Genomic DNA, 55,110 nt, shown 5'->3' with positions numbered 1-55,110 from the left:
GATTATGCCTTTAAGCCAAGAATTATCTAAATTTTGCATTACTGCAAATGTAACAATTACCTATTCAGGTGAGTTGGTTAGGTCAGTTGTGGAGCCACTGAAGTGTGTGTTGGAAATTAATCTCTTGTTTTATGTTTCTGGTTAAATTATTCTGTTACTTGAGATTTTAATAGCAAACATAAGCCTTTTCTTATTCAGGCAATCCACATATTGCAAAGCTAGGCTTATTTCAATTCTTGTCTTTCTCCAGATATTTTTGAAATCTTGTTGTTTTTTTTACGGAAACAGATTTCAACTATAGACTTTCTTGTGACTGTAAATTCTGTATTTTGAAGGACTGAACTTTCTTATTATTTTCATTAGATATGAGACTTTCTGCAGATAGAAATGAGTATATCAATTCACCAGAAAAAAACTGGCAGTAGAAATCTTCAAATAAATCCTAATATCTAATTTCTCAAATCAGAAAAATGTGCTGCCTGAAATGTCAGAAAGGAAAATGCATGGCGTGGATTAAGGAGCAGATAAACTGATTATAATGATTAACTATAGAAGTTCTGAATCCTGCAGTATTGTGTTGTACTTGTGATGTTGCAGCCTTCTTTTTTGGAGTAAGGGATGGCAGAGATCACTGGTATCCAGCACATGGCAGTACATTTCAAAGACACCTGCTTAGGGAGAACCAAGGGCATGTTCAGTACTTCCACAGGCAAAGGGTAAGCTCAATGTGACTTCTCCTATGTGAATAAAATCACATTTCTGCATGTTGGTCATAGACTGAAGTCCGGTGGTGTTTCGTCTTTGCAAGTTCTCACTCGAGACTGAGGACTGCCTTCAGACCATGTTGGAGTGTCACAAGACAAGTATGTCCTTTCATCACATGAAAGTGAGAAACTTGTGTGCATAGCTGTTGTGACCTGACTGCTCACCTCCCAAAGCTCTCTATTTCCCTTACTAACTTTACACTCATTGCTCAGTCTTAATGACCTGAATCAGGCTGTGAGTGCCGTACTTTTAAGAGCCACACCGTGCATGTGTTGTGGTGAACATGGGTGTTGTTTTCTGGTTACAGAACACGGCTGCTGAGACAAGACCTGAAAGTATTGAAGGGAGACCTTCCCTGTAATGACCGAGGACGGCCAGGAGATGGCAGAGAAGTACTTTGCGGCAGCCGCTGTGCCTTTTCCTGCTTTTCCCCTCAATTTCTTCAGTTCTCAGCAGCCGATTGCTACTACTGTTCTTGGAAAAAATGAAGCAAGCCAACAGTAGAAGTGAAGTGATTATGGAATAAATTAAGGCACAACGTAAAATATTTATGAATCTCTGAGGTGGGAAGTTAATTCTGATAGTTACATTGCTTTGGTGGGCCTGTCTCCAATTTCCAAACCTTTGTCAAAATTATGGGTTGAGGAAGGAGTGTAACCCATTAGAGTGTTTTGAGGTCTGATTTCTCTGTTTACTCCAAAACCAATTCTCAACTGCTCCATATTTTTTTAAACTGCTTTCCAAAGAAAGTGCAATACGTGCATACATGTTCTTATTTTCCCAGTTCATAGCCAGTGTTAAACTAAAACTGCAGATAAGGAGCAGCATCCAAAGAGAGAAGTTTTATATGAAACTCAGGACAACAGTGGCCAAAGATGATAACAGTACCCTTATCTTTTGACCTGTAGTGGTTTGTGGAGAATGATTTGAGGGCCATTGCTAATTTTTGAAGACCAATCACTAAGCAATGGTTTTCCTTACTAGATTTTTAAAAATTACTTTAGAGATAAGTAATGATAGAATGTGGCACGAAAGGGGCTTGTGGCCCTGTTTGCAAATGCTCATAATTTGTAGTATATCCCTTCAGTCTGTGTATTCTGATGCTGCTGCTTGCTGTACATCAGTCAGTCGGAAGCACCTTTACATCTACAGTAACTTATGATGCTACAAAGTACACTTCATGTCTCCTTATTAACACAACCACATACTAGCTGAAAGTGTGGATAGAAGAGTAACAGGTGTGGTGTCTGTAACTGAGCCACTCTTCACAACTCCGGAGGACAGGTCTTAGGAGGAGCAGCTGTGGGAGCTGGGGAGGAGTGGGGGTGGGCTCAGCCGGGAGAAGAAGAAGCTGAGGTGTGACCGGCCTGACAGGAGCTTGGAGCCAGGGGCGGGCCTGCCTCTTCTGCAGGCAGCAGGACGTGAGGACATGGGCTTAAGGTGCTGCACGGGAGGTTCAGGTTGGATATCAGAAGGAATTTCTTCACTTGGAGGGTGAATTAACGTTGGAATATGTTGCCCAGGGAGGTGGGGCAGTCACTGTCCCTGGAGGTGTTTTAAGGGAAGACTGAACAATGATACAGTGGTGTTTGGTTATAGATTGCACTCGATATAAGAGGTCTTTTCCAACCTAATTCTGTGACCATCTGAGGCACTAACAGCCTTTACCATCGCTAGAAGCAGGCACTGGATGATTTTGGAGAGGTGCTGTGACAGCGTTAGGAGTGGTCTTTCATGGCCGCTTCTAGATAATTTTTCAATCACCTTTTAATCTGATATTGTCATTTTGGATTACTCAGTACAACACAAAAAGTGCAATGTAATATTGTCCTGAACGAGAAGTGTGCGTATTTACGCGTGCAAGTATACACCCAAGAGCTACGCGTTTCCATTCCCTGTGCCTGCCGCTCTACCCGTTCCGAGTACTGCGCGTCCTTATCCGGACCCCCACCCTCGGCCCTGGGGGCTCCCTCTCACGGCCCGGCCGCCACTCAGCGCCGCCGGCCGCTCGCAGCCAATGGCAGCTCAGGACACAAACGCGCCGGCGTCTGTCCGGAGCGCGGATTGGTTGTTCCAGTCAGCGCGGGTGCGGCTGGGCGGGGGGGCGGTGCCGGGGCCGTGAAGGGGGCGGCCGCCATGCTGCGGGAGCTGTGGCGGCGCTGGGGCTCCTACAAGTACCGCTTCGTGCCCTGGCTCGCCCTCAACCTCCGCCGACAGCGAAGGTGAGGCGCGGGGAAGGGTCCCAGCGCCAGCCCAGACCCCGCTGCCCCTCGTCGGGTTGGCCTGGGACGCCGCGGCAGTTCACTCGGATTTGTCTCTCTGAAGTGCAGCCCTGGTCGCCCCTTGGCTGGCAGGAAATTCTTAGATACCTTAAAATGGTGCAGATAGATAGCTAGATAGATAGATAGAATGAATTTCTTTTCGGCAAGATGTATATGCCCTATTTTAATTGTTTGAATTTAAGTTATTATGACATGGTTATAAATAATGAAATTAAAATTATTAACTGAATTGAAATCTGCCTTGCCCATGTAATATTTGTCTCGCCTCATTTAAAATTTAATTAACTGTTTGTGGTTTTTTTAATAAACGGTATAATAATGATGTTTTATTTTTGGTGTCTTTTTCACTGTGAGCTCAGTTTTACTTGTGGTAAATACTCAGGGATGATATATAGTAGAACAGGTACTGGTTTTAACTAAACTAAGCAGTCTTTTTTAGTGTTTTTGGTGTTACAAACAGTGGTTTAGCTTGAACAAGCATGAAAAAGGCTTGGCATTCTCTAAAACAATAGAATATCAAAGTTACTGGTGCTGCAAAATGGGTCTTCTGTATTTAGGAAAAAAAATAATACATGTTTCTAATTTTAACATATTTTATTTTCTTTGCAGGACCCTTCGATATGTTCCTGAAAGCTCTCAAGACAAAATTATTGCTGATGAAGATGTTTTTGAAACACTAGTGAAAACGTTTAAAGCTCTGTTCATAAATGACTTCAGTAGGCAAGCAGATATTCTGGCCGTGCTTCCAGAAGTCAAGTGTCAATACCTGGAATTGCTGACTGTGGAGCAGAAGCGGTCAAAAGTGAATTCTTGTAACCATCAGGGTCAGCATGTGTTTAGTCCTGAGGAGGTTTTGCTTAACACACTTGGGTTCACTGTTGGCAGAGACCGGAGTTCCCTGGTGTCTGCTGGCACTGGAGTCTTTGTTACCAGAGGTTCTGTACCAAAAGGGACGGTTGTGTCTATGTATCCTGGTAATGGAATATTCTTGTTTGTGATTAAGTTAGATGGGACTTCTAACCATCTGATCGTGGTTTGCCAAAGATCTACACTAACTTTTATGTTTTTGGGTTTTTTTTCTGTCATTTCTTAACAAAATCATCAGATAGGCTGCATGGGAATATTTATAAACTATCTAGAGTTACTTTGTAAATAGAAAAAAAACAGTATTGGGAAGGGTAATTTTGTTTATAAAAGAAATTTAGCGATTAGAGCCTGATTTTCCAGCTGCTGCAAAACTTGTTCCAGATTCTTGAAATGTAAATGCATGGGAGAAATTTAAAGTAGATGAACAGTACAGTTTAATTCCTTGGGGTTTCTGTTTTGGTTCAGGATTTGAAAAATGAGGTTTTGAGATCTCCACACAGGCCAGTAGACAATTGCATGAGCTTCTTCAAAGTACAGAAGTACAAAATGGGGAATGAAAATAAAACCTTCATTTAGCAGAACTTTATTCTATGAAATCTGTGTGAAAAAAACAATACTTCTCTCTTCCTCTTTTCTTTGAACTGTATTTGCATACGTTTGCTAAAAAGGTTTGTAATTCTGTCAGTATGGCCAAGCTAACAACTCTGCTGAGTTGCTTTGGGTTTGTGTCTGTTTCATCTGCCAGCAAAGTCACTTGTGATCTCTGGTTTGTGCCAGCAGTGCAGGATCAGGAACAGCCCAAGGATTCACTAGGCAGTGAGTTTTTTGGAGTGCCTGGCCATTGCCATTGATTGCCCGTGAACTGTTGAGTGACAGTGAGAGAGCCTGCTACTTTTGCAGCTCATTTCAAATTTCAGGCACATGTAAGATGTGAGCTTAGGCTCATTCAGAGTCTTCTGTAACAACTCTTCTAGCAAAACACTAGGATGGTCTGTTGAAATGCCTTTTCAGGGTAATGAAGGAACCTACTGGGCTGGGGATGGGACCCTGTGTACAGACCAATGCCTGCCTGCGGCCTTTGTCTGGCTGCTTGTGAGATTGCAGTGTGGGATTTCTTGCAGAGAGGTGCTGAAAATGTAGTGGGTATGAGGAATGCAGCACAACAACTTCATGAAAAATGGCAAGCCAGTCAGCTGTGGCTTTTCTGTGCTTGGAAGTTGTGGCAGGTTAAGTCCTCTCTTGAGATTTGGGAAACGGTCTGCTGAAATAATTTGTTCTTGGTTTGTTGTTTTCCATTTCCTGGACCAAATAAAATCCCTGGGGTAATGGAGGGATGCGTTTCAGATTCTTTGCTGAATCTGTGTCTGTTTTTCAGAGTCCTGACACAGTAGTAAAAAAACAGCTTAGTATCTTAAGCTGTACAAATATCTCCTGATGCTTTTGTCTGTGGAGCATGCTAGTTGGCTGTGAGGCTTTATCTGCCTCTCCCAAAGATACTTGGTTCAGGCCTTCTATGATTTCCTGTGAGGCTTTTCTCTTTGGAATATATCAGCTCATTTAGTTGAGAGTGGATTTTTTTTACATGCCAAAAAGTTGTGTCTGATAGCTTGTAGGTTTACAGAAGTCAGTGTCACTAAGCGAGAGGGGACTTCTCTCATACCTACTGTCTTTCCTTTGAGTTTCTGTGTAGAGGGGACTGTAAGCCCATTCTGACAGTTATTTTTTTCTGAAATAATATCTGTCTTGCAACAGGAACAGTATACAGAAAGCATGAGCCCATCTTTTTCCAGTCCCTTGGCAATCCCTTTATTTTTAGGTGCATTGATGGTGTCCTTATTGATGGGAACGATAAAGGACTGTCAAGATCAGTGTACAGGTAAGCAAAAGAAATAGAGGATTGTCACTCATCTGGTTTAAAACAGGGGTGCTCCTCATCTCATTTCTCTTGTTTCTTGCCCTGAGTTGTACGTGGTTGTCATCCACCTGTGCATTGTTCATAATGCAAACAGCACAAGGGTGAGAGATTCTGGATGTGATCTGATATGCACATGTGTCTTCATCTGTAACACCTATGCAATGCATTTTGATGTAGAGATTTTCCTGTGCAGAAAACAGTTGTACTAGAGCAGGATGTAATGTAAAATTGAAATGTTTCTGAGCTGTTACTCAAACGTGCTTACTACATTATGTCTAAGTCCCTGCTCCTTGTGGTACTACCTAAAGCTGAATCGTATGACTAAGAGAATCATGCACACACTCCTTGAGCTGTGTCTGCCACCCTCTCAGTGAAGAATCTTTGTGTAGTGTCCAGTCTGAACTTCCTCTGGCAGAGCTATGTGGTTGATTTACCATAAAATATAATTTGTTGCAATTTGTGTTTAAATATGATGTGAAAACAACTAGGTGAATGATTTACAATGATACCTAGTTTGAATATTAATACCTACTAATACCAGATTTTAATTTCTGGAATGAGTTGAAAACTAATATTGTAATGAGTCTTTGCATTTTTAGAGATGAATGAAATGTGTTGACCATTCTATAATGGTAACATTAGATGTTGATTTGTGGAAGAGTATGTCAGAGTTTTATGCATGTTCTTCCACCAGAATCTGAAGGACACCACAATAGTGGGACATGTTGGTCTATGCACGTGCCCTCCACCCGGGTGGGTTGGGCAGCTATAACTTTATGCAGTGACTGTGGCCATTCTTACAGAGGAAGTAAGATAACCTATTAGGCAAATGAGCCATGATCCACACTTAGGCTGTTGGGCATTTCAGGTCTTGCAGCAGAAGAGATCAACTTGGCCCTTTTCAAATGAGTGATGAGAGCTGGCTCACAGCCACCCTGCAAAACCCACTGGCAGTGGGACAGTATGTTAACAACTGCTCACATGGTAAGTTGCCAGGTAAATTTTAAAAGTGTGAGTTTGGCTTTATGGATATAATGATCTTGGGGAGACAGTAGTGCTGTATAAAACAAGCACTTAGGCAGTAAAACATTTTTTATGCTTTTTGTCACAGCTGAGTGTTAGAATCCTTCCATGCAACAGCACTTCAAATACACTTTTTCTTTTCTCACTGGCACCCCAGTTTTTCTCTCAGTATATAGAATGAAAGACATATGCCCCAAAAGTGAGATGGTAGGAAAGGATATCTGGCAAAGTACCACCAGACTGAGGCAGTAGAGAGTTACAGGTAAAGTTCACCAGAATGGTTCCAGGAGGCTCGATGAGAAAACTGTGAACAGAGACATAAACAGTAAGATACTATCACTGCTCACTTTGAGTTGAAGACCATTTGTAGACTTACATTTATGCACAAAGTCTAGGAAACTGTTGTTGTAATCTCACTTGTTGGACCTGAAGAAGGGAACTGCTTATTCTGTGTCACTGTTGATTGTAAGTAACTCATGGGAACAGTTGTACTGTACAGAAAGTTGAATTGATACCATCAATTAGCTTCTAAGTGGCTTTCGTAGCCTGTATTACACTAAAGATTCCGTGCCTTCAAGTAGCATTCAGAAAGGTGGCCGAGGATTGGCACAGAGATAGAGGGCTGTCCCACTACACTCTTCCAGGTCTTGTCTATGTAAGTGGTGATTTTCTCCCTGGTTGTATTTCTGACATGTTTTGTCACCAGGCAGAAATATTTTTCTTTTTAATTGTAAAAGCAAACATTGTGTATTTGGAACATTCAGCAGTGCCGTAAGCTACCCCTGATACTAAGCAAGTTGTGCTTCTTCATAGATATGTTGATAACTGGGCAAAACTCCTATAGTTGATTGCGTACCTCTTGTGTAAATCAAAGTGGCCTTCAGAGGAGTGCAGTACCTCCCAGCAGAGGAATGGTTCTCAGGCCTGATGAAACATCTGGTTCTGTAGCAGTATCTTTGATGATTTTACATATCTCTAAACCCTATCTAAGACCTTTTTTTTTTTTTTTTTTTTTTTTTTTTTTTTATTCCTAGAAAAAGAAGCAAATGTGTGTTACCAAGAGTTTGATGTGCCGGGACATTTTCCAGTAGAACTGAAACAATACCTTCCAAACATCGTCTACAGCCATGACATAGAGAGGTTGGCAGCAAATGAAAGAGCTCATAGATTTGTATGATACAAAGCACACTACATGCGTAAAGAAAAGACAGAGGTGGCTGAAAAATAGCAGACCATATGAATATGAGTTACACAAAAGTGTGCAGCTGTGTGGGAGAGTTACTTCTCTGAATAGACCAATTTTAATTACAAGATTTTTCTTTCCTTTTTCCACATTTTCACAAATGAAATCAGTATAGCTCTGAAGACAGTTTACAAGCAATTGTTGCACTATAGTGCAATTCTTCTGAATCCCATAGTTGTACTTCTTATTACAGTGCTGAGGCTTTTCAGTACATATCTCAAATCTGTTTCAGCCTTGACCAAAGCCTTTCTGAGATGATTCAGATTTAGGCTTCTTGCTCTCTGTTCTCCATGTCTTGTGCTTATGTGAGAAATAAGTGGATGAATTTGCAAGAAGAAACTTAAAATCATGAAATAATGTGCAATTTAAAGATATGGACTTAGAGTTGCAGTACAATTAGGAAAATTACAGCATCCTGGTTATGACCTGAAAGTCCACCTTTTCTCAGAAATTAGAATTCTTGGAAATCTTTCTCAGATAATCCTCTTCATTTAAAAAATGTATAAGAATTTTAGAGCAGATAATCTGAACTTTTAATGTAATTCTGATTTAAGTACTCTGAAATTTCATTGGAGAAACTTATGGTGCATATTGGAAAAATGGCTTTTCTGATTAAACCTAGAGTTTGTTAAGACAAGTTTAAAAATGCACTTGGAATCTGCAGATAATTAATAAATGCTAATAAAATAAGCAGTAGGACTCAATTCTCAGGAAGCCTGGATGCTGTACTTGAAGAGTGAAAGCACATAAATGCTGCGACTGCTTCAGGAAGGGGGAAATTTGCTCTAGCTTGGAATACGTCTGAGAAAATACGGTCTTCTGGTCATCATTTTTCCTGGTATACAGCCACCAGACAAAAGATCCCATCTGCTTCTAGGTGCATGTTTCAATACTGATGTATACAATGCTGACAACATAGGTTATGTGGTTTCTAGATCTTCTTATGAAAGAGTTCTCAGTACTTATTTACCTTGTTGTTTCATGTGTTTCAAAATGTCTTCACACTAAATTTTAATATTGGAGACTTGTGTTGATGCTGTTTTCCACTTCATGGTTCATCAGTATCCAAAGCATGTGCTGTCCTTCCTAGAACATACACTTTCAGCTTTAGGGCATGGTCATTTACTGAAAGGAAGTTTATAGCGATTTCTTTCTCAGAAACTGCCTTCCAGCCCCTGATTTCAGCTGGCTGAGGGAGCTGGGGTTGTTTAGCCTGGAGAAAAGCAGACAAGGAGGTGACCTTATCTACAATTCCCTGAAGGGTGGTTGTAGTCAGGTGAGGCTGGTCTCCTTCTCCAAGCAGCAACTGACAGAAACAGAGGATGCAGTGTCAAGCTGTACAAAGGGAGATAGAGGTTTGATATTAAGAAAAAGTTTTTTATGGAACAAGTGATAAAGTACAGAAATGGTCTGCCTGGGGAGGCGGTGTGGCCACCATCCCTGGAAGTGTTTAAAAAAGACTGGATCTGGCATTCAGTGCCATGGTCTAGTTGATGTGTTAGGACATGGATTGCACTCAGTGGTCTTGAGGGTCTCTTCAGCCCAGTGATTCTGTGATAATTGACCTGTTGCTGCAGATGGCAGCAGATCTCAGGTGCAGTTAGGATCTGTCTTCCCAGGTGGTGGTGGGCCTTAGGAGAGATGCTTTAGCCCACTGACACCTGCGGACAGGCATGTCCACAGGAGTGGCTTCTGCTGCGTGCACTCTGCTTCGCTTCTGCTCCTGTCCTAGTTAGTGTGTCTCTTGCAGTTTTGACTCTTTTCATCTCTGAATGATTGTGTGGAACAATTAAATGGAAATTTTTTTTTGCATACCCACATAAGGTGTGGGTTTTTTTTGGTAATTACATTGGTTTTGCTTGTATTTGCTGTCTGTATTCCAGTGTTGTTTTTCCATGTTCCCTGCTCTGCATTATGCATATTACTCAAAACTAAACTAGATGAGGCCACTGGTTTAGCTTCTTGAAATGAAGAATTGAAAACTCTTGAAAGGAATATGTAACTGTTCCTTTTCACATGTTTTGCTTCTTCTTTTGCAGCCACTTGAGGTGTGTAGTTCTTGTCACTCTCCGAGACATCAAGCAAGGAGAAGAACTTTTTTCAAATTACTACACTGTTGTCAGCTGAGTTAATAGATTCAAAACTGAAGAAATCTATGTCAATAAAAGATGTGTGGTGCCTATACTTCAAGCTTCATCATTTTTGTGTAAGGGAGAGCTGTAGTTTTACCATCCAGAAAGCAAAGCTGTAGGCTTGAATTTCTCTGAAATTTTTTTTCTCTGGAAAAAGTCTGCATTTCATGCACAGGTGAAGATTTAACCATTACATCTTTAGGTTCTTAGCTTTCTGCTGTTGTTGATATTTCTGCATATTGGTATTCAGGTGTCCATAAGGTAGAGCATGAAATTAAAACCTGAGTTCTGGATCATGTCATTTAATCTACTGGATTGCACAGTTGTCTGTAACTGGGACTGTTGTAGTGTTTTCCCATTTAATTTCCTGTGCTTAAAATGGACACAGCTAGTAAGAATGACTTTCCTCTTGAAATGTATAATAGTATATAATGCTAATTCTCATAGTTCACCGGAGTTACTTTGTATTTTTCTGATTTCTTGAAGTTTACCCCTTTGGCATTACCTTGTTATAAAAAACACAGCAGTGCAGGCTGTTGTCCAAATCTTATATAATTTGTATGCTCCCATTTTGGAGCTGTCTGTGATGTTGAAGACAGGAATGTGACACCTACAGACCGAGTTCATGCAGAAACAGCCAACTTTTATTGACATGTGCCTCCTTTTATAGGGGCTTCAAATTCCCTGTGATGTGTCAAGGGTCTTGGCTCTGCCCAACTCACTGGGCAATGGTGTGAGTGCATTCATACTTCAGAGGGAGTGGCTGGGGTCCCATGTTTGAGTTTGGGTCCAACCTGTCCGTAACATGCCTGGGGACTTGCTTACTTCTTACTCTGTAAGTGTCCTGGTTTGAAAGGCAGGTATTTGCCAAGGAAAGCAGAAGCTTCCCTTTGGACTGAAAAAAAAATGTGATCCTTCCTTCCTTCCTCCCGATTATTATGATTTTGGAATTAAGAGAGCTCTCAGGCAAAGATATGGGGGTAGGAATAACAGTTTTTTACTAGTGTATCTAACAAGACAAACAAGAACAACACCAGCTATGAAATTACCCACAAACAGAACAGTAACTCAGTCCCAGTGTTTTTTGGCTGCAGGCACCTTTTCCCTGAGCTGCAGTTCCCGGTGCTGGGGGCGGGCGGGTCCCGCAGAGCCGCAGGAGGGCTGGGGGTGATGGCAGCGCTGTCCCAGGGGGAGAGAGAGAGATGGAGAGAGAGCCCTCCGCTCACGGTGTGGGTCCTGGTGCTCAGCAGAGTGCTGGATGGTGGCAGGTTACAGCGAGAAGACAGCAGGGCAGGGTCCGGTAGTAGTGAGGATGGTTCCCCGACGCTGGGATGGCAGGGATGGGACACCAGCGGCGGTGATTGTCCTTCTCGTCCGAACTCCACAGGGGAAATGGGGCCGAGGCCCAGCCTTCCGCTTCCTCTTCTGGCTGTTTGAATCTCGCGGGGTCCCCCTCCCCTCCCCTTCCCTCCCCTCACCTCCCCTTGTCACCAGGGCCCAGTCAACAGGTATCTTAGCATGACAATGGGGAAAATTCCACAGAGGGAAAAGGGAGAGAACTAACCCCCAACAGTAAGAAGCTAGGCTGGTCAAGTAAGTGTCATGGCCAAGTGATCTTGTGCAGCCCAGCTGTAGCTGTTCATGTGGAACCGTGCTGATGGGCCCCTCAGATGTGCCTGCATGATGGCACTGTCATCTTGAGGCCATCTTGAGCCACTGGCTTTAGCTGTGCCTTTCCTGGGTTAGGAAAAACCACGTGCGTGCCTTGAAGCCTTGTCCAGTCCTTATTGCAGTGATTCACTGAATGTTACCTGGTAAGCAATTATCATTGCTTTTATTCTGCAAGAGGACTTCATTAATCAGTTGCTGGTATAAACAGGACCAGCTATTTCCACATTAATTTTTGCTGTTTTCAGCAAACTGCTTTCAGAAAGATGAAACCAGTATTTACTGCAAAAGTCCAAGCAAGCCTCCCAATTAATTTGTGGTTGGCATAAGCTCATGAGAGAGGAGGAGCTGGGAAATGCTGTGGTGTTGTGAATTGGGTAGTAGTTGGGGCAGCCAGGATGTCCTGCTTAGCTGCTGAGGCATCATCTCCTTTTCAGAATGCAAAGCTGTGTCGTATCTGCGTTAACGTGTTCTGATTCCAAGCCTGAACCTCAACTGCCACATTCTTTTGGAAAGGCCTTCACTGCTAGAGGAGGCAACAGGCTCAGCATGGGTTGTACAAGTTTCATGGTGATGCTCAGGGTGACTTCCAGTGACACTCTTTGTGTCTTCACTGCTTGGTAAAGGATCAGAGCAGTGATCACCAGTCTGATGAGGAGGGTGATCATCTTCCGTGACTCTCAGGATCTCTCTCCTGAGCTGACTCTTCTCCCCAGAACTCTGGGAGGTTATTGGGATCTTGTGAACTGTGGAGGAAGCTGCATGTCAATGGCACTTGGAAGTGGTCCTGGCTGTGGTTCCCCAGGCAGCTCCCATGGCACTCTGGAAGGAGGAGAGCAGGAAAGGTGTGTGTGTGTGTGCTGTTCCTTATTTGTCCCTTCTTCCTTGCTATTAAAGCTGCTGTTCTTTCCTAGCCACTGCTTGTCAGACCCTCCCCTGAGCTGATCTGCCTTTCACACATTAACACTAACGCTACCCCAGGCTTTCCCTGCTGTTTTGTTCTCTTGTAGTAGGCAGAAATAGCTCATAGAAAACAGCTCATAGAAGGGCCAGAGTGAGCCAGAGAGCAGGATGCACCTAGATGGTGTCCGAGTTGCTGCTTTGACTCCCTGGGTCTTACAAAGCTGTTCTTTCAGACAATTCTGTTTTGCACATAAAGGTGATTATATGCTTGCTTGACATCTCACTGCCTTGCCAGGCTACTCTGTTCCCACTGCATGCTCCTTCCTCCCCATGCTGGCTCTGGAGCTCGGGCAACACAGGAAACCTTGTCAGGAGCTTCAGCAAGAGAGAGTGGTGGTGTTCTGCCACCGTAACGAGCTGTGAATGGCAGGCCTGTTGGCACAGCAGGCAGCTGTGTGCCAGCCGAGGCTGGGGAGCAGTGCGGATAAGCAGCCATGCTGCAGGGCAGGAGTGGGCCCACGGCTCAGCACAGTGAAGGGAGCAGGAAAGCATGTTTCTGCTGGGGCATCCTCCTCCCCTGTCTGAGGCACAAAACTTACCAGGAGATTAAAATTACTTTCCCCTACAGAGAGGGAAGAGAAATCCAAGAATAATAGAGGAAGTGTTTTATCAAACTGGTAGCCAGGGTTTATGCTTGTTGTGTTTCTTGCAGCTTGAGGATAAAACAAGTCTGTCAATGAGGCATCAGCAGTGACTGTTTGGGTAGGTTTGGGAGTGAGGGTTAGATCATGCTGTTCATTGATTCCCGAGCTCAGCAAGACTTGAGCAGCAATCCCAAGCCCTCTCAGGACCCAGACGCCCTCGGCAGCCAGTCACCCGTTTTGCCAGGAGCAGTGCAGCAGATTGTATCCGCTCTAAGGAGTGTGAGCAACCCAGAGTGCAGTGAACATGAACATGGCACAGCAGGATGACCAGCAAGGGCTCCTTTGACCACCCAGAGGGAGCCAATAGAGGTATATAAACAGACTCAGTATCTGGTGGAGAAGAGTCATGAAACAATCCTTTCATCCCCATGATGAAAGCTAATATTAGCTTACATAAGCTTCAGTTGTGGTGTGGCTGCACCAGGGCTCATTCCTTTGCAGCTGCTGGAGTCACTGACCAAGCCATGTCAGAGGCCTCCAGCCAGACAGACCTGCTGACGACAGATGTAACTCTCCAAGTCACAGGCTGTCAGAAGTGTCTGATGCCTCTCAGGCTGGGCCAACAAACAGTTATTTTGCTGTGTGCTGTGGTTGAAGAGAAGCGTCACCAGGTGAAGGAGCAGAGGAAGAAGTGAACAAATTACATCGTATTTCAGTGAGTAAGAAATTGAACAGTTATTTTCAGAGATGCTACACTCAGGACTCTCAGAAGTCTCAAAACTCCATGGTAGTAGAGAAGGTGATGGACTCAGAATCCTGCAAGGTAATTAGCCAAAGGTCTGTTGAAGATGAAGGGTGGAAGCAAGTCACTACATGTACCAGGAGGAAGGTTCCTCCTCCTGAAAACAATTAGGACTAGCACCTGCTACAACAGGCATGAAGCCCTGGAAATAGAAGTCCAGACAACAGATAAGGTAGGTAAAGATCCTTCTGGAAGAGTGGGGCTTTGTAAAAAAACACATGCTGTACTCCTCATCACAACCTCTTCTTTTAAGAGAAAATGGGTAATTTTAATAGGAGGCTCCCTTCTAAGAGGGCCCAATTGGACTCAATACATAGGGAAGTCTGCTGGCTCCCAGGGGTTCAGATAAGAGACATGACTGGAAAGCTCTCCAGTCTAGTAAGGCTGTTTGATTACTATCTGCTATTTGTTGTTCAAATTAGTAAAGACAAAAAAATCAAAGAAAAGTCTGAGGACCATCAAAAGAGCCTTCAGGTCCTTGAGACAATTGGGAGTCTGAAAGATCAGGAGTACAGGTAGTGATTTCCTTGATTCTTCCAGTAACAAGGAGTAATACTGATAGGATGATGGACCACGGGAGACTCAGTGCCTTGAGCTGGAAGACCATGACTATGAGAATAATCAGCTCCCAGCTGCTCCTGAAATTGTGTGGGACTTGCTGCTCCAGCTGAATCCCTACAAATCTACGGGATCTTATAGGATTCATCAGAGAATCCTAAAAGAGCTGAGTGATGTTGCAAAACTCTCAATGACTTTTGAGCAGTCTTGGGAATCTGGAGAGGTTCTAGCTGACTGGAAGTTGACAAATGTCCTGATTTTCAAGAAGGGCAAGAAGGAGGACCCCAGAAAACACAGGCCTGTCAAGTCTCACTTCAATGCTCAGTAAAATAATGGAAAAGATTATTCTGGGAAGTATTGAAAAACAGCTGGAGGACAATTCAGTCACTGGTCACAGCTAGCATGGCTTCATGAGAGTTAAAGTCCTGCTTATTGAGTCTTCCTTTTATGACAAGGTAATCTGCACATTTGATCAAGGGAAGCCAACTGATATGGTATTTCTGTATTTCAGTAAAGCTTTCATTGCTCTCTCACACTGTATCCTTTGGATAAAATGTCCAGCTCACAGCTGGACAAACACATTATGGGATGAGTGAGAACTGGTCCATGGGTTGGGCATAGAGGGTTACAGTGAATGAGATGACATTAGACTGGGGACCTGTCACTATTGGGGATCCCCAGGGCTCCATCCTCAGCCCTGTTCTCTTTGACATCTTCATACATGATCTGGACAAAGGATGAAAAGAAATACTAAGTAAATTTGCTGATCACACTCAATTTTGAGGAGCTTGAGGGTAGAGAGACCTTAAATTAGAGAACTGGGCAGTTACCAACCATATGAAATTCAACAAGGGCTGGTGCCAGATTCTGCACCTAGGAAGGGGCAGCCCTGCAGGTAGACTGGGGAATGAGAGGCTGGAGAGCAGTGCCATGGAAAGGGCCCTGGGGTTCTGGTCCAGGACAAGTTGAACATGAGCCAGCAGTGCCCTGGCAGCCAGGAGGGCCAAGCGTGTCCTGGGGCCATCAGGGACAGCATCACCAGCCAGGCAAGGGAGGGGATTGTCCTGCTGTGCTCTGCTCTGGGGCAGCCTCACCTCCAGTGCTGGGGGCAGTTCTGGGTGCTGCAGTATAAGACATTCACCTACTAGAGAGAGTCCAGAGGAGGGCCATGAGGATGTTGAAGGGTCTGGAGGGGAAGCCATAGGAGGAGCAGCTGAGGTCACTTAGTCTGCACAGCCTGGAGGAGACTGAGGGGAGGCCTCACTGTGGTTTTCAGCATCCCCAGGAGAGGAAACAAAGGGGCTGGCACTGACCTCCACTCTCATGACCAGTGGCAGGACCCGAGGGAATGCCATGGAGTTGTGCTCTGGGAGACTGAGGCTGGATATCAGGAAAAGGTTCTCCATCTAGAGAGTGGATAGAACAGGTTCCCCCAGGGCAGTGGTCACAGCACCAAGCCTGACAGAGTTCAAGTGTTCAGACAATGTTCTTAGGCACAGGGCGTGACTCCTGGGGTATTGTGTGCAGGGCTAGAGCTGGACTTAAGATGGTCCTTATGGGTCCCTTCCAACTCAGCATATTCTATGATTCTGACTTGGCTGTTTGTTGCCTAAGCACTGGAAGGACTTCATCTTATCTTTTTAGTGGTAGAAACTAATGTTTCCTGCCTCAATGGAAGTGAAAGTAGCTGAATTGAGGGGAGTTTATGTTAAATATACATATACTAAACTTCAACCACTTTTAAGACTCCAGTACTGCCAGGCTAACAATTAGTTGCATCAAAACAAGAACTCAATGGGGTCAGTCATTAAAATTTATTCTAACATCAATCCTTATGCTAAACAACTAAAAAAAGGGAGGTGCAGCTTGCAACTGAAGTGTTTTGGATAGGGATTTTGTTTTGCAGATTGTACTGACTATCATTAGAAAGACATCCTTGTATCTCTCCATCAGGGGAAGCAAAGCTTGGCAAATTACAACTTTTGCTGTTTACAATTATACCAGCTTGTACTCCTGTCTAATTAAAAAAAAATAATTTATTTACTTGAAAGTTTACTTTGCCAGCCACTATAAAAACAAGCATGCTGGGTCTAGGAAAGAACTCCACTAACTGTATCTGGTATTTGACAGAACTGGTACGTAAGATCTTAGAGCTTTTCAGGGTCTAAGATTAGTGCTTGCTGCCTTGAGGGACTGGAGAATCAAGGCAAAAAGTATTTTGAATTGCTTAAGTACAGTTAAGGCCTAAGCCAAGTAAAACTTTTGTATTCGCAGCTATAATCTAGTTTGACATGGATTTATGAATTTGAGAGTTTTCTTTCCCCCAAGAACAGGTATGCCATCCCCACAGTCTAGGTGTAGTCAGAACACGGGGTGAGACTGCTGCAATATGTTACTTCGAAGCTACATTTGAGTACCAGCTCAGATTTGCTATACTTTAGCCATAATGTTTCAAAAGCCTGAGGGAAACAATTACTCATCAGCTGCACACATCACTGCCTGCTCCATTTTTCACTCCTCTGCACACCTCCAGTTAGATGGTAGTGTACTTTGGTGGTACCCAGAGTTCTTAAAAGTGCGTTCAGAGTTACTGCTAAGTATCTCTGTAGAAGAAGTAGCAAACACAGTGCAGATGCATTAAGAGCTTTACAAATAAAGAAAGGTTTCCAGACATTTATTTCTGGAACTGTACACCAGGTATTAAAGTACAACAAATACAAAATAATGCTCAAAAAAATCAGTGTTTATGTACAAATATTAAAACCAATGCAAGAACATCAACTTCCTCTTGAACATCTGATACTAAAACATGTTCCGATTGTCACTTGATTTATTGTTATGCACAGGGTAGTTACTTTGAACTGAGAATAACTGGAATCTCTGTTTTATTAGGAAGACTATAACCATTCCTACTTTATTGTACAATTGATAGCATCCTCCTCCTTTCAATGAAAAACAGGAATAATAAAAATAGTAACCTTGTCATTATCTTACAAATTACTGTATTTCATTTCCCTGTCTGTAGACAATGTGCTTGTAATGCTGGGCAAATAGCGTCCCTGCTGGTCAGTTTATCCATTAGTTTACATTCAAAGTTAAATACTCATTAAGAGACTTTGGTTAAATTAAGTAGTATCACTGTGTCCTACCTGAACTGAAGTTTTCCTGTATTTTTGACTCTCAGTTTCAATTGCACAATTCACTGACCTAATTGTACACAATTTCATATTCTTCAAATGGTATTGTACGTCCTTCAAGTAAATTCAGCAGTTTGACCATTACAAGAGGAAGACTAAACACTCAAGAACCTAGCATGGGAAGATGACGTGTGACCAACTGTGGTATTGCTATAATCACAGCACCAGTTACACTTCTACATGAACCTGCTACCCTCTGCAGAGTCCCTGCACATAAAAAGGATACATTTACCAACACTGCAATTGCCCATTATGGATTTTTTGGTTTGTTTCTATGAAGAAAACACGTGGCAAAGGACAAAGAATTCATCACAGTTTGTTACAAGAATTGTGCTTCACTGTGTAATGGCCAAGGCATTGTAATTTCTTCACATGGTTGCAATTCAGTTATCTCCATGCTGATTTTCAAAACACAATTCTTTTAATAAACAGTAACAAGTTCTCCATTTAAATGTTTAAACTGAGAGAAAAAAAGTAAGTCCAGCTTTTAAAAGTAAAGTTCAATAAATAGCTATTTTACATGGATAAAGTCATAGTGGTACAAATTTATGAATGTCACATCAAGCATGCACAAAAATGTTACTATACACAGAAGTAGTCAGAAAATATTGAAAGAGATATCTAAAAAGATATGAAGAATTTACATATTTACGAAATCTTGCAAATTATTGCCTCATTTTAACAAGGAATTAAAAGTAAACTATACCAGCTAGCTAGCCAACAGGCTAAGTAAGATCGGCATTTATATTAGACTACCCAGAAATAATTTTTCTCTCATATCATTTTCTGAATTTTGGTCAAAGTCTTTATTAAATAACTAAAGTGTCCATTCAACTTGCTGACAACCCAAACCTTAGACAAGTCTCTGCCTACATTAAGAGCCCAGCAATGCATAGATAAACTGAGTATATTACTGCATCAACTAATGAAAATGGGCATGTTCTTTTAAGTGCAACTGGTATAAGTATTCAGTCATCCTTTTTATGATTTTTTATACAGACCAGCCACTCACTGTAAACCCATAGATAAACTTGAATGTCTAACAACGGAAGGTTATGGCCAGAATTCTACAAAATTACTTAAAATGGGTTGATTCATAAACAAAAGAAACAAGGTACAAAGTTCAGCACAAAACACAGCAGTAAGAAGCTGAGAACTTGGCTAAAAATGTCAAGAGTACAACACAGGGCCAAGGCTACCCATTATTTACTGTGTACTTACTAAGGTTAAGTATTTCAGATGTTTAAGTTAATAACCGATTACAAAATCATATCTACTTTTGTCCACTGTGCTAAACTAATTTGTTTTTAATATGAAAAATGTGCTATTGCATAAACACTTCAAAGCAATCTTCAGTACAATGCTGTAAAGAAAACTCCATATGCTGCATCTGAAACTCAGGATGTCAATGCAGTTCACAGTACGCATAATAAATACCCTCTTCCCTTTGAAATATTAAAGTCACTATTTTCTAATTACTCAGCACAACCTTGAAGCAACTATTAAAAATACCAACAATGCAAACTTAATTGCTTGAATAATGAATACAAATCAGTGGCAATCAAATTTGTAATACAAACAGTGCAAAGAAAAGGTATGGAGGGACACGAGTAATCCTACTGAAGTGAGGTTCAGGCTCTCATTAGAATACCCTGCAAGTTGTATGCTATGACATGTTACAAGCCAATACTGTGCTTGGTTCCTGAAGCAATTGGAGCAAACGTTTGCAAGACAAACATCCTGGATGGCTAAATTGCACTCAAGGTACAACATTTAAAAATGTAATGAAGTTAAATAGTTAAATAGTTGGGATAGTTGAAGTTAAATAGTTGGGATGCATTTTTACTCATCCTCTCCTATTTGACCAAGGAAGTGAAGTGCCATTTTGAAGCCAATGACTTGCCAAAACAAATAAATGCAATCCACGCTAAATAAAACCTTTCAAGCACGTACTTCAAGGTTCTACTATTACTGTATAAACTAGATAGCCCCTCAAAACTGTAACACTTAGAACTGCAGTGCTCCAAACAACTTAAGATGTCTTCCAAATGTAGACTATTTAGTGGTAAATCCTAAGCTGTGCAGACTGTAGCTTTATACATCAGCTGCCTTAGGAAAGTTAAGGTACACGATTGCATTACTCTTATACACTATAGCCTAAATCTCATCTGTTTAAGCCAGTAAGTACACAGACATCTATGGCAGCATGATTACTTCTGTGTAAGGTAGCCATGACCTTTAATTTTGCAACAGCATTCAAGTGTAGATCTTCATTTTAGTCATCTTAAGTCCCTTGTGCTAGCTTCCACCAACATGAATTTGCTGTTTTGTAAACTGAAGTGCTCTAGTTTAGTATCACATGAGAGAAGGTTCCATTAAAAACACATCTTTGTATGTTTGTGCAGTTTAAAAGAAAGAAACCCATCCCTGCCTTTATAAGGGGGGGAAAAAATGCTACATTGAGCAGGGATCGGGATTGGTACCTGTAAACATTGTTATTCCACTGCATCCATTACAGCAAAAGTAACTTAGACTAAAAAAGCCACTCCAATCCGTTCTGAATTTCTGTGCTGGTTTTGAAACGGTGGCCTCCGTCTACAGGCTTTAGGAAAAAAAACTGAAGCAGAGCTTAAAGCTGCACCACAGAGTTCTCTTAGTCCCAAACTCTGCCACACATCCTATGACATTTCCACATTTATGGACTGAAAAAAGAAATTACTCTTGATAAATCAAGATATAGTTCTATACATACAAAGACATCACTGATGTCATAAAGTTCAAACTTCCAGTGAAAGACTAAGCAAACCTGATAGCTCCCATCAAGTTTACGACTACTGCATAAAGTACCCACTGCTTGTTTAGTTTTCCACAGTCATTCTGAGTGAAGGGCAGCATGTTGGTGGAGAGTGTGGGTATTGATAAAACCATTTGTCTCATTTGCAGATAGACTGCTGAAGTCAGCCACTGAAACAGCCATTTTGGCACTGGTAATATGGTGTGTGTGGTTCTCGAAGTCCACACCAAGGTTATTTACAGAGACATCATTCATGAAAGATTCTGGGACAGCAATCCCCATTTTCAATCTCTTTGCAGGTCTTTCTGCCTCCTCACTGCACATGTTCATTTGGTTTAGGTCTGAGTGATAAAAGCCAGTCTCAAATAAATTAAAACAATCACTTTCACCATTGCTAGGCAAGTTAAGCAGTTCTTCTGTTCCAACAGGCACATGATTAACTGGTGCTCGGGGTAAGCTGTCCATGGGAGGAAAAGCATCATCCAGGCAGTTCACATCTGAAGTGTGGCAGACTGTAGCTACACTGTTTGTCAGTGCTGGAAAACAGATGAATACAAATGCAAATGAAATAGTTGTTTGTGTAGTTCCAACCAAGATTTTTTTTTTCCTTGATTTACCTGTCAACTCATTGGCAGTGATAGAATTCAAAATGCTTAGCTGTTGATCAGGAATGTTTTCTGTTCGACTATTAGATGAAGAATGCACTGCTCCTCCAAGGGATTCTGCTTCATCTACCAAACGATCCATGTAGTCCCTAAAAGAATATTGCATCCATAATGTATTATGTAACCGGAAAACAAGACCTATAAACGATGACAGATTTATTTTCAGTTGCCATGCCACTGATGCTTTACACTGCAATGACAGAAGTGGGGTGGAGGGGAAGTCTTCTACATGTGTGATTTGCAACAGAAAACACATTCGAAGAGCATTTTACTTACGTAACTCCTGGATGATGGTTATATTTCTTTTTTCCAAATCTTGTTTGCTGAGCAAAGTAATCATAACGTTCTGACTTTTTCCACATGTAGTAGAAAGCCACACACTCAGCAACTGTTCTGGTTCTTACCTAAATGGTAACAAGAAGAATTGACAAGATTAATGTGAAGATTCAGGTTTTGTTATCTTCCCAATTCCCACTCTTCTAATATTTTAAGTTTTTATTGTTCTGGAACAAATCTTTGCAGACTTCAAACAGACTTGTGGTTTCTAGGTTGAAGCTGTATCTATATCTGAAGTGCTTGTATATATATAAACACTACACATACATATATATTTTATATATATATATATATATACACATAAGCATTTTCAAACTGGAAGATACCCTCTCTTATGATGGAAAAAGCTGGGCAAATGAATGATCTAAGAGGAGTTAAAGCACAGAAGACTCAGGGTACATATTCCTTTGGGGAAAGTCCAGAACTGTGGAGGCTTTGGCAACAGCTGTCAACCCCCAACAGTAAATGCTTAAATGAAATAAAACTGCAGTCTTGTTGAGAAGGTATAAAACACTGAAAATATTAATTTTGATCTATGTTAACTGTTTGTCTCTTTCCCCAAAATGAAGGTGCTTTGTGAAGTCAGATACTTAAGAGAAAAAATCATTACTTGCACTTTTACCTACCTTTTGATTTCACATCATCATCACATCACTCACAGTTCCAGTTTTACAATTCCATCCAATACAGTCTGTCAGTAAAATATTTTTCAGTATTTTCAGATATACAGAAACATCAGTGGCGAATCCTAAATGCCTTGGATGCAATAGTAAACCTTGCTAGTTTAGGCACTGACATACCAGGAAGGGGAAGCAATTAAAAGGTGTCCATATGCATAAAGTCACAGTTAACAAAGTTTTGGACTGCAGTGGTAAGGAAACACATCTTGTTAAGCTCCTCCACACACTAAATCTTGTCTAGCTGATACCTGATGTACACAAGTGATATCACCTTATGCTGGATCCCAGAACTCTCACTGAACTTTCTTGCCTTTTGCCTAAGATTTCTTAGACAAATTCTGGTCCACAGTGACAGACACATCAACACACATGTATTGGTTCATGTTGGAAAATGTATTTTTAATCTCTGGTGTGTTAACATTTATTTGTAAAGTCCATTTAAAATCGGAACTATCCAAATTATTTAGGATGGGTTAAGCCAGGAATTGGGTAAGACCAGCAGACTCTTGTTGAACAGCAACCACAATCCTATAAAGTTCACCTGAAATATAATAAAACCACCAGACTCCTAAAGATAAAAACCCCTTTAATGCAGTATCAAAAGCATAAAGGAAGTATACAGGAAATTTGGAAACATGGATATTGTCAGCTATTGCTTTTTGATAAAAATAACAAAAAGCCCTATTCTTCAGGCACAGAGGAGTCAATCAGAAGCAATCCAAACCTTCCTGGCGACAGAACAAATTAGGCAAAGATGCATTCTCCCCTCCTATAGCTATGGTATAGAAACGCTGTTCACTTCTAGGAAAGGCATGAAATTAAATTGAATTGTAATGCACATAGCATAAACAAAAGTAATGTCAACTTAAGTTGATTTCAGAAATAATGTATTACCTCACAATGCCTGGTATTTCCAATTACATTTGGATATATTAGCTCAAAGAAAAGAAAAATTAGTTCAAATTTGCCAAATTAATATGGTTGTTTCCCTATTCTGTATGGCTTCTGACAGATTACCTTCACATAGTATCATATAATTTACCAACTCTTCCATTTAACTGTAAAATACTAACCTTGTTTTTCTGTATGAGATGAAAGTCTTTTCCATACATCAGAAGTGCATTTTCAAAACTTCTGCACTCTTCTTCTGTCCATGCTGTCATCTCTTCTAGATAATTACAAAAGTAGCATGAGAAACTTGATTTAACTCACTAACCTCTGTTACAAAGAATAAAATTTTAATTCCTAATGAATGAATATCCAAATGCATTCTAAAAAAAAGTAATTGTTATTTAGATCCATGTTATTTCTCCTACTGAGAAACTATCCTACCTGAAATTTAGCATTCTTGTTTATAAAGAATAATCTAGAACAGTTTGATTTCAAAAATCTTTCATCCTTGAAGACAAAGGGTATTTCAAAGATTTATTGTTCTTTATGAATTTGTCATTAAAAACAGTGTTTCACAACATCGAGGTGATAGGTGTGATAACTTTTCTCAATATTTCTTGTTACACAGGACACAAGGAAGAGTGGTTGAAAAAAAGAGCAAAGGAAAATCCTGATCTGATGGATGGCCCTGCTCTGGCTGAGTGAGAATCACAGTCAAAAAACTACAGTTGTGGTTTTTCCTGCTGTGCAAACCACAGGAGCACTGCTAGGCCCTTACCCTCCCAAGGACTCAGCAGTCTCGGTCATCTCTTACCCAGGAGCCAACTGCCAGCCTGGATGCCAGCCTTGGTGCATGGCACTGTAAATCACAGTTGATAAATAAGGTGGGATGAACTGCCATCAGGAGAGCATTCCAACCTAACACAGACAGCCAATGGGTCCAGCACAAGACAGACTGCCCAGAATATGCAACACCTTGCCTGATCTCATAAACCCCCTGGTGAGGTAGTGCATGCCTGGAAAAGGCATAATGCACCACAGAAGAGTGCCTCAGCACTAGACCTAGTTCAGGAAGCCATACAGGACAAACTGACTGGGACCATACTTAACACGATCCAGGTTTTTGAAAAATAAGAGGTATCAGGGAATCCAGAAAATAAAAATAACCACTTGGTCCTAAAGAGCCACAGATCTCTTCTAACCCCTTCAGATCTCTTGAGGAAAAACTGCAAAATTATTTTCTTTTTTTTTTTTAAATGACTAAACCTGCATTTTCTAAACGGGATTTTGGTTAGACAAACAACAACAAAAATCATTCAAGACTACTCTTAAATTCCTATCTTGATTGTAGCTTTTGTAGCTTTGGGTATACATATATATAAGTAAGGAGTGATTTTTCAGATATCGTACTTCATAATGGACATCCAAAAAGTTTCCACTCAACTAACTAATTAACTAAGCAACTAACATTTAAAGCCAGTGGGGGAAAAAGCATTCACACATTTCAAAGTATCTCTGGAAGCAGACACTGAAAACAAGACCTTTCTGCTCTCAATAAAAGTGATAATCACTCCACTGCACAGCTGTTTTTTTTTTTTTGTTTCTCAGCCCCACTAATTTTGCATTCCTTACTACAGAGTTTTCAACCTCTGAAGAGGAGAAAATACCCCCATGTGAAGTCTCACTGTTAAGAAACTCATCTAGGAGTGGTGTATTTTTGATTTCCATACTGAGAACAGTAGTGAGCTTCAGGGGATTGAGTAAAACATAGTATAATGGCTGCTCTAAGGGACAGACACTGAAAATATTACACAATCATAGAATCATTATAGTTGCAAACCTCCAAGATCATGAAGCCCAACTTTTGATCAAATATCACCATGTTTGATCATCTAGTTTGGTCAACTAGATCACAGCACTAAATGCCTTATTATCTAGTTGTTTCTTGAACACCCCCAGGAATGGCGATGCCACCACCTTCCTGGAAAATCCATTCCAAAATTACAATGTTTAGCAACCCTGTCCATTAAGTTCTTTGCAACATCTAATATCAAGTTCCCCCAGTGCAGCTTCAGGCCATTTCCTCTCATCCTGCCACAGCTGCCTGGGAGAAGAGGCCAACTCCCACCTGGCCACAACTTCCTTTCAGGCAGCTGCAGAGAGTGATAAGGTCACCCCTGATCCTCCTTTTCCCCAGGACAAACACCCCCAGCTCCCTCAGCTGCTCCTCACAGCACTGGTGCTCCAGAGCCTGCCCCAGCTCCATTGGCCTTCTCTGGACTCACTCCAGCCCCTCAGTGTCTTTCTTGCACTGAGGGCCCAGAACTGGACACAGCACTCGAGCTGTGGCCTCAGCAGTGCCCAGCACAGGGGGACAATCCCTGCCCTGCTCCTGCTGCCCACACTATTGCTGATCCAGCCCAGGATGCCATTGGCCTTCTTGGCCACCTGGGCACAGCCTGGCTGCTCTTCAGCTGCTGTCACCAGCACCCCCAGGTCCTTTCCAGCCACTCTGTGCCAGCCTGTGGCACTGCCTGGGGTTGTTGTGACCCAAGGGCAGGACCCGGCACTGGGCCTTGTTGAACCTCACACCATTGGCCTCAGCCATAATCCAGCCTGTCCACATCCCTCTGCAGAGCCTTCCTGCCCTCCAGCAGATTAACACTCCCACCCATTTTGACTTTGCCTGCAAACAGACCAAGAGTACACTTGATCCAGATCACTGATAAAGATATTAAACAGAACTGCCCCCAGTACTGAGCCCTGGATGCAATTCCATTTACCACCATTCTCTGGGCTAAGCCATCCAGATGGCTTTATCCCAGTGAAGAGTGTATCTGTCCAAGCCATGGGCTGTCAGCTTCTGCTGGAGAATGCTGTGGAAAATGGTGACAAAGGCTTTACTAAAGTCTAGGTAAGCAACATCCACAGCCTCTCCCTCATCTACTAGGCCTTACTCCTCCATCTATCTCTTACTATTTTAATGAAGGTCTAACAATTGCATTTGAACTTGGGGATGGGGTGTGGGTAAGGAATACTAGTCCTCAGGATGGAATTTTGGCCTCTAAGCCACAAATAGACAGAGTTATTTTTTCAATCCTGAAACAGGAACCTAAATTCCAAAGAGGTACTGGATTTAGGATACAGCCCTGCAGCTGATACTTTAAGGTCTACACATTCTCTTCTCGTACATGAGGCTTTTAAAGCATTCTTCTTATAGTCCTTATTGCCCCCTTCAGCTTGATCTTAAGTGTCCTGATTTTGGCTGAGATAATTTTCCTTCTAGTAACTGGTACAGTGCTGTGTTTTGGATCCTGTACAAGAATAATACTGATAACAAACTGATGTTTCAGTTGGTGCCAAACTGAAATTAAGGACATTTCAGTGTCCCGTGCTCTGCAGCAATCAGGTGCCCAAGAGGCTGGGGGAGCATGGCCAGGAGAGCTGACCCAATCTGGCCATAAGGGGATCAAAGGGATATTCTGTACACAGCCCGACATGGCCAGGGGATGAACTGGAGCTGTCTGGGAGGGGCCAGGCGCTGCTGGGGGACGGGCTGGGCATCAGTCAGCAGGTGCTGAGCAACCGCGTCACTGGGCATCACTCACCTCTCGGGGGCCGAGTCCTCTCTCTTTCCTTTTCACTACCAATTATTGTAATGCATCATTTGTATTCTTACTGTGTTCTTTTTGTTTCAATTATTAAAGTGTTCTAAGCTCAACCCAAAGTTCTGGTTTTTATCTCTAATCCTAGTCTACACCAGGAAAGGAAGTGGTGGAGCAGGAGGAGTGAGTGAGCAGCTGTGTGGTACTTAAGTTGCCAACCAGCATTTAACCACTTAGACACGCACCTCTCTCACAGCACCTAAACTGCATACACTCAGCTTCCCTTTGGATCCAGTTCTGAGGGCTATCTGCCAGAATATCAACTTATAGCAGAGCTCATAACCCATTCCATTTCACACAATACATACGCAAAAATAAAGGACAAAACCCCATCTTTGTTAAAATGACAGACTCTGGTTTTCATTTAAGGGATTAATAAATAATAAGGAGAAACACGATGGTAGCCCATCTTCCAAGGCAGACCTAAGCAAAGCTCTCCGTGCCCCATGGAACTATACAATGGAGCCCATTTAGGGCTGGCATAGCAGAAATATTAGCGCACAGTGGGGGTTTATTTATGTACCCATCTATATTCTCCTGATTTTGGTACAAATGTTGTAAGACTGCAATCAATCATAATCTCAAAGAGATACAAGCTAGTGGATGAGAACTGCTTTATAGCAGCAGAATCACAACTCTCCCTACCCCTCTTGTCTATGTGTTTTATTGTTACAACAGCTGTGGAGGAAAGAAGGGAAGGTCAAAAGCAAATCCTCAGCTTTTCTGCAAGAAGAAAAAAAAAAAAAAACCTGCAAACTTCTGTAGCAGAACTTCCAAAAAGCTGACTGTCAGATTATACCTCATTTGTGCTAAAGTCTTCATGACAGGGATAGGCTCGATAATCTGATTCCTACTCAAGGATTTTCCACACAACTTTTCTTTTTTTAAACCATGTTTTCCTGAAAAATGAGGTATTCTCTTACCCTGAGATGCCTTTCCATTTGAGCAGTATCTCTCAATTGCTTCTTTAACATTATGGCTACTTTTAAGAAGTTCATACAGGGCCTATAAAATAAAAGAAGTCTTTAGAAAGAGTCAAAAGTTTTCTAATATTCAATCTAGACCTCCAAAACTAGTATTCCAGTGAATGTATCTAGTGTAAAAAGAAAAGAAAAATAGAGTATTCATCTTTATAAAATGAAAATTTAAAAATAAGAGCCAAAACCAAAAACAACCAAAAGCTGAGGCAAGATTTAACTAAAAAAATGTAAAAACTACATGCAATTATCAAAAAGGCTGAATTTGTCAACAGTATGACAATTAGAAAGATCACAGACTGTAAGGCTGCCAACATTCAAATACTCAAGATTTTTAAGCATGTGCTTAAAAATTTAAATTAAGATCTTGACCCCATAATATCCAACAAAGGAATGAAGACATTGAGTAGTTGTGCCTTTATAACACAAAGCAGAGAAGGAGACCACATGTTAATTACATTAAAGTGCTGTGTCACAAATAGAACAGGATATAAAACCTACTTGTTCATTGTCCCGTGTATGTAGTCCTTCAGGAATTCTGCCAATCATTTTTTCATTTCCTGTTCTTAAGGAGGTTTCAAAAAGGTATTCTTTGACTTTACTTTCTGAGATCACATCAGGTTTCCAAAGTAAATGGTCTTCATTTTCATAAGCTGATAAAACAGAAACTCATTCATGCCAGGTATAACATTTTTAAGGCAGTAAAATTAAAAGTTATTTCATAAATACAAAGAACAGGAACAGAGAAGCAATCAAATCAAGCATGATCATACCACTTTTAAACTGCAGATCACTTCGGCTGTTTAGTCATTTTCGACTAAAATTTGCCAAAAATTAAGTAACAAAATGGCAGCATGGTGATTTGTTTTTCCATTCAGTAGCAACTGAACGCTATCAAGAACTTAATATGTTCAATGATGTAAGTGATTTGGATGTACAGTCCTCCACAGTACACTGAAGTGACATCTGCAACTTTCAGATAGCTCATTTCAAGGACAATACAAAACAAAAGAGCTGACCTGAACTTTTATCAGTCTGTGCATATGTTTCAACACTAGATTAAACTATAAATCTGATCAATAGATGTGATTACCATTGCACATTGTGTTTTCTCTCGGCAATACAGAATTTCAGTTACTTAATTCAAACACAGAATCATAACGGCTGTTATAGCATAAAAGATGGAGACGCGCGAAGCTCTCCTAAAACTGCAAGAAACAGCATTAGGTTAAGGTGAGGAATAAAATGTCACCTCTGAAAGCTCTTTTGTGGCTTAAGAACATGGAAAACTTTCAGACAGACATGTTACAAGTGTAAAGTTTATAGGAGTGAAGAACTGCTTCCTAGCTCAATTCTAGTAGCTGGACTATGTAGAACAAATGTAAGCCCCTATTTGCCATTACTAGCTTTTCAGGGCATACAGAAAGGTTTCCACAGAATCCTCCACCCCTACAACCAAGCTAAATCTTCCAGAATGCTGGTGACACTCTTCTTCAGCTTTCTGTATCAACGAAGACAATGCACTGCTTTTTGCTAGAGCCCATAACTAATAACCTCAAAAGATGCACCTTCAGCTTTCTGATCTAGGAGCTAGCCCTTTGCTCTTGGCCATGCTATCAGACAAGACTCTCACTTGTTTCTCTCTACTACCAGCTCATTACAGACAAAATTGTCAGATTAACCTGTCCTTGGTCATCCTCTCGTTGTAAGAACTTCCTTAGTCCTTGGCTAAGGAGAAGTCAAGATGTGGAAATAGTAAAAGAATTACCAATATAAATCCAGTCCTTATTCCTCCATTTTTTGCAATCCATTAGCATTATGCTTGAATCTTAAAAAATTGGAGGCTTTCCTAGATCTTAAGCAACACAAGAGATATTCACTTCCTAACGCTTCCAGCTCCATCCCTACCCAACATTTTTCTTCTCATTGCAAAGGACTATACCTCAAAAGAGTAGATGGTACTATTGAAAAGACTTAATACAATTCACTCAAATAACATCTCCTTTACATGTTAAAGAACACAAGCACTTCACAAAGTACCAAAAATTTACAGAAAAAAAACACAGAATGCCCTTCATTTATTATTATATCACCCTACAATTTCTTAATTTCATACCTGTTCCACCCATGAGAAAACATTTTTGCATAATTTGCATTTTTAATTCCATGACTATATGTGCCAGGTTTCTAAAGAAGCAAAATACAACTCTATTAAATAAGGCTCTTTTTTCCATTCTAGCACAACTGCAGTTTTTAACCTAAATTTGCACTGGAGTAACATCATATTTAAAACACTACATTTTTAAGAGACATTACAGGACCTATACAAAGAAATTTAAAATAGCTTATTGCTTTGTTTTCCGTATCAATTCTGTAACTCACAGTTTTACCTGCCAAAAAGAAAAAAAAAACAAGCAAGGAAATAAGACTGTTTTGAACATCTTCAATGTAAACTAAGTTACATACTCACAGACCAGCTACGATTCTCCAACAAAGGTACTCACTCTTGACCTACAGTTAGTTGACACCTAATATTACCAGACACTTCAAAATTAACCCTCTAATTTTGCCTTAATAATATCCTCTCCAAGTTGGAGAGTCACACTTCTGAGATGTAAGTATACAGTTGTGCTACTTCAATTTTCTAGCACCTCTTTTTTAATGGTCTCTCCAACTTTAGCCAGGTAATTGAATTGACCTTACAAATTTAAATAATATTTTCCATCAAGTGCTATGTATAAACATAAAATAAGAAGTGAAACAATTAGAAGTACAAACCCTTTTCATCATCATTGCATCTGCCAAGGTAAGCTGGAATTTCAGCCTGGTACTGTGAACCAACCATTATTTCCTGAAAATGTAATAAAAAAGAAGAGAAAAATTTATTAATAATATTTTGTGTACAAAGTATTAAAAAATGTCATTAACCTGGCATGTGACACAGTATTCCTGAATTAAGGTATAATTTCAGATGCATACTAAAAATACTACTGGATTTTTGATAACAGCAAAGTTCTAAATTTAAAAAAATATAATTATTACAATTATTACCTTTCTCAAATCTTCAGATGAATTACCATTGTCTGCCTCTACATCTTCACCATCAGATTCCTTGTCTCCATCACACGTGGTGTTTGCTTCAGAAACAAAGAAGTTTGTTTTTAACTACGAAGAATTTTCTGTTCAAGCACAGAACTACGAGATATTTACTTTTGAAAGGAGCACCTGCTTTTATTCAGGAAGACACTTATTGTCTTTCTGTTGATCCAGATTTCTATCAAAACCAAACTAGAATGAAGTCAGAACACACTGGTATTTGTATACCGCAGAACTGAAAAATGTAACTTCATTGTAAATAACACAATCAACTATATTTTCAACAGTCAAAGGGAAATGAGAATTCTTTGTTGATTTTTTCAATAAAAGCTTATACCTAGAGAAAAAACAGAAAACTTCCAGGGCTATGGCACAGCCTCAGGTACTCTAAAAGAGAGTAAAGCTCAAGGCATGCCTTTATTACCTACTAAAACCTTTCATCAGAAGTTTTAATGGACATTCAAAACATTCCTTTTAAACCAGGGTGCCTTAGCACAGAATAAGATACAGGAGAGACACACAAAATGGAGTAAGTAAAAGATGGCGAAAGACTGCTTACACCTCTTAAATATTTTTTTTTCCTTCCCTTAGGAAGAAATACAGCAGAGCCCTCTAAACAATTCAAATATATTACTCCATAGAATAACTCAAATTTTAGAATCTGGAACACTGGGCTCTGAAGCAGTTCTATTTTTATAGTTGTATAATTCCCAACAGAAGGGAATCTACAGTTGTGACATGATTACAGCTATTTTGTATTCTTCAACTTCAGAATAAAAATACTTACAGATTGAACTAAAATTTCAGCCCATCACAACTAAAACATCATGAACATCAGAGACAATATCCAAGACCATATGGACTGAGGGTCTTCTTCTGTACTCATTATTAAAATCACCAGTCTCTCTTTTTTGGTTTTATAAGTAGCAAGCATGGGGCTAACCTGAATGAATGGAACAATATGCTTGGACAATCACAGGCAATTATTTTGCCCAATTAATGTAAACCTGAGGAAACAGTCTGTGTCACGTATTAGATAATGCATATCTTAAAACTTAATGTTATCTTAGAATCTGGGAAATGGACAGAGACCAGAAAAAGATGGAACTGCCAACACCACAGAGAACTGACATCTCCTTCCCTGAAATGGTGGATACTTGATCTTAAAAATGCCCATCTTAATTTTCTAACAAAGTAACATTTGAAAGAAAACCGTGACAGCTGATAACAAAAATGACTGTTTCTAAATCCTCAGTATAAATGAGGGGCTAAAGATATTTTTCTATGAAGCTGCCACACTTAGAATGTTACACTCATTAACAGTTCTTAAGTGCCAGCAGGTTTTTGAGTTTGTTTAACTGAAAAAGGGGCATTACAATTTTTAAGATTTTGTGTTTCTCTTTCAATACAAACGGCCTGCATTTATCAGACAGCAGCATGCAAAAGGCTATGATTGCTAGTGACTGAGGCAGCACAACCCTTTTATTCCCCCCCTCCTCTAAAAAAATGAAATCCCCCATGGAATACCTTCAGATATTTGCCAGATTAAAACTGTGATAAAAGTCCTCCACACTGCTCTAACTCTAGGACACCAGCAAAATAATGAGATTCAACAGGCGATGAGGAATCTCACATCCAGGTTGGATAAATGAACCACTGGCTCTTTCCCATCACAGCTCCATGGATAGTGAAATTTTGGTGGTCATGGATTTACAGGTCCCATCCCATATAAAACTACTTTGGCTCACCCCATGAAGTCCTATGGAAAAGTGTTGAATGTGTGAAGGGAAATAATCACAAAGACACTGCGTCCTAGTTCACATCCACAGGCTGCACGGAGGAGTCACTGGCTTAAAAGCAGCAGCAAAAATTTTAGTACAGAAACACTAATTTAAAAGAATGGGTTACATGTTCGTATAATTCACTAACACTGAAAATCAAGAAGGGTGTTGCTCAATACTGCATTAACTATTGATTACAAAGTCATTGTATTTATGGAGAATTTAATTTTACTTGTGCTTTGAGCAGAGAACCAAATATAAGTCTTTTACGTACTCAGTAATGCCAGCCAAAGGCAATGGTTATGTACAACATCCTGCAAAGCACTGTTTCTCAACTCCTGGTACATGGAGTAGTACTCCTCAATTTTGCTATTTTAAGGCACAAAGCTACATAGAACGCTACAGCTTTTTGAGTACTGTTATAAAATTAGGTGCCCTACATCTTAGTGGCCGAGGAAAGAAGTCAGTAGCCTCATGTGAAGTAACTGATGGTGTCAAGTCATCAGCAGAGGACTGTGTTTCTTCATCATCACCCGACAAGAGGTCTTTAGCGATTTCCTCCTGTATGAATTAAAAAAAAACAAAAAAACCTCAGAGTGACAATAAAATATAGACTGGTGGGCACTTAGGTTCAGACAATTGTAAGCCTCATTAATTAAAATGAGTTACCTTACCATAAGAAAATTTAGCAGACCATATTCCCGTCAATAAAAAGCTAGTTTGCTCCTACTAACTCTAAGAATACAACCATTCACTTCAGAGTCAAACATAGTGGCTGCCCTGTGTATTCTGTTAAAAAAATGCACAAGAATTAACTTTTGCAAGCATCAATCTCAGATGCTCTTCCAACTGCTTCCAGTAAGAAACATCAATGGAAACTGCCTCACATACTTAGCATTCTGTCATTCTTTGTATCACATATATACTGAAGCTTTAGAAGTCTACTGCCTCCAAAAACTCTGGGGAAAAAGCCAACCAACCAAAAAAAACCACAGCCAGGTTTTTTGTAGACTTTTGCTGAGAGGATAGTTCCAGATAACAAAATACCAAAAAACTCTTACGTTTTCACAGGTTAAAGAAACAATATTAAGAAAGAAAAGGCACACTTCCTCCACTAGCAGACATGTTTGAACCTCTCTGACAGAGATTTAGAAGGAAAAGAACTGTATTAGACAACAAGCCGACTACATTTTTGTAGCCTCAACACAATCGTGAATCCTAATGAGAATCAGATGTGCAGAGCCATCATTATATCCTTCTTTCTGTGTAGTTTAACATTACATCATACTCGCAGGAAAAAAAAAAAGACATATACTTACTACTTGCATACTTCCTAAGCTCAGCTACAAGCTGCACATGCTTTGTGGCCAAAAATCAGCATAAAATATCAGAATTTAAAGTTAACTCGCAAACCACAATAGCTGAAGTTTCAGGGTTTTGTATCAGCAATGCAACACATATAGTCGCTACACGTAATCTCTCACTCCCCAAAGGTGACACCTTTCTAAAAGATATGCATCTGAAAATACAATTCCAAAGCATTCAAGAGTGCATTTTTTAAGTTATATTCATACAGTTTTTTGGTACTTGATGTGTGGTGGAAGTCAGAGTTATTTCTGGACATTGCATATATTATCGAAAATCCCACTTCTTAACTAAAAAAATCCCCAAACAACTAGCAAACCTCCTACTCAAAAGATCTTAGCATGTGTTTTAGAAGAATGGTTGACATATTTAGTTTTCTTTAGTACTAATACGGTGACACTAAGGTTAATATGCATCATTATTAGAACTAGATTTCAAATATCCTTGAAAAGGCAGGATCCCAGAGTGACAATGTATATAAAAATTAACAAAGATATGTATTTTGTAACATCAAGAAATTATGACATGTAATTAAAGCCACCTGGATTTCTGCTTTTAAACAACAATTCAGGTGAAAATGGTTCTGACTTACTTTATCTAGAGTCATATCTGGAAGTTCATCTGCAAGTTCACTTGGAGAGCTATTCGCACTGGAACCCGGCATGACTGGAATCGTGGATTCATAGCCATAGAATGCTAGTAAATCTTCCAAAGGCATGTTTCCTTCCTAATACAAGAAGATTTACAACACTTCATTATATTGCCAATTACTGTAAACAGTTCAGGCCTAAGAGAATAAGATATATTTTGAAGAACAGAAATAAAAAACAAAGAAAAACTCAGATGAAAGTAGGAATGATTACAGGTTTAAAATATTTTGATTCTATTATAACAACAATTCATAAGCATGTTTCTTGCCACGCAGACTAGTTCTGTCAAGCTGCTGGTGAAAACATTTTACTGGATGAAACCAAAGAGCATGTATTAGAAACTTGCTCTTTATGTGATTGATACTGTGGAATATGATTTGTCAATATTTCTTCAAGAAAAATACAGAAATTCTTGAAGACTTTATTACTGCACAGTAATATATGAAAACCCCCACAGAAGTAAACCATAATTTGTATTAACTATTGAGAATGTAACAAGAGAAAGACAGCCAAGAAAAAGGCTTTCTTTTTAACACTTATTTTCCAATAGCTTTTGATCAAGTGATTCTAATAAATATCATCATACTTGCATCCTAATACAATTAATAAAACAATAAACAGTGAAGATTTTTTTCATTACCTGGCTCAAGACATCAGAGTATAAAAAATGTTTTCAAATATTTACACGTTTAGAAGTTATACCTCCAAAAATTTATTGCTGAACTCATACACTGATTAAATTCCATTTTTTTTCTTTAGTCAGGCAAGGTCTTAGCCCTGCAAAGACTTTTCACAATGGGTAAATGGAAACTCATGTCCAAGTCTTTCCAGAACAAGGACCTAAAGTAATAAAGTGTTTCAGATGAGTGTCTCTCAGCTCTTCTTTCTTCTATTATAGAAGCCATAAGAGAATTTTGTGGAGTAAAAGCTCTATTTTAACCATCAGACCTGGCAAACTGCTCCACTACTATCACAGCAAGTTCATAATCAGCAAAAATGTAATTGCAAAGGTAAAAAAAAAATAGTAGTCAACTGTCAACTCCACATGTAGAAAATTTGTTTTTATGTGGACTACATAAAAACAGCTTTGCATTTGATGCTAAAAAAATACATTTGTTCAGAAGTCTGTTGACCAAAACCTGCAGTTGTGCTGAGTGGTGTAAGTGGGTCACCAAACACTAATGTAAACAGCATCAATTTCTGCATGTTCAGTGTTCAGCAGGCATTTGGAATGCATGCTATGCTACCACGGATGAGCAAGAGGTGCAAACATGAAAAAGTTCTTAATAAGAAGTGCACAAAGGAATAGGAAAAGCCAAAGAGTACACTGATTATTTTGTACATCCACTGAATGTTAAACTGATGAAACTAAGACACAGAAATATAATTTATATAGCAAATTAATGTGATCCATCATGCCTAAACCAGGATTGTTTGCCAGCATACTGGAAAAGTAAAACCTGACCAACATCATGAAACACAGTTAAGACATCATTTTAAGAGTAAGCAAAATGTAGAGTTTCACCATGCAAGTGATCTTAAATGACAGGCCTCTAAAACCTGTCAGTGATTTCTCTACCAAAGCAAATGTGCTAGTAAATAAAAAAAAAATATGAACACCAGTATCTTTGAGAAGCTAAGTTCAGCCTTTTTTGTGATGATGCACTGCTACATCCTAACCTTTCTTTTAAACAAGGTGCAAATGCATTTTTGCAGAAAACTGCACTATACAATACAAACTGAAGGACAGGTTGAATGTTATTTTCACTAGAAAAGTTACAATACGTATGGACATTCACAAGGGAGAGAGTCACTCTTACCTTTTCTAAATCTTCAATTTCAGAGCTGAAATTTTTGCTTTCTTCCATCATTTCCTCTTCTTCAAGAGTTCGCTCATCATCATAATCATGTACCAGCATTTCAGCAGATGGGTCAAAGTCATGATCCTCAGATGACAAAGAGCCAACTATCAAAAAAAAACTTAACTTGAGAAATTTCTTCCCCAACACCAACACACAAAATTAAACCCAGGCAGGAAAAAAAAAAAAAGCATGAATACTCTTAAAAGCAGAACTGTCAGAACTGGCAGTGGAGTAACAAATTTGTAACTACTTGACAAATTCAGCTGCCTTAGATGACCTTTCTGTTTCATATTTGTAAGTAATAAGGTGAGCTTTCTCTTCTGCTACAAACAAAATAGCAAGAAGTACCTTAACAAGAAAAACTAAATTTCAGAAAGTACAATCCCAAATTAATATTTTATTGAATAAGTTTGTTCAACACACCCTTTAAATCATCATTACGATAAAAACCACACAAATCTAAATGTATCAGAAGCTGCAAACCTGTGATCTATATCTAATTTTACTGATGTAATTTATATGGTAACAAGCATAGTTTTTCACTGGCAAACAGGTAACAGATTATGAATTCACATCCTACTAATAGCAAAATAAAGTGAGACTTGTTTCCAATTGCTTTAGCTTCACAAATGGATCTTCTAATATAATCAATTTGTAGTACTTGATCAAGAAGAATAAACAGAATTTCAGTAATTATAGACTTTCAATAAATACTATAGAAAATACACTAAAAATAACAGGATGCTTCTAATGGATCACATTAATTAACAACACAGTGTGACAGCTCTGTGGTCCAACAGACACTTTTTAATTACTGAAGACGATACTCAGAAGTCATCAAAAAAAGTACTATTATATTAAATGCACTCTGTCATTTGAAAGATTATCATTAGTCAACCAGTTTTCAAGAGGAAAATATTCTGCATCAGTAGTCAGTGTTTTACAGTAAAGAATCACCAAATTACAGTGTTACTTTACTCTTTAATGTTTACTTCTTTGTGGTTTTCAGGTTGGAGAAAAAAGACATTATTTCTATTACTATTATTTCTATTTACTATTCATTAGTATATTTCTCTTTCACTTCTGGTTTCCCCTTATATGCTAGTACTCTGTTGCAATCCTTATCTTTCAAGCATCAGTGAAAGTTTATCAAGAACTATTTCTATCAAGAACTTCTTCAAAAGTTCGAAAATAGCTACGAATTTTTCAACCCTCTTAAAAAAAAGTACAGTATTCCTCTTTGCACTGCTTTCAGCCTTGAGATAGCTATATATACCAACACTTCTGAACCTTAAAGAATGCAATTTTTTATCATTTATGCTACATATTCATTCCACAGATGCAGACAATTGAACTTTGTTCAGCTTGCCCAAGACAAAACTGTCAAAGTTTGTAATATCATACTGTAGAGAAACATACAGACCAAAAATGCTTTTTTATTCACATGCTATTCATATTATGGTCTCACAGAACTTGCTGCATAGTTTACAATACTACTACAGTTCCAAGAATGATATGTTTTTAATTGTCCAGCTGCTGGCCATCACATCCTGCTCAAATTTTAAGGAAGTATCACCTGCCTTAATCTAACATGTACATATAAGGGTGTACTCAAGATTATTTCTTCTAATTGCTTTTCTAATTAATTTTCCATTTAACACAAGGGGAAGTTCTGTTCCATAGACTTTACATTATGAAGTCCCACTTCTCCTGTAGTCCTTAATGTCCAATACCCCATTTAAAATATTCAAAACTATACTAAAAAATACAAAACCAAAAAATTTCATAATAGTTAAAGATGACAAACACTGAAGAATGCATTTGCATAGAAGCAAATATGTTCCCCAGATATTTGAGAATAGCCCTGTTGATGCTAATGATGCTTGGTTGCATAATGTATTCCAAAGAACCTTAACAGCATTTAGTTACAGCCTTCAAAATTACTTGTTATTATGGTTTTAAACATTTTCTGTTATTACCAAGAAGTCAAAAATTTAGACAAGCCTGCAGTTATCAGCAACAAGAGAAGCTGTCTCTCTCTCCAGGCTATCTGGCTTTACTGAGATGCTGACTTAAAAGTGCTACACGACTTTGATTTCATTTTTGGTTCCGAGCAGCCAATTTCTAACTGCAACTGGACTTAAGTGAAGGATTCCGCAGCGCATATCTCCTCTTAAAAACCCGGCAGGCGGTTAACAGCGTGCACACGAAACCTTAGGAAAACTATGAGGGGATAAATTTGGGAAGGAGCAGCAAGGAGAGAACGGCGTGCGGGCGACAGGCCGGGTGCCGATGCAGGAGGCGGGCGAGGACGAACCTGGGCTCGAACTCCCAAAGGAAGCCTGCAGGGAAAAGAGAGCGAGTTAAGAGCGGGCTCCCAGCGGCCCGGCAGCAGGCAGGGCCCTTCATTTCGGAGCTGCCCAGTTTCCCAGCTCCCCTCCAGCCTCAGCCCCAGCGTCCCACCCTGCTGGCCGCTCCATTCCGCTCGCCCGCGCCCATCCCTCCTTCCTTTGCTCCCGCCCGCCGCTCTCCGTCCCTCCTCCTCGTCTGGCACAAGGCCCCCTCCGGGGCCGCGCAAGGCCCGGCCGGCGCTCCCGCTCCCTCCGGCCCCGGCCAGGCGGGACGTGTCACGGACCGGACCGGCCGCGGCCTCGTCCCCATGCCCAACCCGGGGCTCGCTCCTCCTCCCTCCCTCCGGGTGATTCTCCACGGCCCGCACCGCAGCGGCGACACCGCCGGCCCGTCCCGCGGCCCCTCCGCCGCCCGCGGGCCGCGCACCGGCACCGCGCCCGCCCCGCGGCCTGGTCGCGCAGGCTCCGCCGCCCCGGCCCCGCCGACCCCGCCGGTCCCGCCGAGCCGCCGCCGGGGCGCCTCCCGGGGGTGCCGGCGCGGCGCGGGGGCACCGCGGGCTCGGGGCCCCGCGGGGTGTCGGGCGAGCCCCGCGCCCGGCCCGCTCTGCCCGCTCACCTCCGCCATATTGGGACGATGGGGCCGAGCGGCGGCGCCGCGCCGAGTGCCCGGATGGCGCCGTGAGCCAATGGCGGCCGCGGGCCCGCCGGACCGTCCGTGCGGGCGCGGGGGGACCGGGACTGGCCGGGCCAGGCCGGGCCGGGCGGGGCGGCGGAGGCGGGGCAGCGAGCGCCGGGACCCGCCGGGACCCTCCTCTGGCGGCGCCGCCCCGGCCGGCGACGGCGCTCGGCCCGCCCCAGCCCGGCCCCGCCCGGAGAGGGCGCCCGCCCCGCTGCCGGGGGCGGCTGCGGGGGCCGGGGGCTGAGCGGTCGGGGCCGGCAGGAGCCGGGCGGGTCGGACACCCCGGGCTGGGAGCGCCCAGCGGGAGCGAACTGCGTAACCTCAGTACCGGGTGCTGGTGTGCAGGAGGGCTGGCGTCGCGCTGACCCCCGCGCTTTAAGTGTCAGGAACATTAAACAAAGCTCCGCAGCTTTCAGCCTTTCTGGTGTGCGTTGTCTGCTCTGGCAAACAGAGAAAGTAAAACTTACTTTGCAATGTTTTTATCTAAATCGTGTGCCATGTCTATTATGTACAAGTTATATCCTTTTTACAGAATCGTGGAATTGTTAGGGTTGGAAGGGAGATTTGCTGGTCCAAACCCCTGGCCCAGTTTGGGTGTTCAATATCTCCAGAGAAAGAGACTCCATGACTTCCCTGGGCAGCCTGTGCCAGTGCACTGCCACCCTCAATGTAAAGTTCTTCCTCCTGTTTAAGTGGAACTATTTTGTTTTAATATATGGTCATTACATCTTGTACTGTTGCTGGGCACCACTGAAAAGAGTCTGGCACCATCCCATCTATTGGCCTCTGCCTCTGAGATATTTATATATGTCAATGAGATCTCCTCTCAGTGTTCTCTAGACTAAACAGGCACAGGTCCTGTAGTCCTCATTAAGAGAACCTCATTAAGACACCCCCCCCCCCCGTCACCTTTGTTGCCATTCACTGGACTGTCTCTGGTGCCCCCTTGTCTTTTTTGTACTGAGGAGCTCAGAACTGGACGCTGTACTCCAGATGTGGCCTCACTGGGGCCAAGTAGAGGGAGAGGATCAACGTCCCTTGAACTGCTGGTCATACTCTTCCTGTTGTCTTAGTAGCATTTTTTTGTCACTCTACACATAAAGTTGGATTGGGCTGTCTTTGGATTCCTTTATCCCAGGCTACAAAGCCTGATGTTTTAAATTTTAGACTCACACGTTTCTGGTTTTGGCCAAATTTCAATGGCCATACTTGATACACTGAATATTGCCCTGCTGGAGGGCTGGTCTGTGTCACAGCAACACTCACAGGCAATAGTGCCCAGGCTGTGTCTGACCTGGGGCACTGGGGAGCTCAAACCTGTACATGAAGTGAATGGCTGCTTTGGATGCATCCTAAGATTGATTTGGAGACAGTGTAGAGATCTCAGGCCTATTTAGGTACTTGGGCTGGAGAGTTCTACAACATTCTATTCATTCTGCAGGGACCTGTTGCTCTGAGAAACAGAGTAAATTAAATAATGTCATGCTGCACTGCTGAATCTAATACAATTCCAGTACTCAAACTCTTTGTATGCCTTCGAACTACACAGCACCTATAATGTAGTCATACTGCTCTCAATGTACCTGGCGTAGAATGCTGACAACATAAAAATTACAAGTCTTTGCAGAAACACATATTTAAGAAAAGTTGTCACAGTCACTGGAAGCTTCATCAGTACCTCAACCTCTGTTGCTTGATCAGCCTTTGTGTTTTTTAAGTTTCCTGGTAAAAATGGTCAGCAACAGACAGATGGGCTATGTCAGGGCATACTGCACGTACTCAGAAGAAAGAGTTGATCCTTTCCACTCAAAAATTAAGAAAGCAGACTTAATCTTTTCCACCTCTGATCCAGAATGTAATTATAACCCACTTACGCTACTTAGCCTCTCTAAGTTTTGTTCCCTCTAAATACAACAAATCCAGTTCCCTACTCTCTTGAAGCCTCAATATGGGTAAGGCAAATAGCTTCTCATTAACTCAGAATGTATATCCACATATCCACATACCCACAGGCCTGTTCATCTTACCAATAAAATTGCACAGAAACTGCAGCAGGAAAAAAAATCTCAATTCAGGGAAGTACATATTTGCTACTATATGCATTTTATTAATAGGAATTCTCCCCAGTTTGGATGAAAGTATCTATTTCCCAACTCCTGAAGTAGTTTACTTCCAGGTCATTTGACTGTTTAATATGATGAAGCTTTTCAGCTGTGTGCAACTTTACAGAAATATCAATTGTTTATTTGCTACTTAAAAAGTTTATTAAATTTAGAACTGAGTTTTTAAATGATAATTCAGCCTTCTTTGATAAAATGATATGAGCTCATAGCTCTATCACAGCAGGTCCATGATGTGTAGTCTAGGCCTGTCATATAAGATGCAGCAGATATTCTGGAAAAACTAGTGCCCAGAGCTGTGGCCAGGGGGCTGCGAGGAAAATAAAAATTACTGGCTTCTAAAGCATAACAGTGAAAAGAATTTTCACTGAGATTTAGTTTTGCACTTGGAAATTGTAGCTATACAGAAAAACATACAAACATTTGCATATTCCAATACTTCAGATAAAGAAAAGGAAAAAATCTGGATCTCAAAGATTTGAAAAGAGCTGCTGTGATCCTATATCACAGTGGGGGTTGGATTGTAAAATCTTTAATATTCTATGCTTTTAGAAGATGTTACAAGATGTTTTACCTCACAGTGGTTTTTACTGAGTGCAGGTCAAATTAAAGAGTGAGGATGGTAAATTACTGGGCTACAGTTGTTTTCAATGGAAATGGAAAGGAACAGGGATGTGATTGCACCACTGCTCTCTCACTTTTTCTCCAGAAACAGGGGTGAGAATCTGATATGTTTGTTAAAGGTAGCTTGGAAACAAACCTTGTATGGTATGGTGTTGGTGTGGAGCTTCTTCTGGAGCCCAGTGCTTTCATGAGTGTTTTTCTGCCCTCTGCCCTGCCTCCCTGAACAGAAAGGCAAGGTGAGATTGCTCTTTCCATTCATTTTACAAGGACTCAGAATTAGACATGGCAGAAGAAAATATACCTATGCATATATAGAGTAAATCAAATTTGCATCAACAGAGATGCAGTTTTTCATAGCTACCACGCACATTAAAACCTATGGAGTTCTGTATTTCAAGGTGTCTTTTCTCTTGAATTGGAATTAAGAAGATGGGGCAAAAATCTGCCTAAACTGTACTTTATGAAGTAATGGAGGGTGATACATTACATATATAGGTTTTGGCTATATTTTATCATCTGACTTAATTTTAAAAATATTTTTTTTTCAATTTATTGAAACAGTAAATAAAGTGTAAATAACTGAAAAGAATTATAAAAAAAACCTGAAAACAAACCCCCAACAATGCAATGAAACTGAACAGTTATAAATGGGGAATTAGAAGACTAAGAGGGCAGAAGCTCTAGAAATAAAAATCTCTTCATCTGTAGCAATTTTTTCTCCTTCACTCCTAAAGAAGGTTAAAATTCAATCTTTTGATTCCTGCACTCTTAGTGTGTGCTGTCATGGACATATCTAAGAGACATGAAGATCAGAGATTACCATAAACATGTTTGAAGTCTTAGTTTGTGTCTGGGTGGTGTGGATATGATACTAATTTTTTACTTCACAAATGGTTTTCCAGTGCCTGAGAGTGAAGTCCTCAAATAGCTCTTTTTGTAGGGGTAAGGAGAAAAAAAGCAAAGCCTGCTTGTTCAGGAAATGAAGCTGGTCTAAGACCTTTTGGCTGTACCTGTGCCAGTAAATTAAATATGCTCAGGGATGTTTGCTTGACATTAAAACCGCCAAGAAGCACAGAACTTCTGTCTAGAACACAGAACTTGTGTCCAGAACAGCACATATCTCTGCAGCCAAAACCTCTACTTCTGTCAGAGACCACCTGTTGTAGGTGGACAGTTGAACACAGTAACCTGAAAGGAAAGCTGCTGGTCATGAAACACACAGGACCATACTAATAGTTTGATGTCAAGGATGACCATGTCACAGCACTGTTCAACTTACTGGAAAAGAAATAAAAAAATACAAGGTGCTATCTCCTACCAATCCATATTCTTTGAGCTTTGGGAGGATGAAAGGAACCCCATCTGTGTTTTAGGCATATTGCTTACTACTCCCAGTCAAATTTCTTGTGGTGCAGATGCCATCAATTTGAGGATTTTATTTCAACAGAGAATGGATGTGCAGAGTAAGTTTAAAATCTCCTGGTTGTTTCATGGTTTAACTCAGTTGGCATCTAAGTACTGCGCAACTGCCTGCTCATTTTCCCCAGGTAGGGAGAAAAGTCAGGATAAAAAAATAAACATGTAGATTGAGATAATAACAGTTTAATAATTTAAACAAAATAAAATATAATAATACTAATTATAACAATATCAATAATATCTTCATTGTCAGCAAAAATAATGAAACAGAGAGAGAGAGAGAGAGAGAGAGAGAGAGAGAGAGAGAGAGAAGAGAAGAATAAAGCCCCAGAAAGGGAACAGATGCTCAAATGCAGTTGCTTACCACCCAGTGACAGATGTCCAGCCTGTCATCCTGCAGCAACAATCAGTACCTCCCAGCCAGCTCCCCCCCGTTCATCCGCTGGCCATGTCAGTCTGTGTATGGAATATCCTTTATGGCCAGGTTGGGTCAGCTCTCCTGGCCATGTTCTCCCAGCCTCTTGGGCACTTGATTGCTGCTGAGCATGGGACACTGAAATGTCCTTGGCTGTGGAAAGTATTTAATAATAATAATTTAAAAATAATAATAGCAAAAAACAACAATAAACAACAATTTTAATAGTGAACAAAGCAGCTTACTTTTTGGGAAGCTTACAAAATTGGAAGATATATAGCAAGGTGTTTTATCTAGACTTACAGGTATATGACTTACACATGCACTGTTAATTACACAAGAGATGTACACAAGAGATGGTGTAATGTGAATACTCTAATTTAGAAGATTTTTACAGAGATAATCTAAGGAAGGATTCCTATAAGGGATCTGCCTCAGGTTGCAACCTTCAGCCCCTCCTTAGGTTTTAGCATCTCTGAGATAGATGACCCTGGTGTGAAGGGAATGAGGCCTGTGTTCTGTTAAAGGCACAGTTTCCCCAGGGAGGTCTTCTTGCTAAGAGAAAGCATCTTTCTGATCGTCTTCATACTGAAATGGGACTGCACTTGCAATATAACTGAAACAACTGTTACTCAGCTATGCAAAGGAAAAAAAGATGATCAGGTACCTCCTCTGTATGCCCTAGTGCTGGTCAAGGAGGAAGTTTTTAATGAAAAAGCAGGTATGTAATTCAATTATAAACAGTTAAGAGCCTAATAAGAAGCATCTTCTCCTCAGTACTGCACATAGCTAATTTTCATTTTATAACATTGACAGAGGTGTCATACATTATGAAGAACCCATTGTTTTTTGGTGTGTCTCAAAATATTTTAAATGCATACACAATAGCCATTATAATTCAAAAAATATTTTCATGAAACTTGCCTTTACTTATTGAAGATATGCTATTAGCCCTTCTGGCAACATTGCTGTGGTGTAATAAGAGATCTATGTTTTGGGAGATGTGGGGGAGAATGTTTCCTAAACAGGAGGCCTTGTTATCTTTTGAAAGACCGGTGTCTGCTAAGGAAGGCAGGAGCCTCTCTTGAAACAGATAACGTAAACCCCCTCCCTCCAAATTATTATATTTTTGAAATTAAGGAGCTCTCAGACAAAGATATGAGAATAGGAATAACAGTTCCTTACTAGGTAAATTAATATTAAAATACAGTAATACAAAAAAACCAAAACACTGACAGAGTCAGAATACAGTCTGACACCCTGTCAGTCAGGATGTTGGTAGCAGTCTGATTAAACGGTGGCTGCAGTCCTCCTGGATTACAGATGTGGTTCAGTTGGAGCAGTAGTACTGTAGAAGGGAGCAGTTTTCCTCCAGAGATCCAGTGATGATGTAGAAGTGTCTGGTTTCCCTCTGGGAATCCAGTGGAAAAAGGCTGCTCTGATGTTCCAAATCTCAGATTTTATCTAGGCAGGAAATACTTGGCTCCACCCCCTGGGGGGAGCATGTCATAGTGGAATGATAAAATTTTATCAGTCATGCAGTGGGACTCAATGGCCCATTAACAGAAGGCGTCTCTCTGGAGCAGGGATAAAGAAAAGAAAGAACACTGCCCCACCTGGTTTTAACAGACGGTGATAGAATACAGACTTTTGATTACATCCAGCACTGCAACCCAAGACACTGGTACTTGTGTTTTGAGAGTGTTTTGCCTAATTCTTCTGAGCCAATTTGTAATAATTATAGAATCACAGAATCCTTTATGCTGGAAAAAAACCTCTGAGATCATAGGGTCCAACGTTTGATCACCACCTTGCCAATTAGAGCCAAGTTCCAAGTAATTTCTTTAACACCTCCCAACCTGGTGTTGCTCAGGCAGGATCTGTGTTTCCTAGACCTGTGCTGGCTGGGCCTGATCCCTTGGCTGTCCTGTGTGTGCTGTATAATGTACTATACAATTCAAAATTTACACTGAGGTATTACTTCTAAATATGAACTGCTTTGTTCCAGTCTTTGCCCAAAATTCTGCTCCTGCCAAAGTCAGCAGCAATTTTAATATAAAAGTCCTTCAGAAAATAAGGACTCAATAAGCACTTATGTTTTAGTTTCCAGACCTGTCTGGTACTTCCTTATTATATTGAATGCACTGGACGCAGAGATCCTCAGAACTCTTGAAAATGAAATAACTAGATGTTATACACAATGTAATGCAAATAATGACTGCCAATTATTTAATAAAGTCAAATCCCATTGTCTTGTTAATGTAGACAGACTCACTGAAATCTGGAATAAATTGGTAAAGTCACCTTGCTTTTCTTTCCTGGAAAGTATAATACATAATACATGATGTGGTGGTCAGAGGCTATCTTGGGCATAGCGACCACAAAATGATAGCTTTCAAATCTTGGTGAAGGAAGAGAGGGCATTAACTAAACTTCTGCCTTGGATTAACAGAGGGCAGACTTTGGCCAGTTCAGGACAGTGGTTCAGAGAGTCCCTTGGGAAACAGTCCTTAGTAAAAAAGGGATCCAGGAAGGCTGGACATACTTTAAGAAGGAAATCTTAAAGGCACAAGAGCGACCCATACCTATTTGCTGAAAAACAAGCCAGAGGGGGCAGGGAGAAAGAAGACTGGTCTGGCTAAATAGGGGGCTTTTCCTGAAACTCAGACTAAAAAAAGAGATTTTATAACTTTTGGAAGTGTATAAGGATGTTGTTAGGTCATGTAAACTGAAAATTAGAGAAGCAAAACCTCAGCTAGAACTCAATCTGGCCAGTCCTGTGAAAGATAATTAAAAGATTTTTATAAAAAAATTAGCAACAAAAGGAGGATCAAGGAAAATCTCCAAACCTTATTGGAAGAAGAGGGAAACATTGTAGCTAAGGATGAGAAAAAGTCTGAGGTAGTTGTCCTGGTTTGAAAGACAGGTGTTTGCTAAGGAAAGCAGAAGCTTCCCTTTGGACTGAAAAAAAAATGTGATTGTTCCGATTATTATAATTTTGGAATTAAGAGAGCTCTCAGGCAAAGATATGGGGGTAGGAATAACAGTTCTTTACTAGTGTATCTAACAAGACAAACAAGAACAACAACAGCTATGAAATTACCCACAAACAGAACAGTAACTCAGTCCCAGTGTTTTTTGGCTGCAGGCACCTTTTCCCTGAGCTGCAGTTCCCGGTGCTGGGGGCGGGCGGGTCCCGCAGAGCCGCAGGAGGGCTGGGGGTGATGGCAGCGCTGTCCCAGGGGGAGAGAGAGATGGAGAGAGAGCCCTCTGCTCATGGTGTGGGTCCTGGTGCTCAGCAGAGTGCTGGATGGTGGTAGTTCACAGCGAGAAGACAGCCGGGCAGGGTCCGATGGTGGTTTCCCGACGCTGGGATGGCAGGGATGGGACACCAGCGGCGATTGTCCTTCTCGTCCGAACTCCGCGGGGGAAATGGGCTGAGGCCCAGCCTTCCGCTTCCTCTTCTGGCTGTTTGAATCTCGAGGGGTTTCCCTTCTCTCTCCCTTCTCCCTTGCCATCAGGGCCCAGTCAACAGGTATCTTAGCATGACAATGGGGAAAATTCCACAGAGGGAAAAAGGGAGAGAACTAACCCTCAACATTATCCACCCCGAATTTTCCCCTACCATCATGCCAAATCAAATTAAAATCTTCAAATTATAGACATCCATACAGTTACAGATACAGGCACAGTATTGTAGGTAGTTCACCCTAAAACAAGGTCTCCTTGGGGTATGCATCTTTCCATCCCTTTGCATGATCCACCAGGTACACCCTGGCCCTTGAGCAAAAACCACCCCACGAATTGGATTGTCTTTTCTGGAGGCAGGGTTCACCCAAACAGTTTTTCCTAGCATACCTCTCATATGCACTACTGGAACCTTGTCCCCATCTGGTGTTCTCAAGGGCTCAGACTGGGCAGGGCCTGCTCGATTAGTGGAACCTCGGGTGTTCACTAACCATGTGGCCTTTGGTAGATTAATCTCCCAGTTTTTGAAAGTCCCCCCACCCAGTGCCTTCAAGGTGGTTTTAAGCAGCCCATTGCACCGTTCCACTTTCCCAGCCGCTGGTGCATGATAAGGAATGTGGTACACCCACTCGATGCCGTGTTCTCTGGCCCAGGTGCTTATGAGGCTGTTCTTGAAATGAGTCCCATTGTCTGACTCAATTCTCTCAGGGGTACCATGTCTCCAAAGGACTTGTTTTTCCAGGCCCAGGATGGTGTTGCGGGCAGTGGCATGAGGCACAGGGTAGGTCTCCAACCATGCAGTGGTGGCTTCTACCATGGTCAGCACGTAGCGCTTGCCTTGGCGTGTCTGAGGCAGTGTGATGTAGTCAATCTGCCAGGCCTCCCCATACTTATATTTGGACCACCGCCCCCCATACCAGAGGGGCTTCACTCACTTGGCTTGCTTGATGGCAGCACACGTCTCACAGTCATGGATAACCTGGGAAATACTGTCCATGGTGAGACCCACCCCTCGGTCTCGTGCCCACTTATAGGTAGCATCTCTGCCTTGGTGACCTGAGGCATCGTGGGCCCATCGAGCCAGGAACAACTCTCCCTTGTGTTGCCAGTCTAAGTCTATCTGTGACACCTCTATCCTTGCAGCCTGATCTACTTGCTCATTGTGTTGGTGCTCCTCATTAGCCCGACTCTTGGGGACATGGGCATCTACATGACGGACCTTTACGGGTAGCTTCTCTACCCGACTGGCAATGTCTTTCCACTCATCAGCAGCCCAGATTGGTTTTCCCCTACGCTGCCAGTTAGCTTTTTTCCATCTTTCCAGCCAGCCCCACAGAGCATTGGCTACCATCCATGAATCAGTGTAAAGGTAAAGCTTTGGCCACTTCTATCTTTCAGCAATGTCCAGGGCCAGCTGAACGGCTTTGAGTTCAGCAAGTTGACTTGATCCACCTTCTCCTTCAGTAGCTTGTGCAACTTGTCGTGTGGGGCTCCATACGGCTGCTTTCCACTTCCGGTTCATCCCCACGATGCGACAGGAACCGTCAGTGAAAAGAGTGTAGCGAGTTTCATCTGCTGGCAGTTGGTTGTATGGCGGGGCTTCATCAGCCCGGGTCACTTGTTCTTGCTCCTCTTCATCGGCAAGACCAAAATTTTCACCTTCTGGCCAGTTTGTAATTATTTCCAAAATCCCAGGGCGATTTGGGTTTCCAATATGGGCGCGCTGTGTGATGAGGGCGATCCACTTGCTCCATGTGGCATCGGTGGCGTGGTGGGTAGAGGGGACCTTCCCTTTAAACATCCACCCCAGCACTGGTAGTCGGGGTGCCAGGAGGAGCTGTGCTTCTGTGCCAATCACCTCTGAGGCAGCTTGAACTCCTTCATAAGCAGACAAGATCTCCTTCTCTGTTGGGGTGTAGTTGGCTTCAGACCCTCTGTAACTTCGGCTCCAGAATCCCAGAGGTCGGCCTCGGGTCTCACCAGGTACCTTCTGCCAAAGGCTCCAGGACAAGCCCTTGTTCCCGGCTGCAGAGTAGAGCACATTCTTCACCTCTGGTCCCATCCTGACTGGGCCGAGGGCTACAGCATGAGCGATCTCCTGCTTGATCTGGGCAAAGGTTTGCTGCTGCTCAGGGCCCCAGTGGAATTTGTTCTTCTTCCGGGTGACCAGGTAGAGAGGGCTGACGATCTGGCTGTACTCAGGAATGTGCATTCTCCAAAAGCCTATGGCACCTAGGAAAGCTTGTGTTTCCTTCTTGTTGGTTGGTGGAGACATCGTGGTGATCTTATTGATGACCTCAGTGGGGATTTGGCGCCGCCCGTCTTGCCACTTTACTCCCAGGAACTGGATCTCTCGGGCAGGACCTTTGACTTTGCTCGTCTTGATGGCAAAACCGGCTCCCAGCAGAATCTGGATGATCTTTTCTCCTTTCTCAAATACTTCCATTGCCGTGTTCCCCCACACAATGATGTCATCAATGTATTGCAGATGTTCTGGAGCTTCACCCTTTTCCAGTGCAGCCTGGATCAGTCCATGGCAGATGGTGGGGCTGTGTTTCCACCCCTGGGGCAATCGGTTCCAGGTGTACTGCACACCCCTCCAGGTGAAAGCAAACTGAGGCCTGCACTCTGCTGCCAGAGGAATGGAGAAAAATGCATTGGCAATGTCAATGGTGGCGTACCACTTTGCTGCCTTGGACTCCAGCTTGTACTGGAGTTCCAGCATGTCCGGCACGGCAGCGCTCAGCGGTGGAGTCACTTCATTCAATGCACGATAGTCCACAGTCAATCTCCATTCTCCGTCAGACTTACGCACAGGCCAGATGGGGCTGTTGAAGGGTGAGTGGGTTTTGCTGACCACCCCTTGGCCCTCCAGCTCACGGATCATCTTGTGGATGGGGATCACGGCATCTCGATTTGTCCTGTACTGCCTGTGGTGCACTGTGGAGGTGGCAATTGGCACTTGCTGCTCCTTCACCTTCAGGAGTCCCACTACAGATGGGTTCTCTGACAGTCCAAGCAAGGTGTTCAATTGCTTAATGTTTTCTGCCTCTACAGCAGCTATTCCAAAAGCCCACCTGAGTCCCTTTGGGTCTTTGTAATAGCCATTCCTGAGGAAGTCAATGCCTAGAATACACGGTGCCTCTGGGCCAGTCACAATTGGATGCTTCTGCCACTCCTTCCCAGTCAGGCTCACCTCAGCCTCCAGCAAAGTCAATTCCTGTGATCCCCCTGTCAGCCCAGCAATAGAAACAGGCTCTTCCCCCACATGTTCTGATGGTATTAGGGTGACCTGTGAACCAGTGTCAACTAATGCCCTATGTTTTTGTGGCTCTGATGTGCCAGGCCATTGGATCCACACCGTCCAAAAGACCCGGTTTTCCCGTGCCTCTCCCTGGCTAGAGGCAGGGCCCCTCTAGCACTGGTTATTATTTCCTTCCTGGGCATACATGTTGGAGGTTCCCTCAAGGGGATCTGACAAATCATCTTCCCTTTTGTAGTACCCTGCATCTTGCTTATGGGAAGTTGAGGCTACCTTCACTTTAGTGGAGCTTCCTTGGTTAGTGTTTCCCTCCCTGAGTTGACGCACCCGCGCTGCCAGGGCAGAAGTGGGTTTCCCATCCCACCTCCTCATGTCTTCCCCATGGTCACGCAGAAAAAACCACAGGTCAGCTCGTGGGGTGGCCCCTCTATCCCTAGCTGGGGGGCGTTGGGCTCTAACTCTGGCATCTGTGACTCGCACTGGTGCTGTACTGACCTTCTTCATCTCCTCCCTCACCCCTCTTATCTCCTCCTTGAACTCCTCTCTGAGTTCCCTAATCACAGCAGAGACCTGAGCCTGCATTGGGCCGTTCATTATACTCTCAAAATTCCTGAGCCTATTGGCAACAGAACCCACTGTCTCGTGGTTGGTGTCAGCATTAATGGCTGCAATGAATGTGGTGTATTGAGATGGCCCCAGGTGTGTGAGATTCCACAACATCTGTCCTGTGCACCTGACCTTGTCGGGGTCATTGTCATGTTGTCCACCCCTCCCAAAGAGTATCTCCAGTATTGCCACTTCTCTCAGCTGTTGGATCCCCTCCTCAGCGGTCTTCCAGCACATTCTATGGTGGTGCTCCTGCATTCTCTCTCTATGGACAAACCTCTCTCTTACACTCATTAAAAGCCGCTCCCAGAGGGAAAGGGGGCCTGGTTCCCTTACGAATATGTGATCCACACCTGAGTCCTGGGTCAGGGGTCCCAAATTCCTTGCCTCAGTACCATCCAGCTGCACACCTGTACCCATAAGGTCCCAGACCCGCAGTAACCACGTTGTAAAAGCCTCACGGCCCCTTCGTACAACATCTTTATGCAGATTACGGAGACTCTTGTATGACAGGGACTCCGTGACTATCTCAACCTCTGGCTCCCCTGCTGGTTGTGAGGGCCCTGCTTTCTGATCCTTATTATCCAGGTGCTTTGTTTTCACCTTAGACTTTCTAGTTTCCACAGGGGCAACTACTGCTGGCTGTGAGTGCCCTTGCAGTTCAGCTGGAGCCTGGAGAGATGTAACATTTGTGGGTTCCACTGCTGCACCATCAGGTTCTCCCTCTTTAAGGCAGAGGGAGAGTTTCTCAAGAGCTGGGGAAAGGTACTCCTTCAGCATCTGGGCCATCTCCTTCACTAGAAACCCCACCCACTCTGGATGGTTCCTTTCTGAGGTGAGCTCTGGGGCAGAATCAGGCTCAGGGGCAACATCCTTAACCTCTGGGGCAGAATCCTTAGTCTCTAGGGCAGAGTCCTTAGGCTCTGGGGCAGAATCCTTAGTCTCTGTGGCAGGGGCAGGGTAAGGTCAGGCTCTGGGGCAGAATCCTTAGTCTCTGGGGCAGAGCCAGGCTCTGGGGCAGGGCCAGGCTCTGGGGCAGGATCCCTATTCCTTGGGGGACATATCAGGGTTGTCATCCAAGTCAATCTCCCCTCATCTCGGAATGTTAAATAGAACAGGTTTACAAGGCCTATTAGCAATGTCAGCCACTGTATGATATCATTACTGCTTAGAAGAGATTTGAACCCCTCAAAAGCTGGTGGAGCAGACCCAAAAAACTGTGTGAGGGGTTGGGACAAAATTTTCCCTGGTGTCATATCCTCACAGTATGTACCATTATTAAAGTAACCCCAAAAACATACAGTTAGAGTGTGATAGCTCTGAATCCATGTGCCCACCTTCCGGAGGAAGTTAAAAATCTATGAATTTCTCATGTTATCAGCCCACAAAAGGAACTGGATTATAGTTACAGCAGCCTGAGTTATAGGACCCATGTTCAAGTAAGGGATTGCAAATGGGAGAGATAAAGCTGTGGCCACATGGAGCCCAAACCACGGTAAGCTGGACAACATGATGCCACCTAACACAAAACTGAGGTAACTCAAGAGCTGTTATTCCTTTTTCACCCTTTTCTCTCAATGCCCTCAGGCCTCACGTTGGGCGCCAAAATCTGTCCTGGTTTGAAAGACAAGTGTTTGCTAAGGAAAGCAGAAGCTTCCCTTTGGGCTGAAAAAAATATGTGATTGTTCCGATTATTATAATTTTGGAATTAAGAGAGCTCTCAGGCAAAGATATGGGGGTAGGAATAACAGTTCTTTACTAGTATATCTAACACGACAAACAAGAAAACCAACAGCTATGAAATTACCCACAAACAGAACAGTAACTCAGTCCCGGTGTTTTTGGCTGCAGGCACCTTTTCCCTGAGCTGCAGTTCCCGGTGCTGGGGCCGGGCAGGTCCCGCAGAGCTGCAGGAGGGCTGGGGGTGATGGCAGCGCTGTCCCAGGGGGAGAGAGAGATGGAGAGAGAGCCCTCTGCTCATGGTGTGGGTCCTGGTGCTCAGCAGAGTGCTGGATGGTGGTAGTTCACAGCGAGAAGTCAGCCGGACAGGGTCCGATAGTGGTTTCCCGACGCTGGGATGGTGGAGATGGAGGAGAGGCGGCGATTGTCCTTCTCGTCCGAACTCCGCGGGGGAAATGGGCCGAGGCCCAGCCTTCCGCTTCCTCTTCTGGCTGTTTGAATCTCGCGGGGTTCCCCCCTCTTCCCTCCCGTCCCCTCCCCCTTGTCACCAGGGCCCAGTCAACAGGTATCTTAGCATGACAATGGGGAAAATTCCACAGAGGGAAAAAGGGAGAGAACTGACCCTCAACAGTAGTTAATTGCCTTTCCTGTTCATGGTTTCAGGTTTGGCATCAGGCTGTGCAAATGGCTAAGAGAATGCTCTCACACCTTTCCTGGGAATCCTTGCTTTTGCAGCACAGGCAAATAAAAGGGCAAACAATTTCAAGGATGAAGAGAAAGGAGATTTCACTGCAGTCAAGACTAAGATGTGAAGGATGCTAGAAAGACGCTGCTGGTGTTAGAAATCAGAACCGGGGTTTAACTACTCAGACTTGAACTGAAGATTAATTGTGACCATAATTGTTTCAGAGCTTCTGTCAATTTAAAGATGAAATCATCATGTGCTTTTTCTACTTTATTTTCTCAGTTGTTGGTTCTCAGTAAAGTTTCTGGTAATTGTTGCTTTCTAGCAATTTTTATCAAGTTACGAAAAAGAGTTTACTTTGGCCACATATACATGCTTGTAAATTATATTTTTAAAAAGAATCTTCCAGTTTGAGGCAATTTTTGTCAAAAGTCAGTGCATAATATCCACGTTTCTACAATCTCTAATTTCTAGTTTCTATAATAACTTGTGGATGAAACTTGCAAAGAAAATGCAGAATCAAATGCAGGCACTGCAAACACTTGCCAGCATTCTTCCTAACAATAACTAACTACAGTTTTGTAAAGTTACTTTTTTACCTCATTAATTGAAAAAAAAGTTTTGGTTGCGTTGGTGGAAGGATTTCAGAATTGCAAACCGCTGATTTAGACATTTAGATCTCAGGCAGTAAGAATATACCCATCACTTTTCCGTCAAAACTGCAGGCGCGAAGTAACTGGGCGGACCTCCAGGATATCTCCACTGCGCGCTTGTACACTGAAGCCGTATCTGTGGATGTAGAGAAGATGTCGATGTTTTGTTTTATTAATTGGTGGTTAGTGGTTTTTACTGGGCCCCGCGATTAAACCGCGCTGCGGGTGCGAGCGGCGCTCGGGCACCGCTAAGGGACCCGCGCCTCCCGGTGCCCGCCGCACCCCGCTTCCTCACGGCGGGGATGCCACCGGCACCGGCACAGGCCAGGCCGATCTAGGGCCGCGCTGGGCGGGCGCTCTGGCCCACGTACGCCGTACGGACCTTCC

The 55,110-nt window shown here is 42.2% G+C and overlaps 2 protein-coding genes across 3 annotated transcripts; one reads left to right on the top strand and one right to left on the bottom strand.

Annotated features, from left to right (window-relative positions):
* Positions 1 to 2,901: 2,901 nt before the first annotated feature.
* On the top strand, positions 2,902 to 8,040 carry SETD9 (SET domain containing 9). The gene is made up of 5 exons (XM_062513587.1): positions 2,902 to 2,987; positions 3,657 to 4,021; positions 5,667 to 5,790; positions 6,698 to 6,813; positions 7,887 to 8,040. The coding sequence occupies exons 1-5, from the start codon at positions 2,902 to 2,904 to the stop codon at positions 8,027 to 8,029; spliced, it is 834 nt and encodes a 277-aa protein (XP_062369571.1). The 3' UTR covers positions 8,030 to 8,040.
* Positions 8,041 to 17,460: 9,420 nt separating this feature from the next.
* MIER3 (MIER family member 3) lies at positions 17,461 to 40,143 on the bottom strand. 2 transcript variants are annotated; one of them, XM_062512712.1, is made up of 13 exons: positions 39,729 to 40,143; positions 39,079 to 39,103; positions 36,720 to 36,865; positions 34,842 to 34,976; positions 33,325 to 33,445; positions 31,059 to 31,144; positions 30,786 to 30,858; positions 28,509 to 28,660; positions 27,954 to 28,035; positions 23,548 to 23,642; positions 21,735 to 21,862; positions 21,411 to 21,547; positions 17,461 to 21,329 (listed from the first exon to the last, which is right to left on the bottom strand). In XM_062512712.1, exons 1-13 carry the CDS (start codon positions 39,735 to 39,737, stop codon positions 20,872 to 20,874), a joined length of 1,647 nt encoding a protein of 548 aa, XP_062368696.1. In that variant the 5' UTR covers positions 39,738 to 40,143; the 3' UTR covers positions 17,461 to 20,871. The 2 variants fall into 2 exon arrangements, with proteins under 2 accessions (XP_062368696.1, XP_062368697.1); XM_062512713.1 differs by having other exon boundaries at positions 23,548 to 23,639.
* Between the last annotated feature and the right edge of the window lie 14,967 nt (positions 40,144 to 55,110).

This window comes from Cinclus cinclus, chromosome Z, assembly GCF_963662255.1.
Source record: "Cinclus cinclus chromosome Z, bCinCin1.1, whole genome shotgun sequence".
NCBI lineage: Eukaryota > Metazoa > Chordata > Aves > Passeriformes > Cinclidae > Cinclus > Cinclus cinclus.
Note: the sequence above shows the minus strand (reverse complement) of the source record. Positions and strands in the feature narration are given on the sequence as shown.

Coding starts and splice junctions, on each gene's coding strand:
- SETD9 (XM_062513587.1), top strand. CDS start 2,902: ATGCTGCGGGAGCTGTGGCGGCGCTGGGGCTCCTACAAGTACCGCTTC. Junction 2,988..3,656: donor AACCTCCGCCGACAGCGAAG/GTGAGGCGCGGG, acceptor TTTTCTTTGCAG/GACCCTTCGATATGTTCCTG. Junction 5,791..6,697: donor CTGTCAAGATCAGTGTACAG/GTAAGCAAAAGA, acceptor TGGGCATTTCAG/GTCTTGCAGCAGAAGAGATC.
- MIER3 (XM_062512712.1), bottom strand. Junction 33,446..34,841: donor CAGATATGACTCTAGATAAA/GTAAGTCAGAAC, acceptor TAATTCATACAG/GAGGAAATCGCTAAAGACCT. Junction 21,548..21,734: donor AACCATCATCCAGGAGTTAC/GTAAGTAAAATG, acceptor ATATTCTTTTAG/GGACTACATGGATCGTTTGG.